We start from the raw sequence: 72,089 nt of genomic DNA, 5'->3' as shown, positions 1-72,089 counted from the left end.
ATTCTTTGAACGCGAGGGTCACGGGATAGGCAGCCTAGCATGAAATCTGCCATATGCGCCAGAGTACCAACGCGTAAGAATTCACTCCCCTCACTGGCCTGACTGTCCATTTCCTCCTCCTCCAACTCCTCCAACTCCTCTTCTTCTGCCCATACACGCTGAACAGTGAAGGACTCAACAATGGTCCCCTCTTGTGTCTCGCCAACATTCTCCTCCTCTTCCTCCTCATCCTCCTCCACCTCCACCTCCTCCGATATGCGCTGAGAAACAGACCTCAGGGTGCTTTGGCTATCAACAAGGGAATATTCTTCCCCCGTCTCTTGTGACGAGCGCAAAGCTTCCGACTTCATGCTGACCAGAGAGTTTTTCAACAGGCCAAGCAGCGGGATGGTGAGGCTGATGATGGCGGCATCGCCACTGACCATCTGTGTTGACTCCTCAAAGTTACTCAGCACCTGACAGATATCAGACATCCACGTCCACTCCTCATTGTAGACTTGAGGAAGCTGACTGACCTGACTACCAGTTCTGGTGGAAGTTGACATCTGGCAGTCTACAATCGCTCTGCGCTGCTGGTAAACTCTGGATAACATGGTCAGTGTTGAATTCCACCTCGTGGGCACGTCGCACAACAGTCGGTGAGCGGGCAGTTGGAGGCGGCGCTGCGCTGCCCTGAGAGTGGCAGCATCTGGGCTGGACTTCCTGAAATGCGCACAGATGCGGCGCACCTTCGTGAGCAAATCAGACAGATTGGGGTATGTCTTGAGGAAACGCTGCACTATCAGATTTAACACATGGGCCAGGCATGGCACATGTGTCAGTCTGCCGAGTTGCAGAGCCGCCACCAGGTTACGGCCGTTGTCACACACAACCATTCCCGGCTTGAGGTTCAGTGGTGCCAGCCACAGATCAGTCTGCGCCGTGATGCCCTGTAATAGCTCTTGGGCGGTGTGCCTTTTGTCGCCTAGGCTCAGCAGTTTGAGCACCGCCTGCTGTCGCTTAGCGACGGCACTGCTGCTGTGCCTAGAGCTACCGACTGATGGCGCCGTGCCCACGGATGGTAGTTCGGAGGAGGAGGTGGAGGAGGGGTGGGAGGAGGAGGAGGCATAGTAGGCCTGAAACACCTGGACCGAGGTAGGCCCCGCAATCCTCGGCGTCGGCAGTATGAGCAGCCCCAGGGTCAGACTCGGTCCCAGCCTCCACCAAGTTAACCCAATGTGCCGTCAGCGATATATAGTGGCCCTGCCCGGCAGCACTCGTCCACGTGTCCGTGGTCAGGTGGACCTTGTCAGAAACGGCGTTGGTCAGGGCACGGATGATGTTGTCTGACACGTGCTGGTGCAGGGCTGGGACGGCACATCGGGAAAAGTAGTGGCGGCTGGGGACCGAATACCGAGGGGCGGCCGCCGCCATGAGGTTGCGAAAGGCCTCGGTCTCTACTAGCCTATAGGGCAGCATCTCCAGGCTAAGCAATCTGGAGATGTGCACATTAAGGGCTTGGGCGTGCGGGTGGGTTGCACTATATTTGCGTTTCCGCTCCAGCGTCTGGGGTATGGAGAGCTGAACGCTGGTGGATGCTGTGGAGGATCGTGGAGGCGACGATGGGGTTTTTGTGGCAGGGTCCTGGGCAGGGGGCTGACTAGCAGCTGACACAGGGGAAGGAGCAGTGGTGTGCACGGCCGGAGGTGAACGGGCTTGTTGCCACTGAGTGGGGGGCTTAGCATTCATATGCCTGCGCATACTGGTGGTAGTTAAGCTAGTAGTGGTGGAACCCCTGCTGAGCCTGGTTTGGCAAATGTTGCACACCACAGTCCGTCGGTCATCCGGTGTTTCCTTAAAGAACCTCCACACTTCTGAAGATCTAGCCCTCGCCGCAAGAGCCCTCACCACGGGAGCTTCACTAGTTGACAGTGGCGCTGATGCACCAGCTCTGGCCCTGCCTCTCCGTCTGGCCCCACCACTGCCTCTTCCAACCTGTTCAGGTCGAGGACTCTCCTCCGTCTCAGAAGCACTGTGTTCACCCGGCCTCTCAACCCAGCTTGGGTCTGTCACCTCATCATCCTCCGATCCCTCAGTCTGCTCCCCCCTCGGACTTCCTGCCCTGACAACAACTTCCCCACTGTCTGACAACCGTGTCTCCTCATCGTCGGACACCTCTTTACACACTTCCACTACGTCAAGAAGGTCATCATCACCCACAGACTGTGACTGGTGGAAAACCTGGGCATCGGAAAATTGCTCAGCAGCAACCGGACAAGTGGTTTGTGACTGTGGGAAGGGTCCAGAAAACAGTTCCTCAGAGTATGCCGGTTCAAATGCCAAATTTTCCTGGGAGGGGGCAGACTGGGGGGGAGGAGGCTGAGGTGCAGGAGCTGGAGGAGTGGCGATTTCGGTGACATGGGTGGACTGCGTGGAAGACTGACTGGTGGTGGACAAATTGCTCGAAGCATTGTCAGCAATCCACGACATCACCTGTTCGCACTGTTCTGGCCTCAACAGTGCTCTACCACGAGTCCCAGTAACTTCAGACATGAACCTAGGGAGTGTAGCTCTGCGGCGTTCCCCTGCTCCCTCATCAGCAGGTGGTGTCTCACCCCGCCCAGGACCACGGCCTCTGACCCCTGCAGTAGTTGGACGCCCACGTCCCCGCCCTCGTCCTCTACCCCTAGCCCTCGGGTTAAACATTTTTAAAATGAGAGTTATAACTTTATTTTTTTTTTTACTTTTTTTTGTTTTTTTTTGTGTTTTTTTTTTTTTTTTGTGTTTTTTGTTTTTTTTTGAGTTTTTAAAACCAAACAATGCTATCCTATTGCTATGGCTATTTTCTAGCCAAGTATCAAAGGAAGCACAGTACTATGCCAGATGAGATGACACTGAGTTATTGCCTAATAGAAATCCAACCCCTACTGAATTTTGCCACTTCGGCCTTTGCTATGGATATGTGCGCCACTAAGCGCAGAACACAGCGGTCGCAAGTCCCACTACAAATTGCTCAGAATTGGCAAGTACATGCACTGCAGAAACTACAGCCACCAGCAGATCAACCAGAAATCAAATATATAGAACGCTACTGTAGGCTTCAAGATCAAGAAGCTGTTTGTATTCTCCTATGGCTATTTTCTAGCCAAGTATCAAAGGAAGCACAGTACTATGCCGGATGAGATGACACTGAGTTATTGCCTAATAGAAATCCAACCCCTACTGAATTTTGCCACTTCGGCCTTTGCTATGGATATGTGCGCCACTAAGCGCAGAACACAGCGGTCGCAAGTCCCACTACAAATTGCTCAGAATTGGCAAGTACATGCACTGCAGAAACTACAGCCACCAGCAGATCAACCAGAAATCAAATATATAGAACGCTACTGTAGGCTTCAAGATCAAGAAGCTGTTTGTATTCTCCTATGGCTATTTTCTAGCCAAGTATCAAAGGAAGCACAGTACTATGCCGGATGAGATGACACTGAGTTATTGCCTAATAGAAATCCAACCCCTACTGAATTTTGCCACTTCGGCCTTTGCTATGGATATGTGCGCCACTAAGCGCAGAACACAGCGGTCGCAAGTCCCACTACAAATTGCTCAGAATTGGCAAGTACATGCACTGCAGAAACTACAGCCACCAGCAGATCAACCAGAAATCAAATATATAGAACGCTACTGTAGGCTTCAAGAAGCTGTTTGTATTCTCCTATGGCTATTTTCTAGCCAAGTATCAAAGGAAGCACAGTACTATGCCAGATGAGATGACACTGAGTTATTGCCTAATAGAAATCCAACCCCTACTGAATTTTGCCACTTCAGCCTTTGCTATGGATATGTGCGCCACTAAGCGCAGAACACAGCGGTCGCAAGTCTCACTACAAATTGCTCAGAATTGGCAAGTACATGCACTGCAGAAACTACAGCCACCAGCAGATCAACCAGAAATCAAATATATAGAACGCTACTGTAGGCTTCAAGAAGCTGTTTGTATTCTCCTATGGCTATTTTCTAGCCAAGTATCAAAGGAAGCACAGTACTATGCCAGATGAGATGACACTGAGTTATTGCCTAATAGAAATCCAACCCCTACTTAATTTTGCCACTTCAGCCTTTGCTATGGATATGTGCGCCACTAAGCGCAGAACACAGCGGTCGCAAGTCTCACTACAAATTGCTCAGAATTGGCAAGTACATGCACTGCAGAAACTACAGCCACCAGCAGATCAACCAGAAATCAAATATATAGAACGCTACTGTAGGCTTCAAGAAGCTGTTTGTATTCTCCTATGGCTATTTTCTAGCCAAGTATCAAAGGAAGCACAGTACTATGCCAGATGAGATGACACTGAGTTATTGCCTAATAGAAATCCAACCCCTACTGAATTTTGCCACTTCAGCCTTTGCTATGGATATGTGCGCCACTAAGCGCAGAACACAGCGGTCGCAAGTCCCCCTGCTAATTCCTCACAAAATGGTAAAAGATGCAAATTAAAATAAAAAAAGTAGAACGTTATTGTAGCCCTAAGAAGGGCTGTTGGGTTCTTTGAGAATCACTCCTGCCTAACAGTAAGCTAATAGAACACCCTAACGCTTTCCCTGAGCAGCAGCAGCTCTCTCCCTAGCGGCATCCAGAGACAGAATGATCCGAGCAGCGCGGCCAGCGGCTAGTCTATCCCAGGGTCACCTGATCTGGCCAGCCAACCACTGCTATCGACGTGTAAGGGTACCACGTCATGCTGGGTGGAGTGCAGAGTCTCCTGGCTTGTGATTGGCTCTGTTTCTGGCCGCCAAAAAGCAAAACGGCGGGAGCTGCCATTTTCTCGAGCGGGCGAAGTATTCGTCCGAGTAACGAGCAGTTTCGAGTACCCTAATGCTCGACCGAGCATCAAGCTCGGACGAGCATGTTCGCTCATCTCTAGTTTATATCAATTTTTAATTGTAATCCCGATTACACAGGATAGTGGATAACAATCTGTTTGGTGGGGGTCTGACTACTGAGACCCTCTCTAATCAGGAGAATGCAGTCCCATTCTCACTAATGAATGGAGGGGAAGGCATGTGTCCATGTTAGTGTCAAAAATTGTTAAGTGCGGTGCTCAGGTACCTCTGGGACTCTCACTGTCTATGAGAGTGTCGGAGATAGCCAAGCTCTGTTCCCTACAACTGTGTATTCTGTCAAAAGCAATTTTATTTTCACAGCTTGTGTCCCTGTTAAAGTGTGTTTGGTCTAAAAATACATACAATGGGTTGATCTACTATGTGGACGAATGACTCAAAACAGTGACATAGGTCTCAATGTTATGCATCAATTTCTAGAATTTTAGCCTTCAGTACTATTCTATGTGCTTTCAAATGAATGAATGAAGGTTCCAGAACCTGATAAATGGTCTGTTCTGTATGGCTTTGAGTGTCAGCTCCAAATACATTTTGAGACCTCATATTTGTCTCTGTTGGGAAAATTACTCCAAACCTGGTGCCATTTTGTAAATCTCACATTCACTGTCACATTTGCCTAATAACTTTTCATTAAACATAAATCAATGCATATATATATAATTTGCAGCTTAAATAGTAGGATACGGTCTATTAGCACCTTGCACCAATATTGGCTATAAGATCTTTAGGTCCCTTACACACTAGTGAGTGTGATGTGTTCAACTCACTGGCTATAACTTATGGCCCAAACGTCGAGCAACTGGAACTGAACTCAGCATTTCACTTCTGGTTGCTCAGAGTTTGGGCCAGTTGTTCTAGCCAGCACATGCTGTGATAGTGATATAGTGATAGAGTTTGATGCAGGTGCTAGAATCCACCACACATCTTTTTTTAGTGTTGCTTATATATATATATATATATATATATATATATATATACACCTACACACACACTTGTATATATATATATATATATATATATATATATATATATATATATATATGTGTATATATATATATGTATATATATATATGTGTATATATATAAGAACTATATATGTAATATATGTATTTACATAAATGTATACAGCATTATATAGTGCAGTGTCTATTTTTTATACCAGTATGTCTATGAACAGATCCTGGAACAGGCTTGAGAAGTCAGGATACCTCGCAGATATTACAAGTACCCTCCACTTGTACTGTGAAAAGATCCACCCTGTTTAATTTATCTTTGTAACGAAAAGTAATTGCTAAGCTGCAGTCTCGACGAACCAATGAAAATCTGAAACAGGGCTATCACCTACTGCTGTCTTTGCGCCAACCATACCTATCCTCAATCATATTGGGGATCTTATTTTACCGAAGCCATTTTGTAAATGAGAGAAGCAGGTTGAAAATGACAGCTCCATTTCTGTTGTTTTACACTCTGTTTTTACTTCAAGGAATATTACCAATGGACACATGTAATTTTATTCTTTTATGTACATTTTTTCAATTAGAAAAAAAAAATTACATGAGTGAAGATCATTTCCCATAAATGTAGCCATTTGGTTCCCTAAAAACTAAGGACAGCTGTCTTTGGATATGACCACTGTTGCTGTAGAGATTCCACAAAAAAAAATGTTTACGTATAAAAAGGCAGGGAGTTACTGCATGTCTTTCAGCCATCTTGTCCAGGTGGTCTAGGCAATATAGTATACATACAGACGGAATCATAAAGTAAGCATCATTATAGTTACATCATTGACACATTCCTATACTGTATATTCTTTTATATTACTGTACTGAATGTATAAGTACAAGTGTGTAACACATGTTCCATCAGATTAGCAGGGTTGCAGTTGCTTGTCTATGTTATCACTCAGCCTCCTTGCATAACAATGACAAAATGAATCAGCATATGTGAATTCTGCAGACACAAGTGTTCAGTAAAATATCAGAAAATGTCATGACTGGCCATGATAGACCACAGTATTAAAGGAAATCTATCATCAAGCATGATAAACCAGATATACTTTATTTTTTAAAGATCCAGGCACCGTGACTGTTGTAATCTTCTTACATATGTTAACCATGGCCTCCTTCCTTTTAAAATCAACTTTTAAAATAATAATAATTATGCTAATTTCCTCTGCAGTGTGATTACATCAAGCAGAGCGAGGGGTACAGTGCAGTGGAGAGGGGGAGACCGTGTAACAGCCTGTGAAGCTGCAGCACAGAGGGGCTTCTGTACCACTCTCTGCCCCTACCTGCAATGTTCACCGCTGCACCTTGTCCGAATTTTTCAAAAGTGGTCCACATTAGATGCACCCTTTTATGAAATGTCCACAGCAGATGCCCCCTTTAATGAAATGTCCACATCAGATGCCACCCTTTACATATATGTCCACAGCAGATGCCTCTCTTTAATTACATATCCACATCTGATGCCCCCCCCCTTACATAAATGTCCACAGCAGGGCCCCCATTTACAGAATGTCCACAGCAGAGATGCCAGCTATTAATGTTATGTCCACAGCAGAGCCCCTCTTGAAAAAAACCTTATATACTCATCTTGGCTTCTTGTCCCCGTGACTCCATCTTCTCTTCTTTCTGTTCTCGTGGCGCACACACTATGATGTCATGTGGATGTGACACTGAAGTGTTATAGTGTATGTTCCTGGGTAGGAAGGAAAAGATGGAGCCGTGTGGAGAAAAGGTAAGTATAGATTTTTTTTAAGACTGACGGCAGATCTTCATACAGGGTCTGGGGTCGGGCAGGCATGGGTGCCTGTACTGCCTATATGAAGATCCACAATTGCATGCTAACACTGCATATTTTTCATCATGGACACTAACATATACTGTGGATTTTACATACACAACAACATCTGTATTCAAATCCTTGTGCAACATATGCAGACATATGCACCTAAAGGCCCCATCAGTGTGAATCAACATTCTATAAAGGTTTCTCTAAATGTATATAGGTATTAATATTACTTTGGTTACTGTGGAAAGGGCCTAACTTTAGTTTGTGGGAAAACTCCTTTAAGTCTTTGTGGAAGAGATCAGCTGTTTCTACCGGCTGATACACGCCCCTAAAGTGACTATTCCAAAGATTTGCCAAGTTCTGGACTGCTGAATTGCTTATAATTCATATATATATGTATATACTGCATTTAAAGCAGTGAAATACAGTGTGTTTATCTATAAAATGAAGGAACTTGTGGGTCATGTTATATTGCATGACTACACATCTAAATTAAAGGAACAACCAGCTGGATAAATCTTCACTTTAAACAGCACTTTTCAAAAATCTGCCTTTATCATCTTTACCATGACTTTAGTGATACATGATATTGTTGGGAAAATGCCTTTAAATTCTGCCAAATGACAGGTATATATCTACATTCTGTTGGTTGCCCTTTTTTCCTCATAAGGTTTAAATACAGTGACCATGCAACATGTTCTGGTATTAAAGTGAGGCAACCCCTGATGTCCTACAACTGGATCACCTAAGCTCTGTTTGATAGCTGTTACCTAACACTGAGTTTTGTCACTTGAGGGATAGCTTAGTGTGATGATTTAGGGTAAGACAGTGTCATTACAAATTTAAGCACAGGGCTAGATCACTAGAGGTGCGAGGTTCCTTCTATATAGCTGGACAAATCTAATATTGGTCATTTCTATTATGAAATACCAACTACTGCTCACTATATATGTGTCGATTTGTCACAGCAGCCTCCAGTAGGGCAACTGTGACCTGAGCCATAAGATCTTCTATACATTGCAACAACAATAAAATCGCAGATACTTGACATCTAATGTGATATCTCTAGCCCTATTGCTTGGTGTGACAGTCACACGACCCAACTGATTATGTATATCTGTTGATCCCTAGCCACACTATGGGGCACATTTACCCGTCCCGTTGCGTCCACCGATCGTAATGTCCACCATGGATTCGGAGCTGCCGCGATTCACTTACAACCTGCGCTCTATTTCTTGAATGTGCCACTTTGGAGTTCTTCTTCCCGGTGTATGTGAGTGCTGATCTTGCAACACAATTTGAATAGTAATTTCCGCGGTTTGTCCGAATCAGTCGGGTTGTCCGACGGCCACGCCCCACATATTTGTGTCACATGCAAGCCGGCGCCGATGCGCCACAATCCGATTGCGTGCGACTCAATCCCCAGTGCGATTCAGCGCAGAACAGAAATAGTGGGGAAACCCGACAGAATCGCGGCCCGTGGATCGTCAGTAAATGTGCCCCTATATAGCCTATTCAGAGCAGTAATCAGTTACATCTACACAGTATAGCACTAGTAACTGAGCTGTTTTGGACAGGGGGCGCTATTTCTCACTGTGTTTTTAAACACATTTCCCTTGAGCGCTTCCTAGCTAATAGCTACTGACGTTTTTATTATTTATGAACAATAAAATTGATGTTTTATGATTTATTATGTCCGGATATGGGAAGTTTTTTCTGCCAATGGCAATTTTGTAAAATTTTAATGCCAGGAAGGACACAGACAGAGGCTAGCCATTCTAAAACAGCACCCTCTCATTACACAGCACAGCAGTACTCCATTTCATTAAAGTGAACATGTCACCACACTAACTCCCCCCAAGCCTACAAACAGTACCTTCTTCTGTAATATGTACTATCGGCATCATAGAGAGTGCGTATAGAGAGCGCACAGAGGTGTCTCTACACCTACAATTGAATTTCTGTCCTTCTTCACGGACCTGCAATCTGCTGACTGGCAGACAGTGATCTTTAAGCCCCTGGATGTAAATATATAGAAAACGCCTTATGGGCATGAAATTTGGGCCTGAATGATCAAGCATTTTATATACTTTGTAAATTTGTTTTTTATCAATGCTTTTCAAGAGCCATGATTTTTATTTTTCAGCAACTATGTGATATTTCCTTTTTTCTGCTGAAAGTTGTAATTTTACAATGTCACATTTTAGAATAGTGATGATGAACCTTTTAGAGACAGTGTGCCAAACTGCAACAAAAACCCTCTTATTGAAAATAAGCAATATAAGATGTAACTTATTACTTCATCCTCTGTTAATTGTATTGGCGCCCTGTGGACACCGATACATTAGAAAGACGGAGGAGAAATTCTGAATATTATTTTAGCATTCCTCCTGGACAGTAAGAATTGCAAGGTCTAGAGCAGGAGCTCCAACGATAATACAGCTCTGTCCACACCTTCACAATCCTGTTGCCCCTGGTAGCCAAGGATATGTACTGGACAACCTTACAATTTTATTATAATTCCTTGTATTATAAATTTTCCTTACCATGCAGTATAAATAAAATGTCAACTTTATTCTGTTTTTAAGAAAAAAAATATTTTATTTTGAGTAAAAACATAAATAATACAATCCCATATTCCATCCTGAATCAAAAACCTCACCCTTTTCAGGAAAGAAAACAAAATGACAACAAATTTTACATTAGCCTCTTGACTTATTTTATCTTTCTGTTTTAACTTTAAAAGTTCTTAACTTTATTTTTCCAAGTGCAGAGCTGTATGAGGGCTTATTTTCCCTACAACAAATTTTACTTCCTTGTGGCAGTATTTTACATTCCATGCCATGGAAAAGAAAAAACAACAAAAATATGCATTTTTGCTATTTTCTTGCAGGCTTCATTTTTACAGCTTTCACTGTGCGCCCCAAATGACACCCCAACTTTATATTTTGGGTCATCTTGTACTAGTGAATACCGTATATACTTGAGTATAAGTATAAGCCGAGGCCGCTAATTTTGCAGCCTCTCATTGTATAAAAAAAAAGAAACTTACATACTCACCTTTGTTGCTCCCCAAAGGAACGCGCGGCTCCTCTTGCTTCTCTTCTTCACTGGTAACAGGGCGGACAGAGACGCGTCCACACTATGATGCGACGGTGTCGCCACTGCTGACGTCATAGTATGTGCCGGCGGGCGATTCGGACAGTTGTGTGCTATTTTCTGTTTCAGGGTTCAACACCAGTAATAACCATACACAATCGTGTATTTTATATACATGTTTATATTTATTTGTGTTCTAGGGCCTATGAAAAGTCTTGTGCCAAAAATGTCCGTACACCAAAAATTCTGCTGACCCGACAGAATTTTGTCCTAGTTTTCTGGCTTAAAGTAAGCCAACTAACAGGAGGTGCAGAGTACGACTAGACAGTCTAATGCCTATACGCATCACCCAGCATCAGACACTCATATTACGGTATCTTATATGGTGCAGAATAAGACTGTCCAGTCTAACGATGCACTGTCTAACCTTATGATACTTTTTATAAAACTGTTCCATTTTCTATACTTTGGGCAATTGCACAGATTTAATTACATTTCTACACAACTTGCTCATGAATAATTTTGTGAATATAAAAAAAATCCAGAATGTGCGATGTCTATAAAATGTAAGTGTACCTATCTCCCAGCACGCCAAAGACTGAAGGATAGATACCCATTAATTCCTAATCTTATTCTTATTGACTCCCACACTCACTGTATACGAGAGATTGTAGGTAGCATTCCCTCTGTAACAGAATCAAACACTGCATACCACTTTCCAGTATAGAAATTTATAGAATTATTAAGTAGATTATTAAGTGTACTAAAAATTTTGAATTGGAATCAAAGTTTGAGATTTATGTATTACATATATATCTAGAAGAAAATTTCTGGTATGGGCAGGGGTGTCGCATCAACTATAGCTGGCGCCAGGATCTGGCACATGCTATAGTGCAATTGTACTCTGCCATGTAGAACTGTGTACTGGACATATTAAGAGCCAGCAGCCTCTCTTGATAAGTTCCCCTCTATGATTGATCAGTTAAAGAGACCAAACTAGGACACGCTCTACTTTTATAAGGACAGACACACTCCATTTAAAAGCAGGGGATTTTTATTTATTAATATCACCTGCAGGGGGGAAGTTTAGTTGGACAACCCCTTTAATGCTTTCTATGAGATGTAAACTCGCAAGTCCTTAATTATTTTACCGTAACGTCAATTACAAATAAAACTCCTAAAAGAAGGCCAGAATAAAATGTCATATAACCAAAACAACCATTTAAATAGTGAGTTCTACTACGATATTGTGCTGAGGAGCTATATAAAGATTGCCAAAACCCATCTATTTCAGCCCTTCAGTGCATTGCTATCTTTCTTTCGTTGACAGCCACTTAGTGTGAAATTTGTGTAACAATTGCAAACCCTTATCATATTCAAGCTGCTTATGTAGCATTTTTGTGGAACTGATGACCTGGAGAAGTTTGTGCAGAATCATTTTCTACTCCACCCACTTCTGTGTCTCCGCTGGTCTCCAGTAGATTGTACCAAGAAAAATGCTTGAGTTGATTGAGAAAATCTCAAAGCGCTAATAATCCTTCAATCAGGATATGTAGTCACAATATTACAAGAATATTAGATTAAAAAAAAAATACTAACATACAATCCTTGAAACTACTGCACAATAGAATTTATGGAAAAGGAGGTGATGACGGTCATGGTCAGAAACAATTAGAGTATGTGAGTTAATAACTATGGAAATAGTTACAGTTAATATTATATATTTTTTAACTCATACTTTTAATTTTTTAGAAATACACAAGATAACTATCCTTAATATACAAGATAAGATATCCTGTGGATATGGGATAACTTTCTGGGACCTTCATTGATCAGCAATCTTTTTTTTTCAGATCTCTTTTTGAGACATTTGTTACAAATGTCGCAAAAATGTTGCACAAATGTCTCAAGTCAAATGTCTTTTCAAAATGTTCCCCAAAAAGGCGCAAAAATTGTAATTGAAAAAAGAGGAAGAAAAATAAAGATAAATGACCCCATAGTGTTATAATGACTACAGAGATACATTCTTGTATATCAGTACAGCACACATCCATTAACTTTAAAGGATCTGTGATTAAACCATAAGCACGTGTCCTAATTTGGTTTTGCCGATCGATCATTTCAATTCAAGTGAACGAGGGAATGTATCAATGCAGTTACACCACTTTCTGTCTTTCAAATGTCTCTTTCTTTTGTCACTTTTGGAATGTGTGAACTTTCTCCATCTTCCTCTTCATCAACATATTCTAGATCTATCATGTAAATCCAGATGTGGTGGGCAGATTTATCATGTGCAACTTTTCAAAAAGTCAGAAATTTAAAAAATGTACTTCAGTGCCCTAGTTGTACAGGAAAAATTAGTTGTGCAACATTTGTGACTTTTTAGTGATTTCTAGTTAAAAAGTCTCATATCTATTAATACCTCTTTTTCCACATTTCTAAGGTTAAAGGGGTATTCTCATCTGGGCATTCACATTCAGTTTCATTAATCTGCTAAATATATAAACATTTCTTCAATTAGATGTTATTAAAAATGAAATTTACCTGTGGGAAGAAAATTTCTCATAAACATAGTCACATGGTCCCTTAGAAACAAGACTGTGTCCTTAGATACGGCCACCTCTGTTGGAGGGATTGCACAAAGACACAAAAGGTTTTTGTATATGAAATGTCTGGGAGTTACTGCATGTCCCACAGTCGTCCTGTGGTAATGATTGCAGAACCCAGGTGGTCAGGCAGGGCTCAGTAGCGCATGTCTGGCCATTGCTGCCAAAATGTGAGGTGGTCGTATCCGAGGAAGCTATCTGGTTTCTAAGGGGCAACATGACCACATTTATGATCAATTATCTTCACACAGGAAATTTTTTTTAATAACATCCAATTGAAGAAATGTTTACAAATGGCGAATGAATGAAATTAAATGTAAATGCCCAGATGAGAATACCCCTTTAATGCTTTTTTCACTGATCCATTGCCACAGAAAAGATAGACCTCAGTCATTATTGTTTTTACATTCGAGTTGCATGCACGGAAAACCAAATCAAATTCTGAAACACTTGTGTGAACAGGGTCTTACTGTACCAGAACAACTGTCTAATAACAGATTGGTATGATAAAAAAATGTGGGCGTTTCTTTGTGTTTTTTTAAATATTTTATTGGGTATTTTTATGGAAGGGTGGAGTTTTTGATGACTGTAACTTAATTTTTAAAGGGGTATTTCCATGAAGACAAGTTTCTTAAATGTACATAGGATAACAAAATAACACATTCTGTAATTCAATGTTATAAACAAAAATACAGCATTTCACAGACACAGTATAATTCCGACCTGTCTCTATCAGTTCTGGTGTACACAATTTAAGTTGCTCCTGGATACAACCCTGTTATTTCTGACTTAGGGTTGTGGGCCGCCATCTTCGATTTCCTTGTGATGCGGCAGCTGAGATTTCTGTCTCTTTGCTCCCTGCACTCTAGCCCCACCCCCTTGCAGTCCAGGACAATCAAAGCTCCGTACACCAAAGTATAAAAAAGTAATTAGCGCCAGAAGATGGCGAAATCAAAACATTTTCTTTGTACAGGTTTTAATTTTTGTAAATGTATGAAAACATCATAAAACCTACACAAAGTTAGTATCCTCGTGATCGTACCGACCCAAAGAATAAAGTAGACATGTCATTTGGGGCGTACAATGAAATCCGTAAAATCCAAGCCCACAAGAATACGGCGCAAATGCGTTTTTTCACCAATTTCACTGCATTTGGAATTTTTTACCCGCTTTGTTATGCAGAAAATAAGCCATAACACAGCTCTGTACATGAAAAAATAAAAAAGTTATAGATTTTTGAAGGTGGGGAGTGAAAAATGAAAACAAAAAAACCAAAAAGGCATCGACGGAAAGCAGCCCCATGGTACACGTTGAACCTTGGACTTCTAGGGTAAGGGGCGAGCCGGGGACCCGATCCAGGGTGGGAAGGTACCAGTATCTGCTTACATGCCACAGTCATACATGACCTTGGCATATAAGGGGTTAACATCCACAATGCAGTTATCTCTGGTCATTAGGCCTTGGGTCCAATAGAGAAATATTTTTGGGACCCCCTACAGGATTTAACAAGTTGGGGCAAATTTATCAGAAGCATCTAACATGAGACAGTACACAGTTATACCAGATCAGATTTATCAGTGTTGAATGCTGGATCATAAATTTGACATAGTATGAGATTTTCTAGTCTAACTTTGTACCTCCTATAAGTTTGTTTAGATTATGCTAGAAAATGGGGCACCAGTTTTCTGTAGGACTTTGCACATTCTTTTTAGTGCAAACTGCTTGCACATGTATTTAAGAAGTGTCTATGCCACATTTGTGTCGCCCGCAAAGCTTTTGTGGCGCGGCTGCACTAGTCATCATGCGACACAAATAAGGGGGCGTTCCGGTGCTCAGTCGGACCGTGCGCCACATTTAACATGCAAAGTCCAACAGAAATGTGTTGCACCCCCCCCATGTTAACGATGCACTAAATAAAAGTGGTGTACTCTGTCGAATCTGTGCAGGGGACGCTAGATTCATTAAGAACGTCATTTGAAACTATGTCAGTTTCTCCCAGCCATGACTCATCTAGCCAATATAAAAGTTTATATTGTGTCATCTATACGCATCTCGTTTTTCTCTTACATGATTCTAATATTCTCTAGATGTGTGATGAAACCCTCTTATCTTTGAGTATTGTCACCCCACTAATTTCAAAGAAACGATGTAGCCGATATAGTAACAGTGTCCAACAGTTGGCAACTTTGTGATGATGACTCCACTGCAGCCAGTTTTGAATTAGTGCCCCCACAGCAGCCATTGTGATAATAGCGTCCCTACAGTAACATTGAAAGTGTCTTTACATAAGCCAATATAATACTATTGTCTCCACTGTAGCCAATATAAAGATGCCACCAATGTCGGCATTATAGTCACAGGGCTCCTACTGTAGCCTACACAATAACAATGTCCCTACAGAAGGAGATTTAGCAACAATGCCCCCACTGCAGTTAGTATTGTAATGGTGTCCCCACAGTAGCCAATCTTTTACAATGCCCTCACTGTAACGTATACTTTCACAACACAATGCCCCTACAATGCCATCATAGTAACAGTGCCACCACAATAGCCAATATTGTACCAATGCCCCCACAATAGCCTGTGAAGTAAGAGTCTCCCGACAGTAGCCATTATAGTAACTGTGTTCTAACTGTAACCAACAAATAACAGTGTCCCCACAGTAGTTAATACTTAAAAGGTGACCCTAGAGTAGTCTATATTGTCATAGGGGCCCCACAGTAGTTAGTACAATCTCAGTTTCTCGACAGCAGCCATTATAGTCACATGGCCCCCACAGCAGTCAGTATAGTCATAGGGCCCCCACAGCAGCCATTAGTATCAAAGGGCCCTCACAGCTGCCATTATAGTCACAGGGTCCCCACAGCTGTCATTAGTGTCACAGGCCCCCCACAGTTTCTATTAGAATCAAAGGGACTATAAGAAGCCGACATGTAACAAATAATGCAAGTGCAGGTAATAACCCTCTTTTTTCCACTCATACAATGGATATAAGTGCACTCAGTGAGATATACTAAAAACACCAACCTTTAATGGATAAACATTGAAAACCCAGTATCACCGGGCTTCAAGACAACATAGAAAAAGTGACTGGTAAAACCAACATGCCAACTATTAAAATAGACCTGGCCGTCAGAAAACAGCTTCCCCAAATTATGTGGAGTAAAGGTAGATATGTCTATCCGGACTTGCTGTGTGTCACATCCCAAATGGATAAATGGTGGGGCAGACCCGGACAGTGCACTAACACCTTCCCTATCCCCGTGATATTAGCTCCCTACTGTCCCTACTGTATGTACTTTCATACAATATTTGATATTTCTTCAATCCGATCCAAGAAAAACTCAATGGGGGTCATATCATAGTTTTTTTGTCTATGTGTGGTGTTGTATGGTGCAAATGATGTTTTGCGACCTTCAACTTTGCCAAATGAACATAGGACAATACAAAGTAACTTTAAAGCAAAAAATAAACATTGGTCTGTTTGTGATAAACACAGTTGTGCACCGCCTAGTTGTAACATGTGTCTACAGAGAGGAAATTGAGAAGGAAGAAAAGTGTGAGTGTATTTTTGTAACTTAAAACTTTGCTTTTATTGATTTATTATTGGAAAATATTGCCAAATCTCTATTAAAATTCAATACAAGGTGCCATAAGCACCTATATGTGAGACACATATACTAAAATTGTCCCAGAGTAGTGGATCTATGCAGGATATATAGGTTCATAAATAAGGCTCACCGGATTATAAGGCGCACCTGATTATAAGGATATATTTACATGGGGCCAGATACTGGTTATGCTCAGAGAGGGGGGTCTGTATATATTTATATGGGGCTGGATACTGTTTATAATGGGGGTATGGGTCTGTATATATTTGTATGGGACTGGATACTAGTTATACTGGGGGAGGGGGACCTGTATATATTTATATGGGGCTGGATACTGTTTATAATGGGGGTAGATATCTGAAAAAGTAGTAGGAAGGAAGGGGCGCTCCTATGGTGTAGTATCCTCTGGTAGGTTTCAATAGATAATAGTAAAGCTACTAACCTGATAGAGTTGTGCTGGCAGGCACAACTCTGAGCAGCGCTTAGTGGTTTTTTTCCGTTAGTGTCTCTTTGCAGCCACGCTCTCGGGGTTAATCCTTCTCCGTGGGAAGAACTCCAAATGGCAAAACTTTTTTTCAGATTGCGCATCTATGATGCATAGTGAGCGCTTACACGGCGCTGAGAAGCTTGACTTGTTTTGAAAATGTCCAGTTTATTGGTACTTAAAAAACAGTTGTAACAAATTTTACAGATAAAACAAATAAATATGAATAAAATTTTAAAGAACTACGCGTTTCGCGCTCGATCTGAGCGCTTCATCTGGTTCATAAAATATGCACAATGTGAGCGTCAATTTATAGTAGCCGGTAAATGATCATCTCTATAGGTGACCACTTCCGGTATCAGGTATAGGGTGATATACCTGATACCGTAAGTGGTCACCTATAGAGATGTCAGGGATCTGCCTGTGGGGATGTTAATTGTTAGTAAGTTTTCAGCATTTACTGAACAGGGAGCGGGCAATGGAACAGGAGTGGGGGGGGGGGCAGCATTTTAATATTCGCCTCTTGCAGCAAATATGCTAGAATCGGCCCTGTATGTAAAGATACATGTGGTATCTTACATGTGGTATACACTGCGCAGAACGCAGGGTATTCGGACGAGGGCGCGCAGCTGCGAGGAGCTGCGCGCCAAAGACTACATGGTAGGCGGAGGAACGAGGCTACTGGGGCGTGGAGTAGCCGCGACTTGTAGCCTCATGTCCGGCTAATCCATTCCCCAGTAGCCGCTTAAAAATTTGCATATACCAGCATTAAAGTTTACTAAAGGATAGCCGGGACGTGAGGATTAGCCCAAAAAAGGGTTATCCTTACGTCCCATTCATCCACCTACCACCCGTTCTACCTTTATAGGTAGAATCGTGGTGGTAGGTGCCCTTTAAGGAAAATGGAAAAAAGCATCTCCAATAGGAACTGTTGGGCTTTTGAATTTAGCTGTGCGAAGAAACTTTAGGGAACTTAAGGAAGAGTAGCGTCAGTGAAGCGCATAGTGTGGAAACTGGATTGTAAGGAATTGAGGAAAAGGTTCGCAGAGAGAGAATGGTTAGGCCTTTATCATATGGAACATTATTATTGTAGCTATGAGTCTGTGTCATTTTCGTTCTGCCACTGTGTATCTGATTATGATATTGTTTTCATATAACTACCTGTATAATTGTACTTTTAAACTTTAGGTCTGTCAAGTATAGCGGCAGAAGATCTGATACGAAGAGGGTTCGCCCCGAAGGATAGCCAGAATTGTGAGGGAAGAGGAAATAGGTGGTGGAAAAGATGACCCTGTAGACACTGGAATAAAGGGCAATCTCTGAGGGTCTTGAAACAGCCAGACCTAGGGTGGGGGGAAGTTGGGGGGGGATGTTTGTATTATATAACGTTTAAAACTTATTGTATATTTGCACAGATGTGTTTATGATCTTTGCATGTTAATACTGTGAAGTCTATATGCTTTAATAAAAGTTACCTGATCAAAAAAAAAAACAACAAACTTTAGGTCTGTCATATTTATATATTTATAGCTCTTCAATCTATACGTAGACCATTCGTCAACCTTCACAGCCCAATTTCATTTTCAGGTTTTTGACCTCTTTTTAAATTTTACCTGTGATGTTAGTAAGAAAATATACTACCGTTATTGTACTTTCAATTGTGTGTAATTTATATGTCTGCTCCATTTTATTGCACTGTACATTGAAATAGAAGATTATACTATGTAGAATCAACAAAATCAAAATATAAAAATGAAAAAAAAAGTATCTTATTTATTATATTTTAGCAAAGAATAAACATTGAGAGTCCAGCCGACCATACATTGCATTACATTGCAAGTTGTGTCTACAGGCATTTGTTGGTGATCAATGAAAATTACAATAAACTAAAGGAAAACATATGTGCTAAGTATGCACAATATAAAGATAAGATTTTAGGACATGTCAGCTCAAAGGAATTGTGCTGCTGAATAGACAATCAAGATTTGGATGATGTTTTGACCAATAGAATTGAAGTTCAAATTGTGTGAATTGACCTTTAGCCTTTAAAAAGCCTCAACAATGTCTGTACATCATGGACTTTTTGGACTTTCCAGGTCTTCGCCAACTCACATCACAATGTCTCTCTCTGCAAGCGAGATCGCTCTTATCCAGGCCCTTTGGGTCAAGATTGCCCCCCAAGCCAACCAACTGGGTGCTGAGGCTTTGGAAAGGTAATTAGCATTTCTTTGTTTCTTTTCTCTGTGGTTTTAGATTTTACATGAAAATTAGACACCCCAAATGCATCACACTAGGGGTTACCTTTTGAGACAACTTATTTGGAGGCAGACACCTTCTCTACTTCAGGCTAACATTATTGGGAGCCAAATAAATAATTCGTTTAAGTCACAATTTTGGCAGATTTTGAATTGATATTCTGTCCTATTGCAATTATGGACTCCAAAATATGAACAGCAGTAGGTTCTGCATGATGGATAATGACATTTTCTAAATTATTCATGATTTATTCTGTGTCTATTCTGCATTAGATGCTGATGGAAACCTCTGGCCTTATTTATTACAGCTTAATGCACATTTTATCTCTTGGATTTAGAATTACGTTTACACTTTCTCTTAGCTGAAAACTTAAAAATGTTTAAAAATATAATTCCTCTCATTCTTACATAATTCCTGTAAATGGTGGATGTGATGCACTTTTAATGTTTGTTTTACCAAAATCTTATCTCAACCTGATTATTTTTATTTTAGGCTGTTTCTGAGTTTCCCTCAGACTAAGACCTACTTTGCCCACTTTGACTTGTCTCATGGCTCTGCTGACCTTCTCGCCCACGGTGGCAAGATCTTCAATGCTCTTGGAAATGCCGCCAGTCATGTGAATGACCTTGCAGGCACCCTGTCCACCCTTAGTGACCTCCATGCCTACAACCTGAGAGTGGACCCTGGAAACTTCCCTGTAAGGAATAAGAGATGTTATTACATATTACCTTTTTATATTTGTAACTTTGTCTTTTAGGTCACATTTTGTCAACCTTGGTATCACCTCTCACTAGTATAATACTGTATCTAGCATTAGATTAGATATACCTAAAGCTTGCTCTTTTACTGTAAGGGCTCATTCACACGAACGTAATACCTATGGCACCTGGTCATGGTGAGCACACATCTCACCACACCGTAACTGCCCATGGAGAAATATGGGACACGCCCTATATTTCGCCGTGTTACGGCGCTGGCCCTGCACTCTACTATGGACAAGGGAGGGGTGAGCAGAGCTCATCCTTCCTCCTCTTCAGCTCGCTCGTGTGAATGTACACTCTTCTATACAATATAACGAAATATTTTTGAAGATATATGGATACATGTTACATATATATATATATATATATATATATATATATATATATATATATATATATATATAACCAAATACTTTCTTCTATTTTTTGCAGCTGTTGTCCCACATCATCCAGGTCGTCTTGGCTTCTCACTTCCCAGATGACTTCACTGCTGAAGCTCAGTCTGCTTGGGACAAATTCCTTTCTGAAGTCTCCACCGTCCTGACCTCCAAGTACAGATAAACCGATGCTCCTAGCATAGGAGACTACCGTACATAGTTACTTGCAGCAATCCATCTTGCGTGAAATCTGTAGCCAAACACTGAAAATCAGCTGTAATATAACTTTACAAGCTTGTGTTTTTGCTGCAGTCTCTGGCCAGCTACTACAGTGTCCATCAAAATAAATCTGGTGTATTCTTTAATAAAAGTACATTCATTTTTAATTTTGGTCTTTAATTGTTTTTTCTGTGATGACATTTTACTTCTTTGACTGAAAACACACTAAGGGGAAGGCTTATCAAAGATTGTTACAATCTTTGGCCCGTGTCTCAGTTACACTATGCATTCTAAAAATAATCATTTTTTTTAACACAAAGGATGCTGGATAAAGGGGGTTGGGGCAGATTAAATGGGGCTTATTTCTTAAGACCTGCACTTGGGCAATGGGCTTGATAATTGGTGCAAGACACACCACAATTATTAGGAGGCTGTGACCTCCTAATAATCATCACGGTGCATTTCTCACATCCTTGAATTTAATTCTATGCCAGCCAAGGATTCCAACCTATGTTCCGCCAACTGAATTTTCAGACTCATCTTTAAAAAGCATCTAAAACCTGATTAAAGTATGCTGACAACATTACTACACAGCAACCCGATGAAGTACAACCAGATCACTGGAACACTTGGACTGACTCTACACATGCAGATGCTGTCTTACACACTAGTAGTTAGTCAGTGACACGGACATTAGTGGTATCTAGTACCAAGGCCGATTCTAGCATATTTGCTGCCTGAGGCGAATATTAAAATGCTGCCCCCCCCGCTCCCTGTCAGTAAATGCTGAAAACTTTACTAACAATTAACATCCCCACAGGCAGGATCACTGTGTGACTGACTACAGCTTCCGGGAATCATTAGTGGCGTCTAGTACCTTATAGATGACAATCTCTTCCATCAGGAGAACTTTATTCTGGGTTTTCCAATTCATGAAATATCACTGCTGAATTCATGGCCAGATATCTTCAGCTCCGGGCAGCATCTCTACCCAGCGACCCTAAAAATACCACAGTCACTTACAGTATAAAGTCTCCTGGATAACAACACTGTGCTCATAAATAATATATACCCCTCACAACACAAGTGACCGAACACTACCCCACATATAAAACATCACTTCATTATAAATTATATATATATTATACTGGATTTATAGCATGTACAGCACGCCAATCAATATGCAACACCCCTAATTTATTAATACAGACAGACCCCTAACATTTGTTTTACATAATGCAAAGTAATCTATTGTATCCTATACCTAATATATCCCACCCTGTTATTATGTTACATGTGAATTTATATACAGTGCTACCCTGACCAATGTAAATGTATAGCACCCCCTAATGAATATACACTGTATATATAATAATGTATTTGTTTTTATAAAGCCGTGTTGTTCACCCCCCAATTAAATTATATATACAGCCCCCCCAGCTTAGTAATATACTGTATCCCATATACATCCCCCCAGCTTAGTAATATAGTGTACCCCATATACAGCCCCCAGCTTAGTAATATACTGTATCCCATATACAGCCCCCCAGCTTAGTAATGTACTGTATCCCATATACGTCCTCCCAGCTTAGTAATATACTGTATCCCATATACAGCCCCCCAGCTTAGTAATATACTGTACCCCATATACAGCCCCCCCAGCTTTGTAATATACTGTATCCCATATACAGCCCCCAGCTTAGTAATATACTGTATCCCATAAACACCCTCCCAGCTTAGTAATATACTGTATCCCATATACAGCCCCCCAGCTTAGTAATATACTGTATTCCATATACAGCCCCCCAGCTTAGTAATATACTGTATCCCATATACAGCCCCCCAGCTTAGTAATATACTGTACCCCATATACAGCCCTCCCAGCTTAGTAATATACTGTACCCCATATACAGCCCCCTAGCTTAGTAATATACTGTATCCCATATACAGCCCCCTAGCTTAGTAATATACTGTATCCCATATACAGCTCCCCAGCTTAGTAATATACTGTACCCCATATACACCCTCCCAGCTTAGTAATATACTGTATCCCATATACTGCTCCCCAGCCTAGTAATATACTGTATCCCATATACAGCCCCCCAGCTTAGTAATATACTGTATCCCATATACACCCTCCCAGCTTAGTAATATACTGTATCCCATATACAGCCCCCAGCTTAGTAATATACTGTATCCCATATACATCCCCCCAGCTTAGTAATATACTGTACCCCATATACAGCCCCCAGCTTAGTAATATACTGTATCCCATATACACCCTCCCAGCTTAGTAATATACTGTACCCCATATACAGCCCCCTAGCTTAGTAATATACTGTATCCCATATACAGCCCCCCAGCTTAGTAATATACTGTATCCCATATACAGCCCCCCAGCTTAGTAATATACTGTATCCCATAAACACCCTCCCAGCTTAGTAATATACTGTATCCCATATACAGCCTCCCAGCTTAGTAATATACTGTATCCCATAAACACCCTCCCAGCTTAGTAATATACTGTATCCCATATACAGCCTCCCAGCTTAGTAATATACTGTATCCCATATACAGCCTCCCAGCTTAGTAATATACTGTATCCCATATACAGCCTCCCAGCTTAGTAATATACTGTATCCCATATACAGCCCCCAGCATAGTAATATACTGTACCCCATATACAGCCCTCCCAGCTTAGTAATACACTGTATCCCATATACAGCCCTCCCAGCTTAGTAGTATACTGTATCCCATATACAGCCCTCCCAGCTTAGTAATATACTGTATCCCATATACAGCCCCCAGCTTAGTAATATACTGTATCCCATATACAGCCCATCAGCTTAGTAATATACTGTATCCCATATACAGCCCCAGCTTAGTAATATACTGTATCCCATATACAGCCCCCAGCTTAGTAATATACTTTATCCCATATATATCCCCCCAGCTTCGTAATATACTGTACCTCATATACAGCCCCCAGCTTAGTAATATACTGTACCCCATGTACAGGGCCGATTCTAGCATATTTGCTGCCTGAGGCGAATATTAAAATGCTGCCCCCCCCCCCCGCTCCCTGTTAAGTAAATGCTGAAAACTTTACTAACAAGTAACAACTAGAGATGAGCGAGCACTAAAATGCTCGAGTGCTCGTTATTCGAGACAAACTTTTCCAGATGCTCGAGTGCTCGTCTCGAATAACGAGCCCCATTGAAGTCAATGGGAGACCCGAGCATTTTTTTAATAAAACTGAACAGTAAAAGAACAGTGCAAAAAAAAAATTCCAGGTGTTTGCAGATGTTTTACTTGTAAGAACACATTGAAATAACACTATTCTTCACTTTGCAGGTGTTCGCGCGTGTCTCCCGCTAAGTTAGGAGATGTGCACGAACATCTGGAATGTGAAGAATAGTGTTATTTCAATGTGTTCTGCACTTAAATGGTCCTGTATTCACTGTTTTTAATGTTTTAATTCTATTCTTCACATTGCAGGTGTGCGCGCGTGTCTCCCGATAGGTTCGGAGATACGCGCGCACAGCTGCAAAGTGAAGAATAGAATTAAAACATTAAAAACAGTGAATACAGGACCATTTAAGTGCAGAACACATTGAAAGAACACTATTCTTCACATTCCAGATGTTCGTGCACATCTCCTAACTTAGCGGGAGACACGCGTGAACACCTGCAAAGTGAAGAATAGTGTTATTTCAATGTGTTCTTACAAGTAAAACATCTGCAAACATGTGTAATATTTTTTTTTTACAATAAAAATACTTTTATTCAATTTAATTGATTAATTTACTGCTCGATCTCGAGACGGCGAGATACTCGTCCGAGTAACGAGCCGGTCCGAGTATGCTAATACTCGACCGAGCAGTATACTCGGACGAGTATACTCGCTCATCTCTAGTAACAACCCTACAGACAGCTCCCTGACACTGTGTGACTGACTACAGGTTCTGAGAGGCATTAGTGGCATCTAGTACCTTATAGATGACAATCTCTTCCATCAGGAGAACTTTATTCCGTGTTCTCCAATCCATGACGTATCACAGGTGAATTCATGGCCAGATATCTTCAGCTCAGTGCAGCATCTCCACCCGGCGTCCCTAAAAATACCACAGTCACTTACAGTATGAAGTGTCCTGGATAACAACACTGTGCTCCTAAATAATATATACCCCTCACAACACAACTGACCGCACGCTACCCCACTTATAAAACATCCCTTCATTATATATATTCTACTGGAATTATAGCATGCACAGCACCAATCAATATACAACACCCCCAATTTATTAATACAGACCCCTAACATTTAGTTTAAATTATGCAAAGTAATCTATTGTATCCTATAACTAATATATCCCACCCTGTTATTATGTTACATGATTTTATATACAGTGCAACCCTGACCAATGTGAATATATAGCACCCCCTAATATACAGCCCCCCAGCTCAGTAATATACTGTATCCCATATACAGCCCCCCAGCTTAGTAATATACTGTATCCCATATACAGCCCCCCAGCAGAGTAATAAACTGTATCCCATATACAGCCCCCCAGCTTAGTAATATACTGTATCCCATATACAGCCCCCCAGCTGTAATATAATATATAGAGCACCCCCCGCCCCAGTTTAAATGTATCTGGCCCCACAAAATATATACAGTACCCCCCCCCCCCAGTATAAAACAATTCTGGCCCCATAATACAATATATACAGTAACCCCCCCCCCCCCAGTATAAAACAATTCTGGCCCCATAATACAATATATACAGTAACCCCCCCCCCAGTATAAAACAGTTCTGGCCCCATAATACAATATATACAGTAACCAAACCCCCCCCCCCCCCAGTATAAAACAATTCTGGCCCCATAATACAATATATACAGTAACCCCCCCCCAGTATAAAACAATTCTGGCCCCATAATGCAATATATACAGTAACCAACCCCCCCCCCCAGTATAAAGCAATTCTTGCCCCATAATACAATATATACAGTAACCCCCCCCCCCCAGTATAAAACAATTCTGGCCCCATAATGCAATATATACAGTAACCAAACCCCCCCCCCCCCAGTATAAAACAATTCTGGCCCCATAATACAATGTATACAGTAACCAACCCCCCCCCCCCCCAGTATAAAACAATTCTGGCCCCATAATACAATATATACAGTAACCAACCCCCCCCCCAGTATAAAATAATTCTGGACCCATACAATATATACAGTAACCAACCCCCCCCCCGCCCCCAGTATAAAACAATTCTGGCCCCATGTAATGTATACCCCCCCCCCCCCACAGTATACATCAATTATGGCCACATATAATGTATACAGTACTCCCCCCCCCCCTCCCACGATAACGACACCTCCCCGCTCCCCCACATAAAATAAATTACAGTACATGAAAAATAATAAAATCACACTCACCTGCAGGCAGCTGCTCCCTCGGCGCGCGGCCTCTCCTGTGAGCCGCGGCTCCGCAGTGACACAGGCGGCGTGACGTCATGACGCCTGTGTCACTGATTAGAACGGAGCGACGCAGCTGCCGGAAAGGCGCTGCTTTGCTCCGCATATGAATCGCGCCTGTGTCTTAAAGAGACAGGCACGATTTATTTACCTGGTGGGCGATTCGGGCGTAATGGACGCCCGAATCGCCCACTTTAGAGCGGCGAATTTCGCCGCCCTTTACAGGGACCCGCATTCATGGCAGATGCATCATGGCAGATGCGGCCCTGCCCATATACAGCCCCCTAGCTTAGTAATATACTGTGTCCCATATACAGCCCCCCCAGCTTTGTAATATACTGTATCCCATATACAGCCCGCCCAGCTTAGTAATATACTCTATCCCATATACAGCCCCCACCAGCTTAGTGATATACTGTACCCCATATACAGCCCCTCAGCTTAGTAATATACTGTACCCCATATACAGCCCCCCAGCTTAGTAATATACTGTATCCCATATACAGCCCCCAAGCTTAGTAATATACTGTATCCCATATACAGCCCATCAGCTTATTAATATAGTGTACCCCATATACAGCCCCCTCCCAGCTTAGTAATATACTGTATCCCATATACTGCTCCCCAGCTTAGTAATATACTGTATCCCATATACACCCTCCCAGCTTAGTAATATACTGTATCCCATATACAGCCCCCAGCTTAGTAATATACTGTATTCCATATACACCCTCCCAGCTTAGTAATATACTGTATCCCATATACTACCCCCAGCTTAGTAATATACTATATCCCATATACTGCCCCCAGCTTAGTAATATACTGTATCCCATATACACCCTCCCAGCTTAGTAATATACTGTATCCCATATACACCCTCCCAGCTTAGTAATATACTGTATCCCATATACACCCTCCCAGCTTAGTAATATACTGTATCCCATATACTACCCCCAGCTTAGTAATATACTGTATCCCATATTCAGCCTCACAACTTAGTAATATACTATATCCCATATACAGCCCTCCCAGCTTAGTAATATACTGTATCCCATATACAGCCCCCCCAGCTTAGTAATATACTGTATCCCATATACAGCTCTCTCAGCTTGGAATATACTGTATCCCATATACAGCCCCCCGCTTAGTAATATACTGTATCCCATATACAGCCCCCCAGCTTAGTAATATACTATATCCCATATACACCCTCCCAGCTTAGTAATATACTATATCCCATATATCCCACCTTCCCAGCTTAGTAATATACTGTACCCCATATACAGCCCTCCCAGCTTAGTAATATACTGTACCCCATATACAGCCCCCAGCTTAGTAATATACTGTATCCCATATACAGCCCCCCAGCTTAGTAATATACTGTATCCCATATACATCCCCCCAGCTTAGTAATATATTATATCCCATATACAGCCCTCCCAGCTTAGTAATATACTGTATCCCATATACAGCCTCCCCAGCTTAGTAATATACTGTATCCCATATACAGCTCTCTCAGCTTGGAATATACTGTATCCCATATACAGCCCCCCCGCTTAGTAATATACTGTATCCCATATACAGCCCTCCCACCTCAGTAATATACTGTATCCCATATACAGCCTCCCAGCTTAGTAATATACTGTATCCCATATACACCCTCCCAGCTTAGTAATATACTATATCCCATATACACCTTCCCAGCTTAGTAATATACTGTACCCCATATACAGCCCCCCAGCTTAGTAATATACTGTACCCCATATACAGCCCCAGCTTAGTAATATACTGTATCCCATATACAGCCCCCAGCTTAGTAATATGCTGCATCCCATATACAGCCCCCAGCTTAGTAATATGCTGTATCCCATATACAGCCCCCCAGCTTAGTAATATGCTGCATCCCATATACAGCCCCCAGCTTAGTAATACACTGTATCCCATATATAGCCCCCACCTTAGTAATATACTGTATCCCATATACAGCCTCCCAGCTTAGTAATATACTGTATCCCATATATAGCCCCCACCTTAGTAATATACTGTATCCCATATACAGCCTCCCAGCTTAGTAATATACTGTATCCCATATATAGCCCCCAGCTTAGTAATGTACTGTATCCCATATACAGCCCCCAGCTTAGTAATATACTGTATCCTATATACAGCCCTCCCAGCTGAAATCTGGCCCCATATAAATATATACAGCCCCCCCCCCCCAGGAAAAAAAAAGAATCTGTCCCCATATAATATATACAGCACCCCCCAGTATAAAATGATTATGACCCCATATACTATATATACAGCAATCCCCCCCAGTATAAAAGGATTATGGTCCAATTTAATATTAATAGCACCCCCCGCACAAGTATAAAACGATTATGGCCCCATATAAAATGCACAGCACCTGCCTCCCAAGTAAAAAACGATTATGCACCATATAAAATACACAGCACCTCCCCCAGTATAAAATGATTATGGCCCCATATAAAATGCACAGCACCCCCCCCATTATAAAACGATTATGGCCCCATATAAAATGCACAGCAATCCCCCCCCCCATTATAAAATGATTATGGCCCCATATAAAATGCACAGCTATATCTCCCCCCCCCCCCCGGATAAAAGGATTATGGTCCCATATAAAATGCACAGCAATACCCCCCCCCCGGATAAAAGGATTATGGCCACATATAATATTAATAGCACCCCCCCCCCACCACCAGTATAAAAGGATTATGGCCCCATATAAAATGCATAGCAATCCCCCCCCCCATTATAAAACGATTATGGCCCCATATAAAATGCACAGCAATCCCCCCCCCCCCCAGGATAAAAGGATTATGGTCCCATATAAAATGCACAGCACCCCCCCCCCCCCAGATAAAAGGATTATGGTCACATATAATATTAATAGCACCCCCCACCACCAGTATAAAAGGATTATGGCCCCATATAAAATGCACAGCATCCCCCCAGGATAAAAGGATTATGGCCCCATATAAAATGCACAGCACCCTTCCCCCCCGGATAAAAGGATTATGGCCCCATATAAAATGCACAGCACCCTTCCCCCCCGGATAAAAGGATTATGGCCCCATATAAAATGCACAGCACCCTTCCCCCCCGGATAAAAGGATTATGGCCCCATATAAAATGCACAGCACCCTTCCCCCCGGATAAAAGGATTATGGCCACATATAAATAGATATATAGAGAAACCTCCCCACCCCTACACAGTTATATTAACTATATAACCCTATATTCACCCCTTATTGGCCACATTTAATTAGTAAGTGGACATAAAAAAATAATAAAACTTATACTTACCTCGAGGCAGGGTGCTCCCTCCTGTCAGCCGCGGCTCTGCTCAGAGACACAGGCGGCGTGATGTCATCATCTGCCTGTGTCTCTGCTATCTGGCTGCTGTCGTCACTCTGCTTATAAATCGTGCCTGAATTTCACCACTTTTTAAAGGGCTCTGCATTCTGCCGCTTCATGGCAGATGCGGCTTTGTCTAGTACCTTATCTAGTACCTTACAGGTGTCAATCTGCTGCACCAGGAAGAGAACTTCATCATGACCTCTCCTGAACATGGTTCATTACTGTTGAATTCATGGCCAGATATCTCTACACTGCGCCCACAAAAATACCACAGTCACATCATAATGACACCTGGAAAACATCACTATGGTCATAAATAATACATATCCCAAACTACACAATATAATAATATTCAATGTATATAGCTTTATGATTTTACATTATATACAGTCCCCACAGTTTAAGTATATACAGGACACCATAGACAGCCCCCCAAGTAATTAAAATCTCCTATAAACAACACCCCCATTTTAATTATATACAGTTTACCATAACAGGCCTTCCCATACATGCCTCCCATATACAATAACCCCAACCTCAGTTAAGTTACATAAAGTAACCCATCAACCCACCAGTTAAATTAATATTCGGCCGCCAATACATATTATTATATTTATCTATATACTATAGTCCCGTAGAGATATACAATTTTTAATAAACTTTATGTATCAATTCTTTACTGTTCTCTAGATCTCTGCTTGCTGTCATTCTATAGAAAGCGTCTATATTTACACTCACCGGCCACTTTATTAGGTACACCTGTCCAACTGCTCGTTAACACTTAATTTCTAATCAGCCAATCACATGGCGGCAACTCAGTGCATTTAGACATGGTCAAGACAATCTCCTGCAATTCAAACCGAGCATCAGTATGGGGAAGAAAGGTGATTTGAGTGCCTTTGAACGTGGGATGGTTGTTGGTGCCAGAAGGGCTGGTCTGAGTATTTCAGAAACTGCTGATCTACTGGGATTTTCACACACAACCATCTCTAGGGTTTACAGAGAATGGTCCGAAAAAGAAAAAACATGCAGTGAGCGGCAGTTCTGTGGGCGAAAATGCCTTGTTGATGCCAGAGGTCAGAGGAGAATGGGCAGACTGGTTCGAGCTGATAGAAAGGCAACAGTGACTCAAATCGCCACCCGTTACAACCAAGGTAGGCAGAAGAGCATCTCTGAATGCACAGTACGTTGAACTTTGAGGCAGATGGGCTACAGCAGCAGAAGACCACACCGGGTGCCACTCCTTTCAGCTAAGAACAGGAAACTGAGGCTACAATTTGCACAAGCTCATTGAAATTGGACAGTAGAAGACTGGAAAAACGTTGCCTGGTCTGATGAGTCTTGATTTCTGCTGCGACATTCGGATGGTAGGGTCAGAATTTGGCGTCAACAACATGGAAGCATGGATCCATCCTGCCTTGTATCAACGGTTCAGGCTGGTGGTGGTGGTGTCATGGTGTGGGGAATATTTTCTTGACACTCTTTGGGCCCCTTGGTACCAATTGAGCATCGTTGCAATGCCACAGCCTACCTGAGTATTGTTGCTGACCATGTCCATCCCTTTATGACCACAATGTACCCAACATCTGATGGCTACTTTCAGCAGGATAATGCGCCATGTCATAAAGCTGGAATCATCTCAGACTGGTTTCTTGAATATGACAATGAGTTCACTGTACTCAAATGGCTTCCACAGTCACCAGATCTCAATCCAATAGAGCATCTTTGGGATGTGGTGGAACGGGAGATTCGCATCATGGATGTGCAGCCGACAAATCTGCGGCAACTGTGTGATGCCATCATGTCAATATGGACCAAAATCTCTTAGGAATGCTTCCAGCACCTTGTTGAATCTATGACACAAAGTATTGAGGCAGTTCTGAAGGCAAAAGGGGGTCCAACCCGTTACTAGCATGGTGTACCTAATAAAGTGGCCGGGGAGTGTACTTCTAGTGGACAGAAATATGGTCCATGGTCACACAGGTGCATAGCTCGTTAGTATCATAGAGAGTAATCAGTCAGAGTCCGAGAAGAGTCCAACAGAAGTGTGTTGCACCAAAAAAAAAGTTGGTACACTCTGTCAGAGGAGTGTAGAGAGCGCCAGATTCCTGAAGAATGAGCACCACAATTCCTGAATCTGGCGCCCCCCTGCACACTACACAGGCAAACTGCACCTAGTACAGAGTGCACTGTTTTTTATAAACGTGGGACACAATGGGGGTCATTTACTAAGGGTCCGATTTGCGTTTTCCCGACGTGTTACCCGAATATTTCCGATTTGCGCCGCTTGTACATGAATTGCCCCGGGTTTTTGGCGCACGCGATCAGATTGTGGCGCATCGGGGCCGGCATGCGCGCGACAGAAATCGGGGGGCGTGGCCGAACGAAAACCCGACGTATTCGGAAAAACCGCCGCATTTAAAAACCGAAAATGTGTCGCTTGGGGAGCGCTCACCTTCACCTTCTATGGGATGGTGCATTCCGGGGCGTTAAGATTATTTTCGGCGCTGCAGCGCCACCTGGTGGACGGCGGAGGAACTACCATCTTAAATCCCAGCCGGACCCGAATCCTGTGCAGAGAACGCGCCGCTGGATCGCGAATGGGCCGGGTAAGTAAATGTGCCCCAATGTAAAGATAAGGCATGGGACTGGATTTTTATTTATTTATATCTATATGCACAAAGCTCCTTGGTAAAGCAAACATAATTTTCTAAATGGTGCGCCAAAGAATTTAGAGACAAATCATATATAATGTAATTGTGTAGTGCACATATAATATAATACAAGACACACATACAAAGTTGTTGCTCCATTCAAAATCATTGCAGGACCTCCTTAATCTCCCTTATGCCTGGGTGTTTTTTACTCCTAGAGCCTGTAGGACAGTGGTGGCGAACCTATGGCACGGGTGCCAGAGGCGGCACTCAGAGCCCTTTTTGTGGGCACCCGGGTCATCACCCCAACACACCAGACAGAACTCAAAGAATCTTCCTACAGTTCCAAGCAACTTAAAATATGCTGCTTTCAGTCATATTTTGATACTTACTGCGCTACTTGGGTCTGTAGGAAGAGGGAGAATGAGTAGACAGGGACAAATTATCTTTGGAGGACCTCCTGCCGGCCCCACGATTCTCTGTGTACATAGGGACACTGGAAATTTTCCATCTTTCTACTGTGTTGCTATCCTTAGGAGGCAAATCTGAAGTTGTTGAACAATAAGTTACCGCTTTAATTTTTGGGTGGCACCTCGTGATAAATAAGGGGTTTTTGGGTTCAGTTTGGGCACTCGGCCACTAAAAGGTTTGCCATAACTGCTGTAGGAGATCATCTAGCCAGCCAAACAAACATGCATTATTGGAAAAAAAGATGTCCTGCTCTAATGCATCTATTTGTCTAATACTGTCTGACAACAGGTCAAAATGACATTGAAGAACAATGCTGGGACCTTGAGCCAGAACTTGTATTTCTCCATCTATAAGAACAATGGACGATAACATCAGAACACTGTCCAAATCAAAGGAATAGAGTTGTGAAGTTATCATCCATTGTACTTGCAATTACAAGTCCTGGCCCAGGGCCCCAGCCTTGTACCTGCACGTCACTGCAGGTCACCACTACATGACTCAATACAGAGTTTCATAGGAAACTGGACGTAATGGGGCTCATTTACTAAGGGTCCGAACGCCGCACTTTCGTCGGGTTTCCCGAATATTTCCGATTTGCGCCAAATTGCCCCAGGATTTTGTTGCATGCGATTGGATTGTGGCGCATCCGCGTTGGCTTTCACACGACAGGAATCGGGGGCGTGGCTGTCGGAAATACTGCAGAATTTAAAAAAGAATTTGTGTTCCAAGGTCAGCACTTACATGCACCGGGACGAAGAGGGTGGACCTCGGCGCAACAGCGACACATGCTGGATATCGGCCGTACGGACCTTAGTGAATCCCGGCACACCTGAATCAGCATCGGACAACGCTCCGCGGGATCGCGACTGGACCGGGTAAGTAAATGTGCCCCACTATCTTGTATCTCCAGAGCGCAGTGATTAAGATGAACATGTTTGCTGTCATTTTCTCTACCCATATTTTTTTTGAGTCATACCTGAATTTGCAGCATTGATATGCCATTGAACAATAACAATTGATTCTAGGTAGATAAAGAGAGAACGGAGGGAGGTGGGGGATGTTTGTTGTCTTCATTTTGTAGGGCAATATTATTATGTGCATGGTACTACTATTTAATTTCCGGTTTGAAGAGGTGAGGTGCCGCTATTTAAGGTGAGTCTGTCCTTTACAGGGCTACCAACCCCTGAGGAAGTCGTCTAGGACGACGATACGCGTGGGGAGCCCGTTACCCCTGCTTTCCTCCCACCTGCCTGCCAGACCACTAGGAGCACTTTAGATACCGTCTTTTTAGGTAATACCCATATAACCCATGCACTTGCACTTTTCATGTGTGGTATATATGTGGGCTATTGCTGATATGGTGTCTGGCAGCCATTAGGGCCTACTTAGGTCTTAGGGATAGACTATTAGGATTTGTTTGCGATCTGGACCTTTGATATTTTGTGATCCCCTATATTCCTTTGGCTGGGAGGTTTTGCTATTCGCCACAGGGCGAACCAACAGGGGTCTTTACTGTGCTGACCTGGACAGTGGTCGCCAGTTGATTATTATGTATATTTCATGTTTTAGATGCTTTTAGATGTTTGTCATATATGTATCCCGTTTTCGCATTTAATAAAGTTGAGTCGATTTTATTATTGTATTATTTTGTATTGACAGAGCTTTTTTGGTGCATACTCTTTCTTTCTCTGTTGTTTAGTAGAGCAATATTATTGTGGCTATAAGATGTTTTGTTTTACCATTGTGTATCTTATTATATTGTTTTTGTATACTTATATTATTGTACTTTAAAAATTAAAAGTGTTGTCAGCTTTAAGCACATTCCAGCAAATAATTGATATTGTTTGAAAAAGTTAAGTTATACATTTTCTGTATCAATTCTTTACGGTTTCCAAGGTCTCTGCTTGCTGGCATAAACACCAGTCCATGGTCATTTGATGTCATACAAGTGCGCGGCTTGTTATCGCACACAGTGTATTCAAAGCTGTGTGATGCTAACGAGCCATCACATGACCATGGACCGTTGTTTATCTACAGAAAGTACACATAGAAGCTTCCTATAGAAATACAGCAAGCAGAGATATAGACAACAGTGAGGAATTAATACAGAAAGTATATTGGAAGATTAAATAACGTTTTAATTAACAAACAATATTACTTATTTCCTGTAGACCTCTTTGTGGGGGGGTGTATGGTAAGAGCTCAACAGCTGACACCCGTCTGTTACTGCCGCGGTCAGTGCTGGCACCGATTGCGGCAGTTAACCTGTTAAATGCCGTGGTCGAGTTTGACCATTTCAAGGGCACCGCCATCCATGGCAGCCTACAGTCTCAATGAGAATTGTTGGCTTGCTATGTGTAATGATTTCTAATAGCCGGCAGATGGCAGGTTATCAGAGATCACAAGTATTATTGCTATATACTGCAATACAGTGGTATTGCAGTATATAATATTTGTGATCAGATCCTGCAGGGTTAAAGTAGCCTGGAGGGTCTAAAATAATCCAAACGAAGTACACGAGGTATGGTCAGCTCACCTGGGACGTGTTCGACACAAGGATGGCAATCCCGAGCACGGCTACCTCCAGCTTCCGTGGAGCAATCAATGCAAGTCCAAAACACCGGCTCAAGGGAAAAAGCGCTTCACTCCATGTATGTAGTAAAATATAAATTCTTTATTCCAATCTTCATGATATCGTACAAAAAATGTAAAAACCATGGACACACAAAAGGCACTGAGTCAAGACGTACAAGCCTACGCGTTTCGGATGAACACTACATCCTTATTCATGGCTAACAGAAACCGCAATGATCCTAGACTTATATTGTTGCTCGTTAGGTTGTCAGCTGGTGATCAGCCAATGACATTCGAGCCACATCTAACCAATACGTTCTCTAACAATTTAGGAAACAAAGCAAGTAACAATAAAACAAGAAATAATGTATTGTATAAAAAATGTCAGATAAAATGAGAACATGCAATACTTTTATATAGATATACATAATTACCAAGTGGTACTATATTATTTTTTATAGCTGGCATATAACGTCTAGTCGTTTATTTAACCCCTTAGGGGTCCGGGTTTCCAAACAGAAAATCCAATAGGTCTCTCTATTGAACATTTTTTTCTTTCGGTCCCCTCCTCGTATTGGGTTAAAAATCCTCTCAATTCCCATACAGGAGAATGATTTACAATCCCCACCATGGATCAACTGAAAATGTCTCGAGGCCATAGAAATGTTAACTGCATCTGCATTTTTTGCATCCGAGAGATGTCTCCTAATGCGGTTTTTGAGGGGGCCACTAGTACAGCCGACATACTGGAGCTTGCAACTTTCGCAAGTGATTAAATAAACCACATAGGATGTGTTACAATTAATGTAACTCGCTATAGTATGTCGTTGTTCTATATGAGTAGATTGGAAACATTTTTGTGGAACCGCATGGTTGCAACATAAACATCGATTATGTCCGCACTTAAAAAAACCCTTTGTCGATAACCACGTATTTTTGTGAGGGGGTAGTGAGGAGTATAAACTAGGTGACAATATGTTGCCTAGTGTTGGGGCTTTCCTGGATACGAACTTGACTTTGTTTGCTAAAGAGCCAGAGATGGTGCTATCCGTGTGTAACAATGGTAAGAATTTTTTAATAATACGTACCACATCATAATATTGTTCACTGTAGGATGTGGAGAAAGTCACTGTGCCTAAAGAGTTATCTGTATTGGAAGTTGTTCTACGACTCTTATCCTTAATGAGATCGACCCTAGGTATCTTGTCCACTATATTGGTAGCTCTATTTAACATCCATGTAGGGTAGCTTCTCCGGCTCAAGCCTCTATGTATTTTCTGATTGACAGTGTCAAATTCTTGGGGATGAGGGCAGTTACGCTTGAGTCGGATAAGCTCACCCACCGGGACATTTTTAATTACATGTGTCGGATGACACGACGTGGCATCTAAGATAGAATTCACTGCTGTAGGTTTGATATATGGAGAAATATGGACAGTGTGGTTTGCTGTCAAGGATAAATCCAGAAAATGCATGGTATGTAAATGTGAGCAGGATGTAAATTTGAGATTCATGTCATTGCTCCCCAAATATTGAACAAATTCCTTCTCCTCAACCTCGGTCCCCTCCCATATCAAGAGCAGGTCGTCGATGTAACGGCCATACCACTTGATATGGGAGAGGAACGGGTTATCAGAGGAAAAAAGAAAATTTTCCTCCCATACAGCCATGTAGATATTGGCCATGGAGGGCGAACATTTGCCCCCCATGGCCACACCGCACCGCTGCAGGAAGAAAATACCATCAAAAGAAAAATTATTTTTCGACAGCAAAAATTCCATTGATAAATAAATGAATTCCTTCACTGAATCATCATATTTACTGTAAGTGGTCAAAAAATAAGTGAGGCATTTTAAGGCAACGCTATGAACAAGTGAGGGATACAAGCCCACAACATCACACGACAACCACCGGTATGTCTTCTTCCATTTAAAACCATCTAATAAGGACACCACATGTTTTGTGTCTCGAATGTATCCTGGAAGAGACTTTACCAATGGTTGAAGATGATGGTCAACCCATTCACTGAGTTTTTCCGTAAGTGACCCTATTCCAGAAACTATAGGTCTCAAGGGGGGCGGGAAAGTACCCTTATGGATTTTAGGGAGAGAATGATATATCGGTATAACCGGATTTTCAACATAAATATACTCACCAATTTTTTCACTTATAGCCCCCATATAGATACCTTGCTGTACTAAATTTTTTAAACATGTTTGAAAAATTTTTGTTGGGTCAGACATGAGCTCCCTATAAACTGCAGTATCACGTAACATGCATAAATTAAGTTCTCTATATAGACCTCCATCCAAAAGAACTACCGCACCACCTTTATCCGCCTGGCGGACAATTAAATCATTATTGTTTTTTAATTCTTGAATAGCTTTTCTTTGGTGGGCAGTAAGGTTACCTCTGGATGAATGTTCCCTTTTTGAGATATCCTTATTTAGTGCGACCAATTCCTGCTCGACCCGATCCTGGAACGTGTCCAAAATGGCTGGGCGCGACTGTATCGGGTAGAACGAGGAATTGCGCATCTTAAAGCTGTCATTAAGATTAACACATTCATGATTCTCAGATTCATATGATAATTGTCTGCACATTGAGGTCTAAAATAATGGTAAATTAAAAAAAAAAAAATTAAAAAAGTAAAAGTTTAAATCACCCCCTCCCCTGATAGGTACCTTGGCGTCCCAAAATGCCTGTTCTATCAAAATATAAAAATGATTATTCATGGAAAATAGCACCAAATGTCTGAATCCCCGTCCCCCCCATTTTTCCATCCATGAATATTTGAATAAAATATGATCAAACAGTCATATAGGTCCCAAATTGATATAAATTAATATGCCAGCTCATACCGCGCAAAAAAAAAAAAATCTTACATATGAGGTCCATACACCAAAGTGTGAAAAGGTTATTGGCCTCAGAATTTGGCAATTGGGAAATTATTTTTTATGTACAAAAGATTTGAATGTTTTAAAATCTATTAAAATCTAAACTGTAGCTACCCGTAGAATAAAGAGCATTCTTGGAGCACAGAATAAAACCCATAATAACGGAGCCCATAAGAAAACGGGCCAAATGTGTTTTTTGTTAATTTCACTGCAATTGGAATTTTTTTCCAGCTTTCCGGTACATGGCATGGAATATTGAATGATGCTCCTAAAATGTACAATTTGTCCCGCAGATAAGAAGCCACAACACATCTCTGTAAACCTAAAAATAAAAAAGTTATTGCTTTTGGAACAAAGGGAGTAAATATAGTGCACTCTTGGAATAAAGTATTCGGACTATAAGGCGCAGGGTCCGGGGGCGTGGCGGAGGTCCGGGGGCGGAGCGGAGACCCGACGGGACTAGACGCGACGCCGAGACGAGACACGGAACGCGGGGAAGGTGAGCGGGGAAAGTGGAGAATGGCATACTTACATAGGTCCCCGCTACCGGAGACAGCAGATCTCTAGCGGGAACTGCAGACCGACGCGGCAGAAGTTGTTCGTGCCGCGTGGTCTGCAGTTCCCACTGGAGATCTGCTGTCTCCGGTAGCAGGGACCTATGTAAGTAGGGTCCGCTGCCCTCCTATAGGGCGCACCGGACTATAAGGCGCACTTTGGATTTCCAAGGAAATCCAAGGCTTTTATGTGCGCCTTATAGTCCGGAAAATACGGTACAGTATTTTTTGGACTATAAGGCGCACCGGAGTATAAGGCACACCATCAATAAATGCCTGCTAAAATGTCTAGGTTCATATATAAGGCGCACTGGACTATAAGGCGCACCTTTGATTTCTGAGAAAATCAAAGGATTTTTTGTGCGCCGTATAGTCCGAAAAATACGGTATGTATGTGAAGGTTTTAAAAAACCCATAGGTTCACTATACTGGTGGAGCTGAATTCTTATATATACTTATATATAGTGTGTAATCAATTGCTTGCAATCGTGCTACCAAATACAAAAAATATAAAAAGGTAAAAATTGGGTCTTCATAGCAATGATTTAACATATTGAGATCACATAACTATGGACACGTTTCTTTTTACTGAAAATAGATATTGAAGTTTCTTATGGAAATAACAGCAAGCAGAGATCTAGAAAACCAGGAGGAATTAATACAAAAAGTATATTGAAAAATTGTAACTTTTCATCACAAAAACAATAACATTTATTTGCTGAAATGGGAACACCCCTTTAAAGAATCTGTCTCTTTCTGGACCAATGAGAGGACTCTGGGTGGAGATTTCTCATGAGAATGAGTCATTGTTATTTTACTGATGTAGATATAAGCTTATTATTCTAATAAACTAGAGTCACTCTTAGTGTGTCCGATTCCGTGAGTACTCGTTTCACCCCATACGCTTACATTTGGAACTATATAGACATCAAAGGCATAGTGGATCAACATGATGAACTTGTTTGCTGTATTAATCATCTGGAGCAAAATTATTTTGGGTATGTGTTTTTTTGTATTTTGCCACTGTACATGTGGATTATTATATTGTTTTCAACCTTCACAGCCCTATGCCATTTTTAACTTTGTGTGACTTCAATGGGTAGTGCTGCTGAATAGATAACTCTACAGAGTGGGGTTTGTTTTTGACCAATAGAATATAAGTTTAAAAGTTATGAATTACCCTTGAACCATTAACCCTTACAGCCCTTTTTCGTTTTTGTGTTTCTGTTTTTTACTCCCCTCATTCCAAAAGAAGTAACTTTTTATATTTTTACGTTTACAGAGATGTGTGAGGGCTTTTTATTTGCACGACAAAATGTACTTTTTAGTGGCTCCATTTAATATTCCATGCAATGTACTGGAAAGCTTGAAAAAAATTCCAAGTGCAGTGAAATTGACAAAAAAATGTGTGGCATATTCTTCTGGACTTTGTTTTTACAGATTTTATTTTGCGCTCCAAATGACCCTTTCTCTTTATTCTTTGGGTTGGTACGATCACATCAAATTTATTTAGATTTTATTAGGTTTTAATAGATTTGAAAAAGTAAAAATCTTTTGTACATAAAAAATATTTTCAATTTTGCCAAATTCTAAGGCCAATAACTTTTTAACACTTTGGTGTATGTAAGGTGTCATTTTTTGCAGTATGTATTGGCATATTACGGTAATTTATATAAATTTGGGACCTATACGACTGTTTGATAAATTTTTATTCAAAAATTCATTGATGGAAAAATGGGGAAAAAGTGTCGATTCGGACATTTGGGCGCTATTTTCCATTATGGTGTACACACCCGGGAATGATCTTTTTTATATTTTGATAGAATGGCCATTTTGGACTTGGTGATACCTAACATTTTTACATTAATTTAAATTTTGTTAAAAAATTTTTGACCATTATTTCAGACCCTCCTGGGCACTTTAACTTAAAAGGTAAGTTAGGTGCTGAGGCCGGTGCCAGCACTGACCGCACCAGTAATAGGCAGGTGTCAGCTATATTATACAGACGACACCTGCTGTGTATTCTCCATACACCCCCGTTATGCTATATTACGCCCTGGGGGGGGGGGGGAATTGGATTTATTAAGAAGCTACAACAACTTCTGCACATCATGGACTTTTATTGACTTTCCAGGTCTTTCTCAGACACCAAACACCACAATATCTTTGACTGCAACCGAGCTCGCTCTTGTCAAAGACATTTGGGCCAAGGTTACTCCTCAAGCTAACGAACTGGGTGCTGAGATGTTGGAAAGGTAATTAGCATTTCTCTGTTTCTACTGCTGCGGTTTTAGATTTTACATGGAAATAAGACACCCCAAATGCATCACACTAGGGACTACTTTTTGAGACATGTAAGACAATTTATTTGGAGGCAGAGGCCTTCTCTACTATTGGCTATCTTATGTTTTAGGATTGTTAGGAGCCAAATAAATAGTAACTATTTTACAATTTCCGCAGATTTTGAATCAATAATCTGTCCTATTGCAATTATGGACTCCACAATATGAACAGCAGTAGGGTATGCATGATGGATAATAAAAACTTCTAAAGCAGGGGTCAGGAACCTTTTTGGCTGGAAGAGCCATAAGCACCACATATTTTAAAATATAATTCAGCGAGCCGTACAATATGTTTAAAGGGCCACTGGCAGAACAATCGCTCCAGCAGTCATTAGTACAGCAAGGAGTGTTCCTCCCTGCTGTACTAAGCCACAAGTGGACCGAAACAATGGTAATTTGCTGTAAAATAAAAAATAGATAATTTATATTCGGTACATCCAGTCATACATCTACCTACAGCCAGCCGCCAACCTCCCAGTAATACATCTACCTACAGCCACCAACCCCCCAGCAATACATCTACATACAGCTGCCAACCCCCAAATAATACATCTTCATACAGCCCTCAGCCCCCCAGTAATACATCTACTTACAGCCGCCTCACAACCAATAATACATCTACCTACAGCCGCCAACCCCCCAGTAATACAGTTACCTAAAGCCGCCAACCCCCCAGTAATACATCTACATACAGCCGCCAGGGGTACCACTAGGTCAAAAGATCTGGAGATCATGCCCCGGATCTTTTGGGTGGAGCCCCGAATCTCCCCGGGTCAGCAGGACATCTTCCCCGCTGCCCGGGCATCCTCTCCTCTCTCATAAAGATCCATGTCCTCAGGACACAGATCGTAATGAGAATGTGTGCACTCACTGCTTTCCCCTGCAAGTCCTAGCCTCTGGGAGAAATTAGAATTATACTCCCGGAGGATGCAAAACCTGTGATAATGTCATGAACACATGACTGGCAGAGGAAAGTGATGCAGCTGCATGTGTGAGGTGAGGAGGAAACATAAAAGCAGCTAAGGGGGGAGAACATGGGGGTAACCGTGTGGGCATATTACTTACTGGGGGGCTGCATGGGGCACATTACTCACTGGGGGAGGGGGCTGTGTGGGGCACATTGCTCACTGGGGGGCTGTGTGGGGCACATTATTTACTTGGGGGGCTGTGTGGGGCACATTACTTACTGTGGGGAGTCTGTGTGGAGCACATTTCTTAGGGCGCATTTACACGTGGCACTAGGACAGGCCTCGTGTTGATCCAGTGAAACACATGTGATCGGTAACAAGCACCTGGTTTTGTTTAAATGCAAGGCAAACGTGTAAATGCAGCCTTACAGTATTTGGGGGAAATTGTTAGGGGCAGCACCAGGATAACACTGTCAGGGAACCAAGATGTAGGGACAATGAGGAATATAAGATGTGGTGATGCGTAATGGAGAAGATGGAGGACATGTCACCTGCAGTAGGGATTTCTCATGTGGTTTCTGTGGCTATATATACCCTCAGTAAAGTTGTTATTGGCACAACCACATGTGAGGGGGTCATGTACAGAAGGGGGTATTACTTAAAGTGTTATACACATGCATTGGGGCCCGAGGCCCGGATCTTTTGCCACCTCAGCAATGTCCCTGACAGCCGCCAACACCCCAGTAATACATCTACATACAGCCGCCAACCCCACAGTAATACATCTACATACAGTAACATCAATCACCTCCCCTTGCCGAGTAACATAACCCCCCCCTGCCTACCAAGTAACATCACCCCAACGCCCAGTAACATCAATCACCACCCTTACCAATTAACATCACCCCCTGCCCAGTAAAATCACCCCCGACCAAGTAACATCACCCCCCAGTAACATCAATCATCCCCCCTGCCCAGTAACATCAGCCCCTGCCCAGTAACATCACCCCCTAACAAGCAACATCACCCCCTGCCCAGCAACATCAGCCCTCCGCCCAGTAACATCAACTCATACCAAGTAACATCACCCCCCCCAGTAACAATCAATCAACCCCCCTGCCCCGCTCTGGCCAAAAACATTACCCCCCTACCAAGTAACATCACGCCCTGCCCAGTACCATTAATCACCCCCCTGCCGAGTAACACTCCCCTGCACAGTAACATCACTCCCCGCCCACTAACAAGCCCCCCAGCGCTGACTACTAGCAACAACATCCCTGCGCTGAGTAGCAACACCCACCCTCCTACACAGCAATATATACATACAGAACTTATGAAGGAAAATAACATTGTACTCACCGTTGCGCATTCCCCAACGAGGGGCTGCCTCCTTCTCTTCTCCCGCGTTGTCTGTGCGTTATCGCAGACAGTAGTGCGCCGGACGTCGGCTTCCTAATGCATGCGGCGCATTGACGTTTCACACTGTGCCACAAGCGCCAGGACACCGACATCCTCCTCGCTACCGCGGGCTATTGAAGAGTTCCCTGCTCTGCCTCAGAGTAAAGAAAACCGTCAGATAGCCAGCGTTGGTGATTTAGTGCAAATCGGGCGGCCATACGCCCCCCCTCTTTTATCTGGCCCTGAATTAGGAGCCCTGTCTGTGAGCCAGATGCGCCCATCAACAGAGCCACATCTGGCTTGTGAGCCATAGTTTCCAGACCCCTGTTTTTAATTATTCATGATTCATTCCTTGTCTATTCTGTATTAGATGCTGATGGCAATCTCTGGCTTTATGCACATTTTATCTTTTGGATTGTAGAATTATGTTTACACTTTATGTTAGCTCAAGCAGCATAACACATACTGAGAGCTCCTAAATCAATTATCATATACAACTACAGAGATGATTAAATATGCATTAAAAGTTACAGTACCCAAGTGCTGGGCATACATTTGCCAAAATACAATAAGACAATGCACTGACCAACAGGAATATGAATATATAAAATAAATAAACAGATACGTCTTACCACTTCTGGCGGTTCAGTGCATGAAAGGGTGGGTAGTCCAGGATGATACCTGCAGGATATCAGGTGTACGGCAGACTGTAGTCACACTAAAAGTTGGTATATATGGCTACCTGCCCGTAATATCCACAGATAGACTTCCGCCCTTACAAGGGCAGTACTATGTACTTGCCCCTGAATAGACCCCGTATCCCCCCGCTCAGACGCGTTTCTTCCTAAGGCCGGGTTTTTCAGAGGGTCACCAAACAAAAGGATGCAAAAAACTAGAATGATGAGATCTTCAAAAATGTATGACTCATCATGGGGTATACATGTATACAGGGTGGGTCCCTCACCCTTAAGGTGTATCTAGTGTCGGACAATGCACCTCGGGGATCGCGACAGGACCTGGTAAGTAAATGTGCCCCGTAATGTCAGGAGAGGTACAGCTTAATACAGCTTAATATGCACAGATACATCAGTCTAAATACATATTGCGCAACCCTGTGTTTTGTATGAATATAATCAAAAATAAAAGTGCTAGTGCAAAATCATATGTGGAATGATGACAGTATTCATTAAAGTCTACCCTAAGGTGCATCAATAATTTTACCTGAAATAAGGTATCCCACGTATGCCCAGGTGGCTGACACCCCGACACGCGTTTCGGCACGCTGCCTTCGTCAACTTTTTGTGCATATATAATAAACTCTGTAGTTTTATATGATAATTAATTAAGGAGCTCTCAGTATGTGTTATGCTGCTTTGGTTATTGTAGAATGAGAGCACTAAGGTGAAATCCGGACCCTTATTCAACCACAGTGTGTGGTACTCTGTTTCTTGCTTTCCACGTTTATGTTAGCTCAAATTAAAAAATGTTTAAAAATATAATTCCTCTCACTCATAATGTACATTGTGGATGTGATGTGGGAAATCTTTGTATAGAACAGTTCTAATATTTCTTTTGCCAAAATCTTATCACAACCTGATTATTTTTATTTTAGGTGGTTTCTGTCTTTTCCTGAGAGTAAGGGCTTTTTTGCCCGCTTTGACTTGTCTCATGGATCTAATGACCTTCTCATCGAGGGTGGCAAGATCTTGAATGCTTTTGGAAATGCAATCAATTATGTGGATGACCCTGCAGGCTTGCGGGACGCCATTAGGGACCTCCGTGCCTACAACCTGGAACTCATCCCAGAAAACTTTCCTGTAAGGAATAAGAGATGTTATTACATATATTTATTACTCTGTCTTTTATGTCATATTTTGTCAACCATGGTATCGCCTCTCAATAGTATAATAATTTATCTAGTATTAGATTATATTCATAGCTAAAGCTTGCTCTTTTACAGAGAACTGTAATTTGAGACTCATTGAGGCTCATTCACAGGAACGTAATGGGAACCGATATCCAACTACAAATATTGATCCCCATTAATACCTAAGGTGCCCAATCACGGTGTGGTGAGCACATGTTGTCTTACCTCACTGTGACTGTGCATGGTGAAATATAGGACATGACATATATTTATATTTCACCGTGTTACGGCGCCGGCCCTGTACTCCTCTAAGGACAGTGGAGGGGTAAGCAGTGCTCATCACTCCTCCTCTCCAGCGCCCTGACGTGTGCTTGTGTGAATGTACCCATACTCCCCTAACAATCTAACTAAAAACATTTATTTATTATTACTATTTTTGACGATATATGGATACACGTTATATACGGTATATGTATAACCAAATACTTTCTTCTATTTTTTGCAGGTGTTGTCCCACATCATTCAGGTCGTCTTGGCTTTTCACTTCCCAGATGACTTCACTATTGAAGCTCAGGCTGCTGTGGAAAAATTCCTTTCTGAAGTCTCCGATTTCCTGATCTCCGATCACAGATCAATGCATCAAGGATAGGAGACTACATCAGTACCTGCAGCAATCCATCTTGCGTAAATTTTAAATTAACTGAGAACACAAGTTTGTTGTCAAATCTGTAGCCAAATGCTCAAATTCAGCTGCAATATAATTTTACTAGCTTGTGTTTTTGCTGCAGTCTCTGGCCATCTACTATATGTATCAGATATCCATCAAAATAAATCTGGTGTAATCGTTAACAAAAGTACATTCTTTTTGGTCTTTACGCACTGAAAATGTATTGTACTTCATTGCTTATTAAAGTAATAAAAACACACCAAGGGGAAGTCGTATCAAAGATTTTTGGCCCATTTCTCATATGTACTTTACATTCTAAAAAGAATTATTTTTCTTCAGCATCTACCACTTGAACACAAAGGGTGCTGGGTATAGGGCAGTGATGGCGAACCTTTTTGAGGCCGAGTGCCCAAACTACAACAAAAACCCGCTTATTTATCGCAAAGTGCCAGCACAGAAATTTAATTTGTGATTTATACTCCCTTCTCTGTCACAGTTTTCATTGATACAAGCACCCTGAGGGACCAATAAAGCAGAAAATAGTCCCAGGTACAGCGGTCACTTTAAAATAGCTCAGTGCACAGCAAGTCCTGGGCTGTCTGGGACTTCAGGAAGATGCCTGCAGTTATCTCTGGTGATGGCCTGAGTGCCCACAGAAAGGGCTCTGAGTGCCACCTCTGGCACCAGTGCCATAGGTTAGCCATCACTGGTATAGGGGGTCGGGGGAAATACAATGGGGATAATTTATTTAGACCTGCACTTTGAGGAATGGGCTTAATAATTGGTGCCACTGGTGCAAGACACCACAATTATTAAGAGGCTGTGCTGGCATGCTGGCATGCAAAGGACAATATCACTAATAATACCACTTTACAAAGCCCAAATAATATCAGTAATCCATGTCTACAACCATTACATACAGATAAATAACATCATACTGATTGAAAACCTTTAACCCCTAGGCGCACCAGAACGTTATACTACGTCCCTGCGGCTATTAGTATAACGTCCAGCTATCTATCACAGCTGATAGTGGGATCTCGGTTGTTAACCCCTTACACGCGGTCAAGCATATTTGGTATCCCTACGTCTGTGACAATCTGCATAATAAAACAGAATTGTTATTGGACCCGCAAAGTGAACCCCGTAAAAAACAACCTAAAAAAACTCTCCGAAAAAAAGATGATTTTTAACTAATACCCTTTAAAAAAATGCTCTAAAAAGTGATTTAAAAAAGTTACGCACTCTAAAATAAGACCACAATTAGAACAATCCTTCTCTCAAAAAATAAGCCCCTAACCAGATTTGTAAGTCGAAAAATAAAAAAGGCATGCATATGAAAGTCGGTGATGCTAAAATTGACATTTTTGCCAAATTACTTTTTTATTCAGTAAAATTTTTTTTTTTAAAAAACTATATAAATGAGATCTTTTCGTAATCGTGGAGACCCATATAATAAAAATAATATACTATTTTTATGGTATGGTAAACGGTCGGAAAAAAAGTTCCTAAAAATTGATGATTTTCATTTCCTCCACCAACAAAGAGTTAATAAAATCTCACCAATTAGCTATAGATGCCCCAAAATTATGTACCAGAAAAGTGCATCTCATGTGGCAAAAAAATAAGCCCCTATAGGTCCACAATAAAAAAAACAAAAAAAGTTAAAGTTTGTACAATGTGACATAGAAAATCTGATCTGCATGGCGTATCACACTTTGTGGAGCCTTTTTTCATTTAATCCATTACAAATGTTTAATTTTCCACCCAAAATGAGTGTATTGTCAAAAAATATTACAATTTGTAGACCACCCCTCCATTTTGTTTTAACCCCTATAAAACACCTAAAGGGTTAACAAACTTCTTAAAAGTGGTTTTTCATACGTTGAGGGGTGTATTTTCCATAATGGGGTAATTTACCAGACTCGCTATTATTTAGGCCTCTCACAGTCAATTAAAAGTTGAGCTGGTCCATCTAAATATTAGTTTTGGTGATTTTCCCAAAAATTTGAAAAATGGCACCCAAATTCTGAGCCTCATAACATTCTAGTAAAATATGTGGAATCTTAAAAAACCATCCAACATAAAGCAGACATTCGGGAAATGTAAGGTGTGAATTTATTTGGGTGCTTTGACTATCTGCATCAAAAGTAGAGAATTTAGAACTTTGAAAATAAAGAATTTTTCAAAATTTTTTCCAAATTTAGTTTTTTTTCATAACTAAACACAAAAGATATCATCCAAATTTTTAAACTAATTTGAAGTACAAAGTGTCACGAGAAAACAATCTCAAAATCCCCTGGATATCTTATATTGTCCCACAGCTATAACCACTTATAGTGACACAGGGCAGATTTGAAAAATGGGGCCAAGTCCTTAAGGCTAAAAGAGGTTGAGTCCCGCGGGGGTTAAGGACATTGATCACCAGGATGAAGGATTGTAAACCAAGCACACTGACATACTGGTGTGTGCACCCTCTGGCAGGATCCGCTCTTATTTAAGCTTCCTATGCCCTCTGTATAGCCGGTAAGTCTTTGCTGCATATTGCAGCTGCATATGGCGCCAGTGCTTCAAAGAAAATGGTGCCGCATGGGCCCGTGACGTCATCGGGGAGCTGTGATCGGTCGCCATGACAGCCTTGGGTCTTCAGACCTCTTTTAACCCATTCATTAGAATGTTTGATTTGCACATTTAAATCAATGAGGTGGAAAATCCCCATATACAGGCAGTCCCCGGGTTACATACAAGATAGGGTCTGTAGGTTTGTTCTTAAGTTGAGTTTGTATGTAAGTCAGAACTGTATATTTTATTATTGTAATCCCAGCCATAACTTTTTTGGTCTCTGTGACAATTGGATTTTAAAAATGTTGGGTTGTCATAAGAATCAATATTAACACTAAAGCTTCATTACAGACATCTGTGATAACTGTTACAGCTGATTATTGTAGCCTAGGACTGAAGTACAATAAATTACCAATACCCAGAGGTCGGTTTGTAACTAGAGGTCGTATGTAAGTCGAGTGTTCTTAAGTAGGGGACCGCCTGTACTGCCATACTGTAGTATGGCAGTATATGGTAGGATCGATCAAACAACCTAGGCTTATAGTATTGTAAAAAAAAATATATATATAAAAAAACCTAAAAATTCAAATTACCCCCTTTTCCCTAGAACTGATATGAATATAATAAACTGTCAAATTCATAAACACATTAGGTATCACCGACTCGATATGCCCGATATATCAAAATATAATAACGTTTTTTCACTACGTTTAGTCCTGTAAAATAAAATAATGCCCAAAGTCGAAAATGGCACTTTTTGCCATTTAGGAAAAAAAAAATTCAATTAAAAAGTTATCAAAAGTCCTAAAAATGAAAGCATTGAAAACGTCATCAAAAGTTGCACAAAATGACACCATCAACAGCTCTGTACACCGAAGTATGAAAAAGTTATTAGGCTAGAAGATGGCAAAATCAAAAATAATTTTTGTACAGGAGGTTTTCATTTTTGTAAATGTATGAAAACATTATAAAACCTATACAAATTTGGTATCCCCTTAATCGTACCGACCCAAAGAATACAGTAGACATGTCATTTGGGGTGCACAGTGAAAGCCGTAAAATCCAAACCCACAAGAAAACAGCCAATTACTTTTTTTTTTTTACCATTTTCACTGCATTTGGCATAAAAAGCTAAGAAAAGCAGATCCTGCCAGAGGGGGCACATAGCAGTATGGTTTAATATGTGCTTGGTTTACAATCCTTGATCCTGGTGGAAGACATACCTGTATACCACCTATTGGTTAAGGATGTAATTGGCAATATATAATAATATTTTTATATTATTTGTGCAATACAGTGAACCAGCAAGAAAAAAAAATCCTAAACTAGAATTGATTACCATATATACTCGTGTATAAGCCGAGTTTTTCAGCACAAATTGCGCTGAAAATCCTCAACTCGGCTTCTACACGAGTCAATACAGCAAAAAGAATACTTAAAAAAAAACAACTTATATACTCACCCTCCGGTGGCCCCGATGTGCAGCCCTGCTCCCCCGATGCGCAGCGTGGCCCCCCGATGTCAGCGCGGGTCCTCTTCTGTCTTCTGTCTACCGTATTTGGTTACATCCTGCTGGGCGCCGCCATGTTTTTCTCCCGGGCCGGCGCATAGTATGACGTCAGCAGTGGCCGCGTCATACTATGCGCCTGTCGGCCGGGAAGACCATGGCGGCGCCCAGCAGGATGTTGACAGAAGACAGAAGATGGGTGCGGAGGCCAGAAGAGGACCCGCGCAGACATCGGGGAAGCAGCGCTGCGCTTCGGGGCCACCGGAGGGTGAGTATATAAGTTGTTTTTTTTGTAGTGCTCGGCTGGCTGTATACTACTGGGGACAGGCTGGGCTCGCTGTATACTACTGGGGCAGGCTGGGCTGGCTGTATACTACTGCGGGTAGCCTGGGCTGGCTGTATAATTGTTTGGGGGCAAGCTGGGCTGGCTGTATACTAGTTGGAGCAGGCTGGGCTGGCTGTATACTACTGGGGGCAGGCTGGGCTGGCTGTATACCACTGGGGGCAGGATGGGCTGGCTGTATACTACAGGGGACTTGCTGGCTATATTCTACTGGGGACTTGCTGGCTATATACTGGGGGGGTCTGTGATCAATGCATTTCCCACCCTCGGCTTATACTCGAGTCAATAGGTTTACCCAGCTTTTGGTGGTAAAATTAGGGTTCTCGGCTTATACTCGGGTCGGCTTATACTCGAGTGTATATGGTATTTTATTTTCCTCCACCTTGAAAAAGTTCATAAAATCTCTTCAATAAATCTATCTGTATAGTGAATCTCCTTCCGCTAAAAATAAGTTCACTTTATCCAAATATTTTAAATTCTGCGCTGAATTGCGAGCCTTCCCTTTAATGTCCTGTTGTGTGACCATCCAGCAAATTTACTACCACATATGGGGTTTTGACATACTCTGGGGTTCACCCTTTATGGTGCATTTAGTAAATTAATCCATTGTGAATTGTAATTTTTTGAGGCAAAATGAAAACATTTTCCTAGAAAATGACAATTACTAGATTGCATCTCCATTTGGTTTTAACCCTTGTGAAACACGTAATACTTCCTAAAAGTTGTTTTCCATACAATGAGGGCTGCAGTTTCTATAATGGGGTAATATATGGAGTGTGACTATTATTTTGGCATCTAAAAACACTTGAAAGCTGAGCAGGTCCCAGTAATTCCTATACAGCATGGACATGCCTTTTATGTCTAGCAACTGCACCCCCATCATTCTTATGTAGCACAAACCCTACCTCATCAATTCACATAAGATGAATATAATATATTTCATATACTTTACAGCATCACCCTTGATTGATGAATATATCTTACAGCTCCTCCCTCAATAATAATTGTATAATACAGCACCCTCATTAATGTATTATTGTTAGAGATTTTTATCTGGGCCTCAACTCCCCACCAATGCAAGGTGACTTTCAAATTAACTCTTTATGGCCAAAAATGGATGTGAGCACACACTAAGACACACCAGTCTCTTAGTAAATGTAGATTCTCCAATCTTTATTAGCGCTCAGCCGCATATATCAAACACAGAATCATCAGCATAGAGTGGCGTGACAAGGAGATAAGGTGCTTAGATGCTATTGGCCATAATTAATTTACCAGGACATTCTCTAAAAAGGTTAATAAATTGAGCACTGTTTTCTCAGCGGCCTTGTTCACAGATATGTTTATATTATTAGCTACAAAATGTACAGAGAATGGCTCCAAAAGCTTCTTGCTAACTAAAACAAGATAAGGGGAAGAAAACAGACCAAAGTTTAACTATCTCTAATAAGGTCAAGGAGAAGCTGTCAGACAAGCAAACAGGTTACATAAAAGTGAAGTTTGAATCATGACATTTGGCTGGACACAGGTCAAAAGCACCCCCGGCTAAGACTAAAATGACCGTTTGATCTTCAAGATGGCGTCTGTTTGGGTCGCTTGGTCCAAAATGGCCGCTCTATTGGAATATATTACTAACAATTATACAGCACCCTTATTAATGAATTATACAGCACCCCTCATTATTCTATTAAACAACACCTCCTTAATGTATCATACAGCACCCTCATTAATGAATAATACAGCACCCTCATTAAATAATATAATATACCTCAGCCCCTTATTAATTATTGTATTATACAGCACCTCATTCTTTCATTTATGTAATATACAGCACCACCTCATTAATTGTTGTACTGTACGGCACCTTTGTCATTCATTTATGTACTACACAGAACCCCCCTTATTAATTATTGGTGACAATATGTGGACTTAACACCTCAATGCCGTGGCCCTTTTTCATTTTTGCGTTTCAATTTTTCACTCCCCACCTACAAAAATCCATAACTTTTGTAGCTGTGTGAGGGCTTGTTTTCTGTGTAACAAATTGCACTTCATAGTGATGGTATATACAGGCAGTCCCCGGGTTACATATAAGATAGGATCCGGAGGTGACAAATTTTTTTCTTTTGTCCCGGTGACAATTGGAGTTTAAAAATTTTTGCTGTAATTGGACCAAGGATTATCTATAAAGATTCATTACAGACATCTTACAGCTGATTATCGCAGTCTGGGAGTATATTAAAGCATCCAGAGAGCTTCACCAGAGATCACAGTGGGCAGCGGGGTCCGTCTGTAACTATGGATCATCTGTAAGTTGGTGTCCTTAAGTAGCGGGAAAAAAAATTCCAAATGCAGTGAAAATAGTGAAAAAACGCATTTGCAAATTTGCAAATCGCACATTGTAATGAATAGGTTAAAAACAGACATGCTCAGGTTTTTGGAAGACCACCGATAGCCTTTTATGGACAGAGCTCAGCCCGTGAGCTCATACCCCTGCAGCCGTTAGTACTACTTCATATGTCGATAAGGGGCTAAAGAAGTTGGTCAGAATTTTTTAAAATAAGTTTCCCATGTGCCTTCACTGCCTTGTGGATAATCCTTGAATGTGCACCAAGTGATTATGTAGCCCTGCTACTTTCTTTTGTGAAGTGTTTAGACTCTCTATGATTTTTTGTATACATGCCTGAGCTCTGATTAAAGGGGTTGTCCACTTTCAGAAAATAATTGAAAAGGAAAACATATACAATTTTTCCATATACTTTCTGTATCAATTCCTCAGTTTTCTAGATCTCTGCTTGCTGTCATGCTATAGGAAGCTTTTATGTTTACTACCAGTCCATAGAAATCTGTCCATGGTCCCACAGGTGCACGGCTTGTTATATCACAAGCTCTTATTACTCTCTGTGATATAACGAGCCGTGCACCTGTGTGACCATGGTCAGATTTTATCCACTGGAAGTAAACATAGAAACTTTGTATAGCAGGAAGGCAAGCAGAGATCTAGAAAACAGTGAGGAATTGATACAGAAAGTATTAGTATTTAGTATTCTATCCTGGGAAGCTGGAAAAATTTTTTTTAATGTGATGAAATTGGCAAAAAAACACATTTGCGTCACTTTCTTGTGGGTTCATTTTTTATGACTTTCCCTGTGAGCTCCAAATGATACATCTACTATATTTTTTGGTTTGGTACGGTCACAGTGATACCAATTCTATAAAGGTTTTATTGTGATTTAATACATTTTCAAAAATTAAAACAATGGCCCATTTATTAAAGTGTTTGCACCAGTTTTCTGTCTGACTTTGCACTAGAAAGATGTGCAAACTGCTTGCACATGTATTTAAAGGAAACCTACCATTTTGGATCTACCTACTACCTATTCAATTAACCCTTTTTAGGGCTAATCCTTGATAGGCCTGTAACTTTATAAATTTTTTATCACCTAATATGCAAATATCTGAAAGAGGCTACTGGGGTGTGGAGTAGCCGGAGTTGAAGCTACACGGCACAGCTACTCTATGCCCTAGTAGCCTCTTTGGATCCTCCTACTTCAGCGCGCAGCTCTCATAGTACGCCAATGTGTACAAAAAAAAAATGATTTCCCCATCTTCTGACACTAATAACTTTTTCATACAGATCTGTATAAGACGTAATTTTTTGTGAGATGAGCTGGCATTGCTACCATTTTGAGGACAGTATGTCCAGATTTTTATGTGATTTAAAATGGTGTCAACATTGCATTTTGGACATTTGGTGCTATTTTCCGTTGTGGGGTTCACCGCCGTGAATAACCGTTTTTATATTTTGATAGATTGGGTTTTTGGGATGCGTGTGCATGTTTGCATGTTTTACTGTTTATTTACAGTCATGGCCAAAAGTTTTGAGAATGACACAAATATTATATTTTCACATGATCTGCTGCCCTCTAGTTTTTATGTGTGTTTGTTAGATGTTTTTATCACATACAGAAATACAAGTACAATCATATTATTAGTAACAAAAGCTTTTATTGACAGTTAGAATGAGTTACTGCAGCAAGTCAATGTTTGCAGTGTTGCCCCTTCTTCTTCAGGACCTCTGCAATTCTCCCTGGCAGCTCTCAATCAACTTCTGGACCAAATCCTGACTGATAGCCGTCCACTCTTGCACAATCAATGCTTGCATTTTGTCACAATTTGTTGGTTTTTGTTTGTACACCCGTCTCTTGATGATTGACCACAAGTTCTCAATGGGATTAAGATGTGGGGAGTTTCCAGGCCATGGACCCTAAAATCTCTATGTTTTGTTCCCTGAGCTATTTAGTTATCACTAGAGATGAGCGACTATACTCGTCCGAGTATACTGCTCGGTCGAGAATTAGCATACTCGGACCGGCTCGTTACTCGGACGAGTATCTCGCCGGCTCGACACCGAGCAGTAAATTAATAAAATAAATTGAATAAAAGTATTTTAATTGTAAAAAAAAAATATTACACATGTTTCCAGATTTCAAAATAGCGGATTCCAGCACAGTCACGGAGGATGCAGGTAAGTTTCAAAAAAGCTTTATTCCCGCATAAAAAGCTTGGTCACAAAATACATGCAGCTAACGGACAGAGGTAAGCAGACCTACGCGTTTCGTCTATTCAGACTTAATCATGGTCCCTCCATAAGGAGGTATGCTCAAGACATTAATACCCGATGTCTAACACCTGTTGGATGACGTGTGGATCACATGACTGGAAGGGGGGTGTGAGGTGTAAGAGGAACGCCTCTACAGCGTAATGCCCTGAACTGTAATCCACATTAATACAACTTGACAACTCTTATTTTAAAAACAAATATTAAAAGCATACAAGTACATATATGGAATCAAATACTGGGGTATGTATCTTGAACAATCACGATGGTATGTTCACGTATTGATAATCATAGGAAATCCAAGTAAGCATAGAACAACATATTAATATGTGACATCTCGTGATAGATATTAAAAGGTGTCATACCCTCAAGAAGCGAACTCTATCTTGACAGAAGTAAAACAATGCAGACATATTCAGCAATGCATGACATATTAATTCAGACATATAACCTAAAGGAAAAATTAGAGTTGGACACATTAATTGTAGCAAAGGATAAGATCTAGAGATGAGCGAGCACTAAAATGCTCGGGTACTCGTTATTCGAGACAAACTTTTCCATTGAAGTCAATGGGAGACTCGAGCATTTTTCAAGGGGACCAAGGCTCTGCACAGGGAAGCTTGGCCAAACACCTGGGAACCTCAGAAAAGGATGGAAACACCACGGAAATGGACAGGAAACAGCAGGGGCAGCGTGCATGGATGCCTCTGAGGCTGCTTAATCGTACCATTATGCCAAAATTATGGGCAACAGCATGGCCATGACAGAGTGACCGAATGAGGCTAGATAGCATCTAAAACATCCAATAATTCACCCTGACACTATAGGGGATGGCATGCAGAGGCAGCGGCAGCAGCGGCAGGCTAGAGAGTGTCATGGCGACATACCCTAAATGGACTCAGGCTTCAAACCAATGGGTGGCAGAGAGGAACCAAAGGAGGTGAGCAAGAAGCGCTGAAATGATTTCCTATGTGAACAAAAGGTTGACGGTATATTTAGTCGATAACACAGCATGGTAGCGACATAGTGACCAAGTTCCATAACGTATCTGGTGAAACACCCGAAAAATTAGCCTGACACAGCTCTTTTGATAAGGGGACGACATGTGGATGCAGCCATGGAGACGACTTCCATGATTAAGAGCGACAGTATGGGGCATTCATATTGCGCTGCTATGATTGCAACTTCAGGTCTCCAGCATGGCGGCGACAGATGGGCCGAGTTCCACTATGTATCTAGGGAAACACCTGAAAATTCTGCCTGACACAGCTCGTTTGATAAGGGGACGATGTATGGAGGCAGTGAACTAGTAGTAGATTAAAGGTGCTGCAGTTAAAACTATGTTAGTTGGATCTTGGGATGGAGCTGGCGCTCCGCTGCCAGGCGAGCTTTCGCCAATCCAAGCCCCTGTCTCTAGGCTACTCCCCAAACAGCACTTCTAAGAACCTTTTGTATAAGATCAAGTGTATTAGCGTTCTTATAAGTTTGGGTTATAGCGGGTGAGGGGAATGTAAACAGATGCGCAAGAAGCGCTGAAATAATATCGGTAAATGATAAAAGTTTGCCAGTATATTTTGTGGATTACACAGCAGGGTGGCGACAAAGTTAACAAGTTTGATGTGGAAGCCATGAAAACAACCCAAAATTCTGCCTGACACAGCTCGTTTGATAAGGGGACCATGTATGGAGGCAGTGAACTAGTAGTAGATTAAAGGTGCTGCAGTTAAAACTATGTTAGTTGGATCTTGGGATGGAGCTGGCGCTCCGCTGCCAGGCGAGCTTTCGCCAATCCAAGCCCCTGTCTCTAGGCTACTCCCCAAACAGCACTTCTAAGAACCTTTTGTATAAAATCAAGTGTAGTAGCGTTCTTACAAGTTTGGGTTATGGCGGGGGAGGGGAATGTAAACAGATGCGCAAGGAGCGCTGAAATAATATCGGTAAATGATAAAAGTTTGCCAGTATATTTTGTGGATTACACAGCAGGGTGGCGACAAAGTTAACAAGTTAGATCGGTGATGATGCCACCAGCTGCACTGAAAACCCGCTCGGACAACACGCTAGCGGCAGGGCAGGCAAGAACCTCCAAGGCGTACAGCGCCAGTTCGTGCCACATGTCCAGCTTTGAAACCCAGTAGTTGTAGGGAACTGTGTGATCATTTAGGACGATGGTATGGTCAGCTATGTACTCCCTCACCATCTTTCTGTAAAGATCAGCCCTACTCTGCCGAGACTGGGGACAGGTGACAGTGTCTTGCTGGGGTGACATAAAACTGGCAAAGGCCTTGTAAAGCGTACCCCTGCCAGTGCTGGACAAGCTGCCTGCTCGCCTACTCTCCCTCGCTACTTGTCCTGCAGAAGTACGCCCTCTGCCGCTAGCGCTGTCAGAGGGGAAATACTGTTTCAGCTTGTGCACCAGGGCCTGCTGGTATTCATGCATTCTCACACTCCTTTCCTCTCCAGGGATGAGAGTGGAAAGATTTTGCTTGTACCGTGGGTCCAGGAGAGTGAATACCCAGTAATCGGTGCTGGAATAAATTCTTTGAACACGAGGGTCACGGGATAAGCAGCCTAGCATGAAATCTGCCATATGCGCCAGAGTCCCAACGTGCAAGAATTCACTCCCCTCACTGGCCTGACTCTCCATTTCCTCCTCCTCCAACTCCTCTTCTTCTGCCCATACACGCTGAACAGTGAAGGACTGAACAATGGTCCCCTCTTCTGTCTCGCCAACATTCTCCTCCTCTTCCTCCTCATCCTCCTCCACCTCCTCCGATATGCGCTGAGAAACAGACCTAAGGGTGCTTTGGCTATCAACAAGGGAATCTTCTTCCCCCGTCTCTTGTGACGAGCGCAAAGCTTCCGACTTCATGCTGACCAGAGAGTTTTTTAACAGGCCAAGCAGCGGGATGGTGAGGCTGATGATGGCGGCATCGCCACTGACCATCTGTGTTGACTCCTCAAAGTTACTCAGCACCTGACAGATATCAGACATCCACTTCCACTCCTCATTGTAGACTTGAGGAAGCTGACTGACCTGACTACCAGTTCTGGTGGAAGTTGACATCTGGCAGTCTACAATCGCTCTGCGCTGCTGGTAAACTCTGGATAACATGGTTAATGTTGAATTCCACCTCGTGGGCACGTCGCACAACAGTCGGCGAGTGGGCAGTTGGAGGCGGCGCTGCGCTGCCCTGAGAGTGGCAGCATCTGTGCTGGACTTCCTGAAATGCGCACAGATGTGACGCACCTTCGTGAGCAAATCAGACAGATTGGGGTATGTCTTGAGGAAACGCTGAACTATGAGATTTAACACATGGGCCAGGCATGGCACATGTGTCAGTCTGCTGAGTTGCAGAGCCGCCACCAGGTTACGGCCGTTGTCACACACAACCATGCCTGGCTTCAGGTTCAGCGGTGCCAGCCACAGATCAGTCTGCGCCGTGATGCCCTGTAATAGCTCTTGGGCGGTGTGCCTTTTATCGCCTAGGCTCAGCAGTTTGAGCACCGCCTGCTGTCGCTTAGCGATGGCACTGCTGCTGTGCCTAGAGCTACCGACTGATGGCGCCATGCCCACAGATGGTAATTCGGAGGAGGAGGCATAGTAGGCCTTTGAGACCTGGACCGAGGTAGGCCCCGCAATCCTCGGCGTCGGCAGTATATGACCAGCCCCAGGGTCAGACTCGGTCCCAGCCTCCACCAAGTTAACCCAATGTGCCGTCAGCGATATATAGTGGCCCTGCCCGGCAGCACTCGTCCACGTGTCCGTGGTCAGGTGGACCTTGTCAGAAACGGCGTTGGTCAAGGCACGGATGATGTTCTCTGACACGTGCTTGTGCAGGGGTGGGACGGCACATCGGGAAAAGTAGTGGCGGCTGGGGACCGAATACCGAGGGGCGGCCGCTGCCATGAGGTTTCGAAAGGCCTCGGTCTCTACCAGCCTATAGGGCAGCATCTCCAGGCTAAGCAGTTTGGAGATGTGGACGTTGAGGGCTTGGGCTTGTGGGTGGGTTGCACTATACTTCCTTTTGCGCTCCAGCGTCTGGGGTATGGAGAGCTGAACGCTGGTGGATGCTGTGGAGGATCATGGAAGCGAAGATGGGGTTTTCGCATGGGAGGTGTTTGGGCCGGGGTCCTGGGCAGGGGGCTGACTAGCAGATGACACAGGGGAAAGAGCAGTGGTGTGCCCGGCCGGAGGTGAACGGGCTTGGTGCCATTGAGTGGGGTGTTTAGCATTCATATGCCTGCGCATACTGGTGGTAGTTAAGCTAGTAGTTGTGGAACCCCTGCTGATCCTGGTTTGGCACAGGTTGCACACCACAGTCCGTCGGTCATCCGGTGTTTCTTTAAAGAACCTCCAGACTTCTGAAAATCTAGCCCTCCCCATGGGAACTTGACTACGGGAAACATTTGGCGCTGATGCACCAGCTCTGGCCCTGCCTCTCCGTCTGGCCCCACCACTGCCTCTTCCAACCTGTTCTGCTATAGGACTCGCCTCCGTCTCAGAAGCACTGTGTTCACCCGGCCTATCAACCCAGCTTGGGTCTGTCACCTCATCAACCTCCGATCCCTCAGTCTGCTCCCCCCTCGGACTTCCTGCCCTGACAACAACTTCACCACTGTCTGACAACCGTGTCTCCTCATCGTCCGACACCTCTTTACACACTTCTTCCACTACGTCAATAATGTCATCATCACCCACAGACTGCGACCGGTGGAAAACCTGGGCATCGGAAAATAGATCAGCAGCAACCGGACAAGTGATTTGTGACTGTGGGAAGGGTCCAGAAAACAGTTCCTCAGAGTATGCCGGTTCAAATGCCAAATTTTGCTGGGAGGAGGCAGACTGGGGGGAAGGAGGCTGAGGTGGAGGAGCTGGAGGAGTGCTGATTTCGGTGACATGGGTGGACTGCGTGGAAGACTGACTGGTGGACAAATGGCTAGAAGCATTGTCCGCAATCCACGACATCACCTCTTCGCACTGTTCTGGCCTCAACAGTGCTCTACCACGAGTCCCAGTAACTTGAGACATGATGAACCTAGAGAGTGTAGCTCTGCGGCGTGCCCCTGCTCCCTCATCAGCAGGTGGTGTCTCACCCCGCCCAGGACCACGGCCTCTGACCCCTGCAGTAGTTGGACGCCCACGTCCACGCCCTCGTCCTCTACCCCTAGCCCTCGGGTTAAACATTTTCCAAATTAAAGTGTAAACTTTAAAAATTTTTTTTGTGTGTTTATTTTTTTATTTTTTTAAACAAAACGATGCTATCCTATTGCTATGGCTAGTTTCTAACCTACACTGACAGCACACACCTGGATTTTGTGCTGTGCCTGATGACTTTGAGTTATAAAAAGAAATAAACGTAAAAAAAAATAAATCAGCAGACTGTGCCTAATTCAAATCAAACCCCTAATAAATGGTCCCACTTCGGTGTTTGAGGTGGATATGTGTGTCACTAAGAGCTAAACACAACGGTCGCAAGTCTCCCAGCAAATTCCTCACAATATGGTACTAGCTGCACTACTAGTGGCAGCAAGCCCAGCCACAAGCAAACAAAAAAGAAGTAAAATATAACGCTATTGTAGGCCTAAGTAAGCCGTTGGGGTTCTCCTATGGCTATTTTCTAGCCTACACTCAAAGCACACTGCTTTGCCAGATTACTTTGAGTTATAAAAAGAAATAAACGTAAAAAAAAATAAATCAGCAGACTGTGCCTAATTCAAATCAAACCCCTAATAAATTGTCCCACTTCAGTGTTTGAGGTGGATATGCGTGTCACTAAGAGCTAAACACAACGGTCGCAAGTCTCCCAGCAAATTCCTCACAATATGGTACTAGCTGCACTACTAATGCCAGCAAGCCCAGCCACAAGCAAACAAAAAAAAGTAAAATATAACGCTATTGTAGGCCTAAGTAAGCCGTTGGGGTTCTCCTATGGCTATTTTGTAGCTTACACTGAAAGCACACTGCTTTGCCAGATTACTTTGAGTTATAAAAAGAAATAAACGTAAAAAAAAAATAAATCAGAAGACTCTGCCTAATTCAAATCAAACCCCTAATAAATGGTCCCACTTCGGTGTTTGAGGTGGATATGTGTGTCACTAAGAGCTAAACACAACGGTCGCAAGTCTCCCAGCAAATTCCTCACAATATGGTACTAGCTGCACTACTAATGCCAGCAAGCCCAGCCACAAGCAAACAAAAAAAAGTAAAATATAACGCTATTGTAGGCCTAAGTAAGCCGTTGGGGTTCTCCTATGGCTATTTTCTAGCCTACACTCAAAGCACACTGCTTTGCCAGATTACTTTGAGTTATAAAAAGAAATAAACATAAAAAAAAAAAATCAGAAGACTGTGCCTAATTCAAATCAAACCCCTAATAAATTGTCCCACTTCGGTGTTTAAGGTGGATATGTGTGTCACTATGAGCTAAACACAACGGTAGCAAGTCCCCCTGCAAATTCCTCACAATATGGTACTAGCTGCACTACTAATGGCAGCAAGCCCAGCCACAGGCAAACCAAAAAAAAGTAAAATAAAACGTTATTGTAGCCCTAAGAAGGGCTGTTGGGTTCTTGTAGAATCACTCCTGCCTAACAGTAAGCTAATAGAACACCCTAACGCTTTCCCTGACCAGCAGCAGCTCTCTCCCTAGTCTATTCCAGGGTCACCTGATCTGGCCAGCCAACCACTGCTATCGACGTGTAAGGGTACCACGTCATGCTGGGTGGAGTGCAGAGTCTCCTGGCTTGTGATTGGCTCTGTTTCTGGCCGCCAAAAATCACAACGGTGGGAGATGCCATTTTCTCGAGCGGGCAAGTATTCGTCCGAGCAACGAGCAGTTTCGAGTACGCTAATGCTCGAACGAGCATCAAGCTCGGACGAGTATGTTCGTTCATCTCTAGTTTTCACCCATAGAATGGAAGCTTAAATGATATGAATTACCCTTGAGCAATTAAGAAACTTCAACAACGTCTGCACATTAAGGACTTTTGTTGACCTTCCAGGTTTTCCTGAGACACCACAACCCATTAACCTTGTTGAATACTTGAGTGCAACTGAGATCGCTTTGCTCCAGAACCTTTGGGACATGATGGCTCCCCTAGCGAACAAACTGGGTGCTGAGACTTTGGAAAGGTAATTAGAATTTATTGATATATTTGGCACATCTTAATAGTAACCAGACTCTTTCTACACATCAGGAGGGGGAATGCTTGCTGAGGAGTGGATACTGTGCTCTCCTCGGAATCAGCAGTCTATTGTAGGCTAAAAAGTTGAATGCTATATTTGTTCCTGGATCTATGTGTGAATGCCCCTAATTTATCATGCCTGATCGTGATGGTAGTTTTCCTTTAACCCACAATGGACTGTTGATTCCTTAGAGAGCAGGTGAACCACATTCCAGCAATTATCTCTCCTCCAAATCCAGTCTCTCATAACTGCCTTTGGAAACTGAAGTGAAAGGGAGACCTCCAGCACTCCCTGCAAACCAATCTCTCTTAGTTTTATATTATTCCATAAAAGTGAAGAAGGGGCCTCTAGTGATTATTTTTTTGCACCTAATGTGTCTTTGTAGTCTGGGTCTTTGGCAAATGCTAACTTTTTTTTTACTTTCTAGTTGCAAATTTTTGTGCTACTCATACCATTGTCTTTTCTACGCCTGGTGGGGAGTGGAGTGTTTTCTGTGCAATTATTAGTGATTTTTTTAGGTACAAAACAATGGTAAATTATGTGCCAACATCTGTAAGCAGCCAAAATACAAAGAAAAAATAAGTGCAAACCAGGTTTACTGGTAAGCGCAAAACTCCTGTGCACTGAAAGTAGCAAATAATAGCACAAATATCCCATTGCACCAAGTAACTAAAAAACAACCAGAAAAACACACATCCAATAAAGCGAAAAACAAAAACCACCAACGGGGGACTTACATACAACCCATGGGAAATTGTGGAGGCATTCCACAGCTATTACGACGAGTTATATAATATACAATAGCAGTTTGCAGATATGGGGAGGGGGGGGGGCGAGCAAAGACTTTACGGCGCCCGGCAGTTATAGATCCATATCTTTGATAAACATTGACATCAATATATACTCCAAAATACTGGCCAACAGGTTGGGCCCAATCTTGCCATCAGTTATACATAATGACCAAGTCGACTTTGTACCTGGGTGCGAAGCGCGGGATAATCTCAATAAGACGGCCCTGCTGATCTCATGGGCATCAAAGCATCTAAAACCCCATTATGCCTCCTGTCTGTCGACGCGAAGAAGTCATTTGGATAGGGTCCACTGGGGGTTCATGAGTGCAGCATTAAAGCAAATGGGTCTGGGGTAGGGCTTTGTTGGCAAAATAGCAGCCCTATATACCAGGCCATCGACCAGGGTTTGGGTTAATGGTTCCCTGTCGGATCCCCTGTCAATTAACAACTGCACTAGATAGGGATGCCCTTTTTCCCTGTTTTTGTACACTATTGTAATTTGGCTTTAGCAATTAGGAAAACTCTGAACAGTCATGGAGCATGCATTGGAGACACTTATTATAAGGTAACACTATACGCCAATGACTTACTATTATACATTTCCTGCCCCGGCTCCATGAGTTTGATATGTATGGTCATTTAAAAAAAAAATTACACCAAATTGGAGGCCCTAAATATTTCTTTACCATGGGAGGAGGTACGGCATGTGGCAGACAGTTATCTATTCCGATGGCGTACTGACCACATAAAGTATTTAGGTCTACAGATCTCCCTCTCTTCTGACGAGACATATGCACTCAATTATGCCCCCTATTATAGCGTACACTGAAAGATCTTAATGGATACAATAAAAAGAGATTGTCCTGGTTCGGGCGGATAAACGCACTTAAAATGGATATTCTCCCCCACTTTTGTACCTCTAACAGGGCGCCCCTATAGCTCCCCCTCCCTCTTTTTTTAAGAGGCTATGATCAGCAATGACATGGTTTGAGGAACCAGCAGACCTAGGATAGGGTGGCAGGTACTCACTCAGCCTAAATCTGCTGGAAGTGCAGGTCTTCTGGACATCCAGGTGTATTAATGGGCTGTTACTCTCCAACGCCTTTTAGTTTGCCGATTTCACTCCAAAACAAAGCAGTGGCCCTAGAACAGCAATTCTCTTCTGTGCCATTGAAATATCTTCCCTTGATAAGCACACATGCACTCTGCTCCATAGCAAAGCATGCCGTTTTCCCTCATGTAGCAATTGAAGTCTGGCAATAAATGTTGCACAAGAGCCTTCTGTCTCGCAACACTCCATTATCCTGGTTTGAGTACACCCAATTGCGATTGTTCGCTGACAGTGAACAGGCAGCATTTGACTCTAGTAAGACACCTTTAGCCTACAGTCCCTGCAACCCCATGCTATATCTCAAATTTATTCCATATTGCAGTTGGAGAGACTGGGGAGCGACCTGGGATATATCAGCAGGTGGGAGCAGGAGCTAGATACAGAGTTCACCCCTCAAGAAAGAAAAAAGATGTACGCCTTTACTCATAACCTCTCAACTGAGTGCGCCGCAAAAGAGAACAATTATAAAATATTCACACAATGGTACCGGGTGTCTGAGACGCTGCATAGGTACTATCTCAACGTTCCGGATGTCTGCTGGCGCTGCGGGCAGCTTGTGGATAGATGCTCCATATATGGTGGGAGTGTGATAAGATCTAGTCCTTCTGGGAGTGAGTGTCCAGCACCTAAGCTGCAGTTGCTGGATGCATCACTCTTAAAATAGGTCTACTGTCGATCCTCCCAGGCACATTCTGGTCCCAGTTTTTCTAACAATGGCCAACTCGTCATTCCACATCACTAGAGGTCTCCTTATACTCCCCCATTTGTTGACTGGGTACGAGAGATGAGCCACATATGTCGCATGGAGGAGCTCACTGTGGAGGTTAATCAGACTACAGGAAAGTTTATTGAGCTATGGTAGCCCTGGTTCCTTTTTAAAGATACCCCGGAGTATAATAAATATAATCAAAAATATATTCAATTAATGGTTGGGTCTTTTGGTAATCTATATGTCGCATATGTACTTTTCTGCGTCAACTCCCTTTCCTGGATGTGTGTCCCCCCTTTCCTCTTTCCTGCTCTTTTTTCATTTCTCTCTCTTATCTCCTGTTCTTGTTGTTCTTTTACCTCCCTCATACGTTTACAGGTCTATTAAAGCCATGTGGGCCGAAAAATCCCCTGTTAGGATAAAGTACAATGATAAGGGCTTCATAATCTAAGGTACAGCTTTGCATCTGGCTTCTACCCTTGCCACTTGCACAATGATAGATAATTTACCTCTTTGATAGTCTTTACCCTTTTCAGGGCCACCAGCAGGTGACCACAATGATTGCAAACAATATTTCTCACCCATGGCTTCAATAATGATAACTGATATATGTTACATGTGTTAGTGATATATTCCTCTACAGTGGCAATTTTGACGAACCAAACAGAAGCCATTTTGGAGACCAAGTGGACATTTTAGTTTTAGCTGGGGGTGCTATTGCCCTGTGTACAGCCATTGAAATGACTGGAGACTTCATCCAGTGTGAAAGTGTTTAGAAATTACTGTGTTCTCGCTCCTCTCTGCGTGAAGGCCATGTTGTGACTTATACAGAGCTAACACAAGGCCAATTACTATAAACATTCTGCCTTGCAGAAAACAGTGCACAATTTATTAACCTTTTCGGAGAATGTCCTGGTAAATTCATTATGGCCAATAGCATCTAAGCACCTTATCTCCTTGTCACGCCCGATTTGCTGATGATGATTTTGTGTTTTTTATATGCACCTGCGTGTTAATAAACGGAGAGATTCTGCATCATCTAAGAGACTGGAGTGTCTTACTGTGTGCTCTGGTCCCGGTCCCGGGAGCCATGAAAGGCTTAATTTGAAAGTCACCTTTACAAATGACAAGGGCGGTTTAAGCCCTAGATAAAAATCTCTATCACATGTTTCTACAGTTTTTGTTTAATCTTAGGCTTGAAATCATGCACGAAGTTATATCTGCACATGTAGTATCCACAAACATCACAGAGTGGACCCTCCGCAGTTGAACTAGGATTTGTCTTTAACGTCCATTATTACACTCTACGGTCCTGCGTGACCCTGACTTCAGTATTTTGTACATGCTAATTCTTCCCGGTTTATCTGTATATGTTCTTATATGTTGTTATATTGGAAAACCTCATAAAAAATGTTTTGAATATAATAATTTCCAGTCTGAATGTAATGTTGGAAATCTTTTTGTAGCACAATACTTGTGTTCTGTTTTGCCACAATCTTAATGTGATTATTGTTCTTTTAGACTGTTTCTGTCCTTCCCCTTTACCAAGGTCCCTTTTCACCAATTTGACACATCTCATGGATCTGCTGACCGGCAGTGCAATCGGCAGTGCTATGGGAAGTGTGGATGCACTTGCATCTTTTTTGCTTTTGTCCAGTATTTTATACGGAGTATACCACAATTGTGTCAAGTTGCACTAATAAATGTGGTGCAAACTAAGCACCACCTCACCCCTTTAGGTGCACAATTTTCTAAAGTGTCGGACAAAGTGCAACTGTGATACAAAAGTGGCGCAAACATGTCAAAAATACAAGTGCAAGCTGCAAAGACGGTTTTTTTCATGCAAATATAGAAAGAAACTGGCACAGACACGATAGGCTATAAAATTTTAGCTTTTTCGTTATTGAGTCTATATGATGGCATTTTTTTTGCGAGATGAGATGCATTTTCCAGTGTTACCATTTTGGTGTTGCAATCCCCTATTGTTGAAAATCTATTACTTTTTTTGCTTCTTTTTCTGTACTGCATTTTTTACTTTTTTTTATTTTGATGTTCACTGCATAACCTAATTTAATCATGTTACCTTAATTCTATGGGTCAATACAATTACAGGGATACCATACTAAAATATTTATTCTTAAGTTTTGCTAAATTTGCCAAATAAAACTTAATGGGGCACAGTTACTTACCCAGACCCTGCGCGATCCCCGATCCGGACTGTCCGACGTGGATGAACTCTGCCGCCCGATTTCCTGCATGTGTCGCTTCCACGATCAGGTCTGCCAGAGTTCACCATCTTCCTCCTGGTGTATGTAAGTGCATTGGATGCGACACAAATTTAAATGTTAAATCCCGCGCGTAGTCCAATTTGTTGGAACATCTGACGGCCCTCCCCCCGATTTGTGTCACGTGAATACTGGCGCGATTGCAACACAAAATGATCGTGTGCAACACAATCCCTGGCGCAATCCACAAAAGGTCGGCAAAACCAACGAAAATGCGGCAGCGGGACCCTTAGTAAATAAGCCCCACTGTAGGGGAAAAAAATCTATCATTTTTGCATTGCCATCTTCCAAGTGGCATAACATTTTTACTTTTTTGGCTACAGAGCTGGTTGATGGCTTATTTTTTGAGGGACATGTTGTACTTTGCAACAGTATCATTCTGGAGTACATGTTTTTTTCAATCACTTTTTAGTGCATTTTTGTGGGATGAAATAGGTAAAAATCCCTGAATTGCCACTTTTTTGCCATTTTACAGCACATAAAAATAGGTCACCATAGTCTTAACAATGGTAGCAGTGAAAACATCAACTTATTCTAAAAAAATGACACCTTACACAGATCTGTAAACTAAAATAAGGAAAAAGTTATTGGTGTCACAGGCAAAACGGAGACATTTTTTCCGTATAAAAGATTTTAATTTTTTTTAAGTCTATTAAAACCTTAGAAAACCTATATACATCTAGTGTCCTCAGCATGGTAGCGACCCAATGAATATATTAGTGGTGTCATTTGGAGTGCACAGTAAAAGCCAAATAAACTAACCCCAAAAGAAAATGGCAGATTTTGTCAATGTCAGCGCATCTTCCCAGTGCACCGCATGAAATATAAAATTCTGGCACTAGTAAGAGCAATGTGTTATGCAGAAAATGATCCCTCATGCAGCTCCAAACACAGAAAAATAAAAAAAGTTATGGATTTTTGAAGGTGGTCAGCGAAAAACAAAAAAGTTAAATGGCAAAAGTCCATTGATGACAAGGGGTTAAAAAAACAGTATTTTCAACTATATTGTGACCATATGGTAATAGACCCCAGTTGTGCAAGGAAGCTGCAATTTAGGCCATTGACTTACAGTTGACATCTGTGATGGCTTCCCTTCCATCCTATATACTCCTGACAACTGACCACGATGTGGCCCCCACGATGTATTGTATATCTCTCAGTTGTAAACTATATTCCTTAAATGAAATCTACCATTTGAAAATGGGCCTTTTGACCCAAACATACCTTTACACAGTGGTAGGTAAGCTGATACTGGAGGTTGCTTTGTTTAGGCACAGAAATCAGCAGTTCAGTCCAAAATTTGATTTATAAAATATGCAAATGATGCGAGATTACAAGTAATAAAGATACAATGTGTATGATCCATTTCTCCCGAGAGCTTGTTGACGTCACTGGCTCTCGGAGTGAGACAGGAAGGATGGGTGGAGAGCTTTGTAGCACATTAGGCGCGTGCATAGTTATGCTAATGACCAAGTGCCGAGCGCCCTGTGTGAGGAGCACAGGAGCGCCAAAGGGTCACTTGCATATTTTATACATCGAATTTTGTACGAATCTGCAGATTTCTGTGCCTAAACAACACCTCCAGCATCAGCTTACCTGCCACTATGTAAAGGTATGTTTGGGTCAGAATAACGATTTTCAAATGGTAGATTTCCTTTACATAAATTGTTGTATAGCACCCCCAGTATGAATATATATTTTAACACAAGAGTAAGGAACTGAGTTTTTGTAAACCTCTGTACTGTTACAGTATGCTACTGGGAGTGGATCCCTAGCGGAGCTGGTGCCAGAAGTTGCAAGTTGTATATGACGGCTTGAACCCTGCTCTAACACCCACTATCGGATCCACCGCTGATTAGAACCCCCTCATCGTGCCACTTACCGGGGGAATCTGATCCTTTCAATGGCAGTCCTGAGGTCTGATGAGTGTCCTGGGGCAGATTTCCAGGAAGGAATAAGAAAAACCATGCTTTTTTAAACTACTTTGTAAGGTGATCCCGTTGACATCAAGCATGACCTTCAGGAAGCCTTATGGCATGAGACAGGATTAAAACTTAACCAGTATATCTATTCCAGAAGGAATAGATTCCCAATTGTAGACAGCACTTTTTTAATCTAATTGGGTCTCTTCAGTACAGTGTAGGAAATCTCTAGCGTTTAAAAATTTGAAAAATAATACTGACATCACTATTAGGAATGCGGACAAAGGTGGGGCGGTAGTTGTCCTCAATTCCTCACTGTACAGAAAGTTGAATACAACTATGCTACAAGACAACACCACATACAGACGACTATGTGGAGACCCCACACTAAGCAGCCAATCAGAACTGAGACGACTTCTAAAAGAGGGGGTACATATGGGTATCTTATCACACAAACTAGAAGAATACTTATTTGTAGAGCACCCGGTCACCCCTGTGTTCCATTCAGGGGCCGGTATTGGTAGTTTAGGGGAACGTCTAGGGGAATGGTTGGACATGTATCTCCAACCCCTCACACATGTAACCCCCAGTTACATTCAAGATACGAAACACATTATTCATATCATGGATAATTTTGAATGGAAGCAGGGATACAGTTGGGCCACCTGTGATGTGGCCCCATTGTATTCCTCCATTCCCCACTCATTGGGTCTGAGTCTATTGAAAAAAAACCTGGATGTATATAGCACCTATGACGAATCCCTAAAAACATTTATCTTAATGGCCACAGAATATCTATTAAAAAACAACTTTTTCATTTTTGATCGCGTCTTGTATTTGCAGGTGGAGGGGGCCCCTATGGGGGCGAAATTTTCCCCCTCACTCGCAAACATTTATATGTCCCAATGGGAGGAGTCTTACATTTTTTCGGATACAAAACAGGGGGACACAGGAGGTGGCTTCGAGGACAGGAGGCTTCAGGAGGAGGCTGGAGGACAGGAGCCCACAGGTGAAGGCTGGAGGACAGGAGGCCAGAGGAGGAGGCTGAAAGGACAGGGGGCTACAGGAGGAGGCTGAAAGGACAGGGGGCTACAGGAGGAGGCTGGAGGTCAGGAGGCTATAAGATAAGGCTGGAGGCAGGCTGGCTATATACGGGGAGCTGGCTGTTTACAAGGGGGGCAGGCTGACTGTATACAGGGGGGCTGTCTGGCTACACAGGGGGGCAGGCTGGCTATATACGGGGAGCTGGTTATATACAGGGGACTGGCTGGCTATATACAGGAGACTGGCTGGCTATATACAGGAGACTGGCTGGCTATATACAGGAGACTGGCTGGCGGTGCTATATGGGGAATAGTAGTAGTATTGGTTATAGATATATTCCTGTACATAGGATCAGTATTATAGTAGCCATATTTTTGTACATAGGGGGCAGTATTATAGTAGATATATTCTTGTACATAGGGGACAGTGTTATAGTAGTTATATTCTTGTACATAGGGGGCGGTATTATAGAAGTTATATTCTTGTGCATAGAGGGCAGTATTATAGTAGTTATATTCTTGTACATAGGGAGTAGTATTATAGTAGTTATATTCTTGTACATAGGGGGCAGTATTATAGTAGTTATATTCTTGTACATAGGGGACAGAATTATAGTAGCTATAGTCTTGTACAATGGGGCAGTATTATAATAGTTATAGCCTTGTACATAGGGGCAGTATTATATTAAAGTCTTGTATATAGGAAGGCAGTATTATAGTGGTTATTTTATTGTGTATAGGGGGCAGTATTATAGTAGTTATAGTCTTGTACATAGGGTGGCAGTACTATAGTAGTTGTATTCTTGTACATAAAATGCAGCTTTATTATATATTTTACTTAGGGGCAGTTTTAAAAGAGAAGGTATTGTAACGTTGCAACGCTGTGCAAATCAGTTTTTTGTTGAACCGCAGGCAATGGCAACGATAACAGCAGATTCTTAAGCTGGAAGAGTCATGGAGAGCCGGTCCACAGGAAGGTTACACGCAGCCTGGTAGTAGGTTCAGGCTGGGCTGGTGCAGATGTAACTGAGTCCAGGTGGTGGAGCTCAGTTTTGTGTTTAAGTCTCCGGACTTGCCCTGGGTGATAGGCAGCAGGTCTGAGGCACCTGAAATTGATGAAATTAGGACAGTGGCTGTCCCTAAAAAGAATACCTACTGTCTGACCCTAGTCAATAGCCTCTCACACAGCCAATCCAGCTCCCTACACTGTACTGAGGAGACCCAACCAGGTCGAAACAGTGCTGTCTACAGTTGGGAGAATGTTCCTTCTGGAATAGATATACTGGTTTGGCTTAATCCCACACCATATCTTTAGACATTTTGTAGGTCATACTTGGTTTCAAGGTGGCAAAAAGAGACATTGTTTTCCATTTAACACCTTGGAGCATCTATGGCTTTAAGTCTCCGCATGCTCCACAGTACCGCCTAGATCTCGATTCACCTGAAGAGAACCGTAGAAGCTTTATCAAGAAGAACTTGCAACACCCCTGCCGATGCAAGGCAGAGGGGTTGTTGCGAATACGTCCCACCATGTAGCTTGCGAAGGGTCTGATCAAACCCACAGCAGGTCACTACATAACACAGATGGGCACTGCAGTGGTAGAGTCCGCCTGGGAAGGCAGGAGTTAATTGCTTTATGTGATGTAATTCCAGCAACCAATCACATGTGTTATCCTAATGAATCTGTGAGCTGAGATGTAATTGGAGGAGTAGCCACCA

General features: G+C 42.3%; 2 protein-coding genes across 2 annotated transcripts; both read left to right on the top strand.

Moving 5' to 3' along the window:
- Positions 1-19,568: 19,568 nt before the first annotated feature.
- LOC140076217 (hemoglobin subunit alpha-3-like) lies at positions 19,569-21,212 on the top strand. The gene is made up of 3 exons (XM_072122728.1): positions 19,569-19,687; positions 20,223-20,427; positions 20,924-21,212. The coding sequence occupies exons 1-3, from the start codon at positions 19,593-19,595 to the stop codon at positions 21,050-21,052; spliced, it is 429 nt and encodes a 142-aa protein (XP_071978829.1). The 5' UTR covers positions 19,569-19,592; the 3' UTR covers positions 21,053-21,212.
- An 18,755-nt stretch (positions 21,213-39,967) lies between these two features.
- On the top strand, positions 39,968-46,459 carry LOC140076216 (hemoglobin subunit alpha-3-like). The gene is made up of 4 exons (XM_072122727.1): positions 39,968-40,106; positions 41,243-41,363; positions 45,369-45,573; positions 46,129-46,459. The coding sequence occupies exons 1-4, from the start codon at positions 40,058-40,060 to the stop codon at positions 46,270-46,272; spliced, it is 519 nt and encodes a 172-aa protein (XP_071978828.1). The 5' UTR covers positions 39,968-40,057; the 3' UTR covers positions 46,273-46,459.
- The last annotated feature ends 25,630 nt before the right edge of the window (positions 46,460-72,089 follow it).

This window comes from Engystomops pustulosus, chromosome 8 (assembly GCF_040894005.1).
Source record: "Engystomops pustulosus chromosome 8, aEngPut4.maternal, whole genome shotgun sequence".
Taxonomy (NCBI): Eukaryota; Metazoa; Chordata; class Amphibia; order Anura; family Leptodactylidae; genus Engystomops; species Engystomops pustulosus.
The sequence above is the reverse complement of the archived record's forward strand: the minus strand, read 5'-3'. Positions and strand labels throughout refer to the sequence as shown.

Bases quoted from the DNA above. Each gene is read 5' to 3' on its own strand.
- LOC140076217 (XM_072122728.1), top strand. From the start codon at position 19,593: ATGTCTCTCTCTGCAAGCGAGATCGCTCTTATCCAGGCCCTTTGGGTC. The intron at 19,688-20,222 runs GTAATTAGCATT...TTTTTATTTTAG, and splicing joins GGTGCTGAGGCTTTGGAAAG to GCTGTTTCTGAGTTTCCCTC. The intron at 20,428-20,923 runs GTAAGGAATAAG...TATTTTTTGCAG, and splicing joins TGGACCCTGGAAACTTCCCT to CTGTTGTCCCACATCATCCA.
- LOC140076216 (XM_072122727.1), top strand. From the start codon at position 40,058: ATGATGAACTTGTTTGCTGTATTAATCATCTGGAGCAAAATTATTTTG. The intron at 41,364-45,368 runs GTAATTAGCATT...TTTTTATTTTAG, and splicing joins GGTGCTGAGATGTTGGAAAG to GTGGTTTCTGTCTTTTCCTG. The intron at 45,574-46,128 runs GTAAGGAATAAG...TATTTTTTGCAG, and splicing joins TCATCCCAGAAAACTTTCCT to GTGTTGTCCCACATCATTCA.